The sequence below is a fragment of the Nothobranchius furzeri genome, chromosome 12 (genome assembly GCF_043380555.1).
Source record: "Nothobranchius furzeri strain GRZ-AD chromosome 12, NfurGRZ-RIMD1, whole genome shotgun sequence".
Lineage (NCBI taxonomy): Eukaryota > Metazoa > Chordata > Actinopteri > Cyprinodontiformes > Nothobranchiidae > Nothobranchius > Nothobranchius furzeri.
In genome coordinates, this window is record NC_091752.1 from 58,574,755 (window position 1) to 58,646,843 (window position 72,089).

Genomic DNA, 72,089 nt, shown 5'->3' on the forward strand with positions numbered 1-72,089 from the left:
AGTCTACAGGTGATTTATAAAAAATTAAGCCCCCATAATTCTGCAATGAAATTGAAACCAACACAGAAGTGGCAAAAGTTGCAGTCCCACCCTCATCTGCTAGGGGCTACTAGTGACCAAATCCTCATTGATGTTAAAAATGCCAAATTCACAGCAGAAATAAACCATTTTAGGTTTAATAGATCTAGTTTACATTCATGACAACTCTGAGGGGGTGAATTTTTTGTAACTTTTCTGTTCTAGTGGAATAAAATGCTCACACTTCTGAATGGTGAATGCATCAGAGAAAGACTTCAGCCTCACGTTGGTAGATGTTTGGCCAGCTCGACTCTCTGAACTTTAGTTTTGTCTGTGTGTTCGTGTTTGGATGTTAATCATGGAGTTGTTTGGACACAGAGGGCAAGCGGTGGTTATTGACTGCACTAACAGGTCACCCAAGCAGTTTCTGCTTCTTTTTATCAGTAAGTAAAATTATCTTTCTGTATTTTATTTTGCTGGTTGAGCGGGGGAAATTCTGTGTCATTTAACTGCTTAGTCAAACACGTTAAGTGGGGCTGCATGAGAAACTTGAGTGGGTGTCTAGCTACTCCTGTGTGCTACCCAGGAACAGATGCAGGCGGCTGGCTGTTTCCATTTCCCCAGACAGCCGGGCCGGCTCCAATGCGAGGCTGTAGTCATGCTGGTCATTAGAGGATCCCTGAGGGAGACCACAGAAACACTGCAGCTCTTTTTGTTGTCGCTGCTTCACTTTGAGTCACTCAACCGCATTTCTCTCGCTAATAGTTTGCTGGTTGAATGGGGAAAATTCTGTGCGTTTACCATAACACTGCCTGGTCTAAGATGGGTTGTAACATAACGTGTTGGTTGTCTGCTGGGTAAAAAAAAAAAACTAGAGCTACATACCTGACCAAGGATAGCAGAGGTTATCAAGCTTCGCTGTTCCACCATGGTCAAAGATCCGTGTGTCCGCCATTGTGGACTCGGCTCTCGACTCTCGGCTTTCGGCTCTGTGGTGTGTGGTGTGTCGACACAGAGGTGGACTCACAGATGTTGGACCACGGTGGACCAATATCCTCAGTCAACTTACCTAGTTATGATTTTGTTACTAAACAGGCTGGAGGTGCCTTCACTAGCTAAAAATGCCCCGAAACGTTCTGTTAGCTTTGAGTATCATGATGTAGCTAATTTCCACCTGATCTCCAACTGTGGAGCAAGAGATGATGTAAAAGACTACGGCGCCTGGCTACGATTGCAGTGGTCTGAGGTTCAGCTTGTAATTTAACAGTACCGGTCCATAATAGATCTCCACAGGCGACCAGCATGACTACAGCCTCGCACAGGAGCCAGTCTGCCATGCGGGTGGGATACCTCGGTCCCTGGAGCCCTTCGCTTCTTGGGTTAGCCAAGTTAGCTAGTAGCTACACTGGTTAATTTGTTCCAACCGTAACAGCTCCACCTTCAGCTCCACCTCTTTTCCCATTTTTGGATTGTCTGGGCATGACGGGATGAGTGACACAGTCAAAATGGCGGTGGTGGGAACCTCCCATTTGGAAACAAAACCTTATTCGAGCCTATGGACATGAATAGTCTAGTGTATATGTCAATGGTAAAAATGCAAAAACAGTAAGTTAAACAAGCACATTTTATATTTTCTTATGTTGTTCTAAATCAACATAAATATGCACACATATTATATCATCACATTATTCGTGCATGTACTAGTGGAGGTGTTACACCCTGCCACAGCTGTTCAGTTAATCTGTAAAACAATAAATGAAGGATATAATCTTTTTAGGAAAACTGACTATATTTGTCTTCATTCTTCATGAGATATGAAGCCAGCCCTTAGTCTTTATTTACACTATGTATAAACATTGGAATCCCCAAATAAAACATCTTTTTAAAAATAAGAAAATCTTTGTTTCTTCTGAAAACTGTTGAAAACAAGCTAAATGCCCCCCCCCCCCACCCCCACCCCCCCACCCCCCACCCCTTTTTTTTTTTTACTTTTGTTGAAACAAACAACACAAGAGAAAGAAACTAAACCATTGCATCTTCTCTGCAACCATCATAGTTATGACTAACTGGACAGTGTTGGAGAACTTTCTGACCTGCTGACCTGAGCAGAGCTGTGCAAAAAGGGATAAACCGAACTGCAGCCAGTGCTTCAGCTGTCACTGTTCAGGCACACTTATTTTATTCAGATTTTTTAATAACCAGAATCTCCTTATTACTTTATCTTCTGGAGATGTGCAGTTCTGCAGAGCACTGACAATGTCCTGAACATTCAAATCAGGTAATGTTTGAGAAAAGACAGGTTACTTTTACAACATTTTTTATTTCTGTGTGCTTGAAAAGCTTAATTTTTTTAGATATTACCTTATTTCTCAAGTGATAATTTTCACAGAATTTTCTCACAAGTAATGTTTATTAATATAGCACTTATCACAGATGTTTCACTACAACACCTTTACACAAAATAAGTGCTTTAAAAACCACTTTGTGCCCTGATAAACATCCAAATGTCTCAAAATGAGAGATTTATTACCATTTAAATTATATTTTGGTAAGGAACGTCCTTAACCCCACGATAGTCAAGAACAGACGTGTCTCCATGTAATCTGTAGCTCAGAATTTTCTGTTTTGAAAGTAAACGTATTGACTTAAAAGTTTGTTCTCTTCTTTTCCTGGAAAAGTCTCTGAGTAAACAGTGTTGTGTGCTGATTCATCAACATGATGTGTTTATTCCACATCCTCTGCCGAACTTTGTGTTGTGTTGTATATGTTTGTGTGTGTGCGTCTGTGTGTGTGTGCATGCGTGCGTGCGTCTGTGTGTGTGTGCATGCGTGCGTCTGTGTGTGTGTGTGCGTCCGTGTGTGTGCCTCCGTGTGTGTGTGTGTGTGTGTGTGTGTGTGTGTGTGTGTGTGTGTGTGTGTGTGTGTGTGTGTGTGTGTGTGTGTGTGTGTGTGTGTGTGTGTGTGTGTGTGTGTGTGTGTGTGTGTGTGTGTGTCTGCTCTGTCTTCTCGATCCCCAGTGAGTCGTGGAGGATGGCTGCTTATACTGAGCCAGGATTCTCTGGAGGTTTCTTCCTGTCAAAAGGGAGTTTTCCTCTCCACTGTCGCTTTACGCTTGCTTGGTATGAGGATTGCTGTATAGTCACTGACACTAGTCAGTGACTTGATGCAATTTGCTGTGTTCTTTATATGGGAAACATTATTTCTGATTGGCTTAATGAACTGATCTGTACTGGAATGTTTATTATGTGAAGTGCCTTGAGACGACTCTTGTCGTGATTTGGCGCTGTATAAATAAATAAACTTGAAAACTCCAAAATCCAGGTTTTATTTCTTTATACATACATTCATACATTCATTTAGAGTGATTTTTATTATTTGGAAATTATGAAAACTTAATGCTTTGGTATCAGCAAGCAAAGGAAAATAACCTGAGAGCTTTTCGCTGCCTCCTAGTGAAAAATAAAGGACACAATACCATGAATTAGTTCTACAGTCGTGCTCTTTTCCCTTTAGTTTTACTTTAGTTTTTCTTTTTTTCCCCTCAGCTCATCTCAGTGAGAAGCAAGCCCAGATTTAAAGTAGATGTGTAAGTTTGGGCAACAAATGAGAACGGGAAAAAAGAGGGGAAATGCTCCTCTTTATGCCATTTTTAATGCCGAAAATATAATTTTTAATCTTTATCTTTTAAAATATTATAATTTTGTATTTTTTGTTTTAAATTGTTTGAATTATTGTTCCTGCACATAAAATCAAAACTAAAATTAATTATAATGATTCTCACTGACATTTATGATCATCCATTTGGCCATTTTCTGAAATCCTGCATTTTATCATCACAGCTGTGATAGTTTACGTCATGATACGTTAGTGTGGTTATGGTTAGCTGGTATTTATAATTCATGTTTCAATTACATGCGTTGATTCTGCATCATGACTTGCAACATGCATGTAGACTTTGCTGCCTCATTTTTTGCCTGCATATTTTAATGTCCATAAGGTGGCAGCATTGAACTGATGAATGAGAAGTCTGTGCAGCTGCACAGCCACGAAATGTATTGAGTTTCAGAAATGATTAAACTGTATAGAATTATGCAGTTACATGTCTGCAAAAATACATTTTGTAAAACAAAAAGTATGTGTATCAGTGAAAAATAAAAAATAAAAACTGGAGAAATTTTACTTTTTCAACGAAGACTAAGTTGTATATGGGAAATGTTTAATTATGATGTGTCAAAGTAAAGTAGAAATTCAAAATAAACACTTAATTTAATAATAATTTGAAAACTTTTCTGAAAACTTATTTTAACCTAGCACATCGTTAAAGACTGGTCTGAAAATAGGTTTTATTGTTTGAAGACAATCTATACTACACCAAACACACACGATTAGAAAATAAATACAATTCCACTTGATTTAAAACGGGTTTTGTAACATATTTGACTATCTGAAATGTTGAGCATTAGTAAATGGATTATTTTGCTCATAAAACTTGTTTAAATAATGTTTTAAGAATACATTTTTAGTATTGATAGACGTGGTTCGCTTCAAATGTTTGAAATGAAACTAAAATGCAGTTTGTCCTCAGAAATCAAGCAACATTTTTTTAAATATTCTGATCAGACTTCTTAATAAAAACTAGACAGGTTTAATCCAAAAAGATAATTCTTTCACCTATGGATGCAATTTGCACCATTCAGAAGAACAGTTACAAATAGTGGATTGCTTAAACAATCCCGTTTATCCTGAGTGGGAGGTGATTCCGTTATGGCAACGTCATTGATGCAAATGCCCAAAAATTCACTCATACGGGGCACGTGGGGCCTTAAACCAAGCACACCCAACGCGCTTTGAAATTGAACGCAGTTACGTAATGCCTGTGTTGACAAATCACGAGCCATATGGGCGGGCATTGTGAAGCAGTAGTTGAGAGTTAGCAGGCTAACTAGAGAAAGAAAGCTAACGAATCGTGAGTGGAAGTAGAGCTAACGTTAAAGGAAATGACAAAAGTCAAAAGAGCAAGGAGAGTAGACGCTTTATAGGACTGACACAGTTGTTAGATGATTACATAAACTGGTTTATAGCTAGTTCATCAAAGACTGTTTATTAGATGCCCGAGGAGCAGTTTGGATACTACATCGATTGTCCCATTTCCAAACGGAAACCATTTCTGGACTGATAGTTCGTGCTAGGTAGCTAGCTAAGTGAATTACTCAGGAGACTCTTTGTTGTCACCTGAACATTCATACTGAATGTTTTGTCTGTCATGAGTCCGGCCGGGTGCTCCCATGTGAACGGTTATAAGGTGGACAATTGGAGACAAAATCTTCGAGTCATTTACCAATGCTTTGTTTGGAGTGGTACTGCTGAAACCAGGAGACGAAAGGTAAAAAAAAAACACAGGAACTATAACGTCAGCCTTTAAAAAAGACGGGGAAATAGTTTTTTATGTGACACAGCCACACATTTGACTCTGGTGTCCCACATGAAGCACAATCACTGAACGAGCTGGACTAATTTAGTCTCACTGAAGCAGCTAGAGCACTAATGTTAGCCAGCTAGGTTATCACCGGTGAGTTAGCCACCAGCTCATGTGTACGTTTGAGCTGCGAAGATCGGCTGTTTATAGTTCTCTTCAGCGGCTATGCTGGGGCGTTTAGTTCATCGCAATTGTGTCTACCGTGAGCTTATCCGCCCTGTTAGCTGTGCAGCTTTCTGGATGAGTAAACGTGTGTTTGTGTGGAGTTGTAGCCACGGGTTAACATCACCACAGCAAATAGAGCCATTGTGTTCCTCCACACGAGAAGTCCTGTAGCTTCCTGGGTCTGGCTTTTTCCTGCCCTGTTCATCAGCTCACTAGTGTGAATGAGGGGGCTTCAGGTGAGTGATTTATCACCGGTCTCCTCTGTGGGCTCGGCCTACACCGTTCCCTGTATCATCCGATAGTGTGATGTCACTGTACCTCCCTGATCCTTTCATTTTTCCCTTCTGTTCTGTTTGTGCCACATATTTCACATGGACAACTTCATTGCAGCACTTTGAATGTTTGCTCATCACAGAGCCACGCTTCTGTCTTGCGTTTACATTTCTATGTGATAATTAGGTGTTTTAGGGTAATGCAGGATGGACAGAGCTGGTGAGTTGATGCCTATCCCTCCTCATCTTCACTGATAACGCAGGTGGAGCAGATGAATACGCTTGCTTTCTCTCGTCCTGCTTGCCCACTTGCTTCAGTGCTTCTTCATGTAACAGACTGACTATTAGAACTGAAGTAGCAGGAGGAACCGGTGCCATCCGTGCATCACTTGTGCTGCAATGCTGCAGCTGAAAAGAGCACAAGATGAGAGCAGCTCATTTAACACAGACTGAATTAGTCAGAGCGCACGTGTTGTTTACTTTGCATCTCCAGAACAACGCCCAGTGCTGCAGATTTGATCCTATGAGTAAAACAGGCCCTATTTTGGATTAGTGGATATGTTTGATGTTCTCATTGCACGTTCATGTTCTGTGTGTCTAACCCAAGCACGAATCTTCTGTTTAGTCCGTGTGTAATCTAGGCAGTTCTGGACACTTAACTGTTTAGATGAGACCATTGAATAATTCATGTGCTCTGTTGTTTTTACATGAAATCGACTGAAAATTGTGGTAAGATGTGGGACACGTAGTGAACTTTGCCATCCCTCAGTTTCCAAACACCGTGCGTCTCTATACCTAAAGACGTGTTGCATGCCTTTTAATGCTCCTGTAAGTTAGTGGCCTAGGAACCGTCCAAGTAGTTGGAGCCCTATGAAACTCATTTTATTCCTTGCTCAGAGCTCGGTTTCCCACAAAAGATCATGTTTGTTTCATATTTGAAGACTACAAAAATAATCAAATGTTTATAAAACCACTGAAAATACTTTCATTATATACTATGTTGTATGGAGAGTGGAGACATCTCTGGATGAACAAAAGGATTTCATACCGCTCTAAGGGGTCATGGGTGGATACCAAACAAGCATTTACACCAGTGAGTGGTTATCTGCTTTTTGTTGCATTCTACTTTTAAATAATTTTTGGGATATTTTGGATAGATTACATACAATTTCAATACCCTGTCCTTCGCCCAGCTCAGCTTGTTGGTGCTGCTTTATTTTTAAATCTTTCAAGTGAGCTTTTTTATTTCTGTCTTTTTGCTAAATATGATGAGGCATCACGTTCGTTCCTATTATAATAAGAATTTTGATTATTTCGTTTGTTTTACTCTTGACGTCTCAGTTTGAAAAATTCATTTATTTACCTCCATATCCTGGTTTCTTGCCATTCTGGACATTGGCTATGTTAAAACCAGCAGCAGTAGATGACTGCAGCTTTCAGGGCTTCACTCAGTGTCTGTTTGGTTGATAAAGAGCTGTCCGCATATCTATCTTAGAATGACACACACATAGCAAGCAGCTCCAATTTAAAGGGATACACTCCGAGTAGAGGGATGTTGACAGAGAAACGTCATTTGAGTTATTGGGTTTTTAATTCTTTACTGGTGTACTGTTCTCGGTTTTGTACTTCACAGTAGCGCTCGTTGTCCACCTCTGGATAAATGTGTTTCCTGACCAAAGGTGGAACATTTGTCACCTGTTCTTTATTTCCGGGGGTGATTGTTTTCATCATGGTGGGCTCCATCAGCTATTCCATCTCAATGAAGATGGATTTAATCCAGAGCCTGTGTAGTTTGTGTGGATTAGAACAGATAAAAGAAGCTTGGGTGGAGCGCTACTGTCATAAGTGCTTTGAAGAGTTTCCTGTCGTTTTGATTAAAGTGATGGTTACAGAGCTCTCTGAGCTACACTTTAGTTCTGTTATTTGGATAAATCTTATATAATAAAAAGAAAAGCACCCCCTCCCCGCCGAGGCAAACTAAGATGCACAATATAGCTGGAAATGTTAGAGGTAGTAAAATGGATATTTGTTTTTCTTGGGGATGAAATATTTATGTCTGCTCTCCTCCCCCATCTGTTACTTTCAGCTGGAGCTCTTGAACACAAGCGAATGCGGTGAGGCACAGCTTATTCCAGAGAGCGGCGGATTTTAGTACTTTGAGCTGATTTCTTTGTCAGATTGGTCTCCATCACATCACAGGCTCACTCCGTGACTCATCAGCATACATTTGTAGCCAGGGGATCTATTCTACAGACTCCTCATGTTGCTTGCTTGTTCTCCCGCGTTCACTCCCACGTTGCTGCTTTCTCCGTTATTTTCTGCTTTCAGTTTTCTGTTCTTGTTAACCTTGTTCTGCACAGGACTCAAATTCCCTTCTAAAAATCTTGTTTGAGGACTCCCTTATGGTTGATTTCATTCATTTAATCCCAGTATAGATGACTAGATGTGGGGATGTTGGATAAGAGTTTATTTTTTTTGTCAGTGTTTACACACTCTGTCAATGTAGTCTTGTCTGATGTGGCTTCTGGTTTGTCAGTCATGATGGTGGTAGCTTGTGACTCAGACTAAAAGAACGTGAACTTCTCCTGGGGTCATTTTTTGGCTCATTGTGCCACCTTGTGCTGTCCACTTTTCTTCCCATCACTGCAACTTTGGATACAATGGTTGATCTTTTGCTGCGGGCCTCATTGTTTGTCTTAAGATTTAAAGTTGGCAGTCGTGTGACAGAAAAGAGCGTGCCTTTTCATTTTGATCAAGCTATCCGCTGTAAACCACATCCTGTTCTCAGGGCCACATTTCAAGACATCTCAACTCAACTTTATTTATAAATCGCGCCTTACAGACAAAAAGATGCCACCAAGGCGCTACACTGATCAAATAAAAACATAAAACAGTTAGTCCAGAAAATAAAACATTGTATCACACGATACAGATAAAACTACAGTGAGTAAAATCGCTATAAGTAAAACAATAAAACTAGTTAGAAAGGTTAAAAGACAGGTCATAAAAATATGTTTTTAGCCTTGCCTTAAAAACCGCAACAGAGGTGGAGGCCCTTATGCTGAGAGGAATCTTATTCCAAAGCTTAGGACCTGCCACAGCAAAAGCCCTATCACCACGCGTCTTTAGGCGCGTTCTTGGGACCGAGAGGAGCATGAAGTTCTCCGAGCAGAGTGACCGTGAAGGGGTGTAAGGTTGAAGTAGTGACACCAAGTAAGGAGGGGCTAAACCATTTAACGTTTTAAAAATTAGTAAAAGTATTTTAAAATGAATCCTAACATCAACGGGCAGCCAGTGAAGCGCAGCCAGGACAGGAGTTATGTGGTCAAACTTGCGCCTGCCCTCTAAAAATCTGGCAGCAGCATTCTGGACCATTTGCAACCTGGCTATTGAGCCCTTGCTCACACCGAATAGAACAGAGTTGCAGTAGTCCAATCGCACCGTAATAAAAGCATGGACCACCGTCTCAAGATCATGACGTGACATCTCTCGCCTTCATATCTTCTTCTAGCTGAGCATTTTGCTCACCTTGTTCTCCCTCCAACTTGGAAAAAAAAGTAGCTTATTTGAATGTCTGGCATGCTTTAGAAAGGCACCACAGCTTCAAAAACACGCTCGTGGAAGCCCCAAGCCAGAGCAAGGCTGCTGTCCAGCCCACCCTCAGATCAACCATCTGGCTAATGAGCTGTCAATCACTTCTCAGTGGCATCCCAAGCTCAGGACCAAACAGCAATCAGTCTCTTTTAGAGTGGACACTCCTCTTTTACTCAAAACCTCAGACCTACGTGGCAGCTTTTCTTTACACTTGGGAGTTACGGCTGAAAATAGTTCAGCCTTTGTGAGACGTAAAACAAAAATCATAAAACAATTACGAGAACCTTTATGGGTTTTCTTTTTATCAGCTTAATTTTAATGGCTTGATGGTTCTTTAATATCCACCACGTGTCTCTACTTTCTAGTGCCTAGAAGTTCTCCAGTAGATAAAATTTAAGGCTCTCCTGATTGGTGCTGTGGGGATAAACTATAAAGTAAATAAATGATCTTTAACGAGGTTCCTCTGTAGGGTGGCTGTAAAGAGCTTTGGAGGTGAAGTATGTAGCTCCGTTATTTGATAGAATCTCAGCTGTTTAACCATCTCTCCTTTGCATCACAAGGAGTGAACTGAGGTGGTTCTAGTCTCTAAATAAGTAGGATGTCTCCCTATTGCCTTTTTCTGAAGGTTTCAAGGCGCATCCCACTGGGAGGCAATCCAGAGGCAGACTTAAAACTCACTGGATGGATCTTTGGCCTGGGAATGTCTTGGGATTTCCCAGAGGGGGCTGGAGTGTGCCTGTGGGGATGGGGATGTCTGGGCTTTCACCTGGACTTGTTACCTTCTCAACCAGACAGTGCATAAGAAGTCTAAATGGTATGATGGATTTGATTTGTCGTAGATGTTTTGAAATTTGTTTGTAGCTTTTTGAAGTCTGCTCGTTCAAAACCCAACTGGGTTATTGCTTTTTTAGTTTTTTTTAATCATGCGTTAAAGTTTTCTGAAAGCAAAAGTTCTCATTTGTAAACCCTTTTTTACTTTATTGGTGACTTGTGCCTGGCCTCTTTCTTTCTTTTTATGGCTGCCCAGCTGTAAGTAAACATGCTATTTCCATATTATTGTTGAATAATGACAATACAAACCCATATACAAGCATATATACACTTCATGCCATTTTAGTCTGCAGCAGATAAAGCCTTTGCCCATGTCAAGACTGTCATGCAGATCGTTTCGATACACGGTGCTAGCCCTATTGTGAACTAGGGCTGCTCAATTAATCGAATTTTAATCACGATTACGATTTGAGTTTTGAACGATTATAAAAAACAAAACAAGCCGATTATTTGCTCCTCCCGCTTGCGCTGCCCTGAGTTGCAAATGAAGCGCACCTCCACAGTGTCGCCAACTTAGCGACTTTGACGCTATTTCTAGCAGCTTCTCAGACCCCCTTCTTGACTTTTTAACTTAAAAGTACCTAGCGAACATCTCAAACATCTCTGCTAACCCTTAGCTACTTTCTGGATAACTGTCGTCGACATTTCCTGCAGGTTAGCTAAAACACTCCGCCTGTGCTCTGGACCGTTCTTCACAACATTAGGAAAGGGAATGATGCAGTGATGTGTCAGTCGCTAAAGAAACGGCTCTTGGAGCCGGCTCCCTGTTAAACTAACCAGAGTGAGTGACACACACCCGCACCTGCGGACTCCTGAGCAGCTAAAAACGGCTAAATGTGCGCGTGCAGCATGCTAAACACACGTGCAGCTTGCCCGATTGCTGTGAGACCGGGGTGGGGGGTGGGGGGTGCAGCTGTGTTTGGGACAATTATTACATTAACTGATTGACCTGTAAATACGTCATAGTTTATAAATAAGGTAGAAATAAGTTCCTCACGCTGATAACTAATAACTAATCTCTCTGAGGGCACGGTGCTAGTGCACTCTCCTACAGCACCTTGACATGACTCAATAAATGTTATGTAACATTTTATGAACATCAATTTATTTGCATTTATTTGTTATAAATGCCAATGTATAATTCTTGCTGTCAGTATTTGCAAGATGTTGGTATTTGGGTCTGTACTGGTTAGACTTAAATGAGTTAAACCAAGTTCTATAGCCCTTGGGTCATAAACTATGAGCTATAATTATATTGGTCTTTTTCTACTGGGAATGTGGAATTATTTTAGTGATCATCTTGTTTCTTATTTATTTTTGTCCTGATTGTGCCCTGAGCAGTTTTATGACTGAATAAAAACAAATAAAATCAACATAAATAGAAAAATCGTCCTAAATAATCGTGATCTCAATTTCAGTCACCATAATCGTGATTATTATTTTTGCCATAATCGAGCAGCCCTATTGTGAACCCATTAAAACAAACACATTTCTAGTTTCTACATCTCGTATTATTATTTTAAAATTGTGTTCATACATGCTCTATGTTGAACTGTCTTTTACAGATCCAAACCCATTAGAAAGAAGAGTTGCTCATATTTTAATCTTTTTTTTCTCCTCACAAAAATAACAAAAGTTTTCCTCCATTGTCTGATGTTTAGCATGAGCTATGACTTCTCAATAGAGCTGTGTAACAGTTTGACTTTACTACTCGCTTCTGCAGTTCCTGATTTAACTCACTACTTGAATTTGGTGAATGTGGAAATGCATTCTCAGACAGTCCCACGCTGCACGTCATTGTCGACAGAGGGTAGGAGGAGCTGACTTCAGACTGATATGTAAAATAAAAAAAGCAGAAAAAAAGTTTAATCTGTGTACATCTCAAGGGCAGTTTATTGATTAAATACGATGTTCTATGTGAAGATGGTGATGAGGAGGGGGGGGACCGAAGCCCAGACAGACGGCTACCTCATGAGGTCAACTGCAGCGTTCAGCATCTCATCCTTTTCTGTCATCTTTTATATACTTGACCTAAAATTAAATAAAATGACATATTTGGGTCTCAAATGTCTTAAAAATTATACTTATTGGTAAACATATTTTGCAATTGTTTGTCTATTCATATTATGATCTATAGTTCCAGTTTGTGCGTGGTTAGTTTAGTTGAAGTAGGAGTCGGTGTGTTAACAACATTCACAATTTATAGTTCTGCGTCGGGACGGACGCATGCAACGCCATTATCCGTCCTTTCGAGGGCTCTCCAGCAGGCTTGCAAGGACGGACCGAGTTGAGCTCTTTTCTAAAGCCTGATTTATACTTCTCCGTGAGCTCCGCAACCGAGAGACGCACACGGCGTGTTGGAAAGGTTTTCACATTGGAACTTTAGTTCAGGCAGCGGAGCGTTTGCAAAGCAATTTCCTGCCAGGACAACAGAGGGCGTAGCGTTTTTCTGTGGTATCCTGCCACCATAACACTCATGTATCCGGTCCCTGATAGTGTATTTACTAATGTGTTTATATATTTCAGAGACTTTATAACACAGACAAATCTGTCTTTCTTTTTCCTCCACCTCTTCATGCAGTCGCCACCTCTAAACCCACATTTTCTGTCGTTTCCGTCCACGTTTTCTCCGTATTTTGTACTCCTTCAGTCACGGCTGAATAAATGTTCAAATTTTCAGACTTTTTCTCGGGATGCGTTCTTCAATCTGTTCTGGGTCTGCTGATAAATATCTGTTTACTTTTTAACGGCACTACAGCTGTGTTTATGACGAATATACAAGAAGCTGCATCCTGACCAATCACAAGCTTGCAGTCTCCATCACTTTCGACGGGTGTTTAAAACTTTGGGCGTGTCTACGTCACCCTCTGTGAGCTCGTCGGAGAGCCCTTGTGCTGACGCATAATGGCGTTGCGTGTCTCGCACCGGCGCAGACGGAGAAGTATAAATCAGGCTTAAACATCCATCCGACGAGACGGCGAATGCAAGCTTGTGGTTGGTTGGTACGCTAGTGCTGCCATTGCGTAGCCTGGCCTGCCAGACTCGTCCTCTGTTTAATTCTGCACAGAGAAAGAGTCTGGTAACTCACACGCAGAGATGCACATGAGGGGCGGGACTAGGCAGCTCAAAAATAACCAATCTGAAAAAAGACGGAAACGCAGACTGTACCGCGCGACACTGGTGCAATGGTGCAAACATCTTTAATTTCTTTTAGAAGAAATGCTTTAAGAACTTCTACTTGTCGTGGTTTTATGGTAAATGGCCTGTATTTGATATAGCACCTTCTAGAGTCCTGGAACCCCCCAAGGTGCTTTACAACACTACCAGTCATTCACCCATTCACACACACATTCACACACTGGTGGGGATGAGCTACGATGTAGCCACAGCTGCCCCGGGCGCACTGACAGAGGCGAGGCTGCTGAGCACAGGCGCCACCGGTCCCTCCGACCACCACCAGCAGGCAACGTGGGTTAAGTGTCTTGCCCAAGAACACAACGAAGCGACAGACTGAGCAGGGCTCGAACCTGCAACCTTCCGATTACGGGGCGAGCACTTAACTCCTGTGCCACCGTCGCTTCGACGTTTTAAAGACGTTCCAGTCATTTAGACCAGAGAAAAGAGCTGCAGCGAACTCTGCTGCTGTCTTTGTTGTTTATGAGAAACTGAGCGTCGCTGTGTGTGTGTGAAAACACTGTCGTTTTTTAGCTGTAGTCAAAAATGGCGTCTGGCGACAGCGCAAACATCTTTCTTTAGAAGAAACGCTTCTGGTGCTTTTTCTCGCTGTGGTTTTAAAGACGTGACCAAGTCATTTAGAACAGAGGAAAGAGCCACAGCGAACTCCGCTTCAGTCTCTATGTTTATGACAAACTCTGCGTTGTGGTGTGTGACCTCAGCACTGATTGGCTCGGTTAGAATTCTCATGGGGTGGGGTTATTTGAATAGAAGAGTTCCCAGACCCTTTCTCTGTGCAGAATTAAACAGAAGAGGAGTCTGACAGGCCAGGCTAGCCACTGCGCCCTGGAGAAGTATAAATTAGGCTTTAGGCAGAAGGGTGAGTCACTCATCCCATATGCTCTCCCCTCCCTCCCTTCTGTTTTATTTTACCTTTTTTTGCTGGAAGAGTGTGTTCACTTAATCCATACTTAAGTTCATCCATACCATAATTGTCATTACTCCCCCATTTCTCAGTTACAGCACATCACATTGCTGTCTTTGTTGGACTAAATGAATGAACTGAGAGAGGAGTGATGTGCCCACTTAAAAAAATGCAACAGGAGAGAAGGGAATTTGAGAGTTTTTTTCCTAATAAATGTACATGCAGCTGGATTTTGAGTGCGAGATGATTAAGAGCGTTTGCACCATTTCTGCTTCACTATAGACACAGCCTCTGTGAACCCTGTGAAAAAGACAATCTGTTTATTCTGCTAGCATCCCTTTTTATTTGTTTTTACTTGTTGCTCCATCATTGAACAGCTTTGGACATTATGACAGCCATTTCTCTGCATATGTAGCCTAGACCGAGTGGCTTCAAAGAGGGCATCCCAGACAAAAACACAATCTTTTGCAGCATGAACTTTCTACTTGTGCGACACTGGTTTCAGGCAACTGAGCCAGTGGCTGATCAATAGGTGATCTAATAGAACATTAAAAGCCTCAGGCCTGCAAGACTGCTGACACTGAGGAATAGACACTCTGAACCTTAGGAAGATGGGAGACTGCAAAGATTTTCTGCAGTTTGAAGAGGCATTGAGGCAGAAAGGGGTGAGGAGGAGGACAAGGCGTGGCATTGATGAGGCCTCTTGTTTTTTAAATAGCCTCTTGATGCATTGAAGTGATTTTTTAATCAGGGTTTGTTTTATTTTTATTTAATCTTAATTTAACCAGGAATGTCCCGTTGAGATTAAAAAACCCTGTTTTTCAAGAGTGTCTTGGCCAGGTTTTTGCTTCTCTAACTGGATGATTTAGTAGAGGTGATGAAAACACACATTTAGCACAAATGTAGGAATTCATATAAACTTGGATGTGCTTAATGGATAGGTATCAGCTGTAATTTGTGTCCATCTATAAAGTACTCATCCTTTGGCCTTGTCTGGCATCTTTTCTCTCACATTTACAGCTGACTTTACCTAACAGGTAATGCCATTTTTAATGTTTTAATGTTTAATGAATATGCTCTTCCCTGTAGTTTCACTACATTCTAAATGGTAAATGGCCTGTATTTGATATAGCGCTTCAAGAGTCCTGGAACCCCCAAGGCACTTTACAACACAATCAGTCATTCACCCATTCACACACACATTCACACACTAGTGGGGATGAGCTATGATGTAGCCACAGCTGCCCTGGAGCACACTGACAGAGGCGAGGCTGCCAAGCACTGGCGTAACAAACCATGCCATCTACTGCTCAGCCAATCAGCAGGCCTGCCTGGGAGATTTTTGGCTGGTTGTGTTTAAAGGTGTTTTATTTTACCACTATTGAGCAAAATTTATTTACAAATGCTAATAATAGTTGTCAGCAGAGATGCACTATATTTTTGCCCTCCAGCCAGAAGCTAAGGGGTAGAGCTTGGACATGTGACGTCATGCGCCAATGGATCTATTTTAGGGCTGCACAGTACATCGCAAATGCATCGTTATTGCAATATCAACTTGCGCAATAGACATATCCTAAAGAACAGGAAAAAAAAAACAATGAATGTTCAGCCTCAATGTTTGTTAATCAAATGGAAGCATGAGGTTTTTGACAAATCAAATAGAGCCCTTCACCCATTTGGCCAATCGAGTGGGTTTTTGTAGGCTAGATGCCCACCCCCTAAACAGACAGCCCTTTATTTGGATGGCTAGCAAACACGCAAATTAGCTTTGTTCTGCTCTTTCTGATTCAGCGTTCATCAAGATCCACTGATTGTCTTTTCTTCATTTTTTTCCCCTTTAACATTTTTGATCACAATTTTTCTTTTTCCCATTTTTATGATATGTTTTAGTCCTTTTTTAATTTCTTTGTTTTTGAGTTTTTGTTCTTGAGTTAAGGATTTGTTTATTTATTGTATGTCATATCGTCATCGCAATATTAATCATTGTTTTCGCACATCACAGGTTTTCCTAATACCTTGCAGAAGCGAAGGCAGGAGTTGTTCAAAGCACTAAAATGGCATAAAACCCGGGGTGCGTAACAGTAATCTATTAGAGCTTGCCGTGGTTTTCGGCTAGCATTATTGTTTAAAAATAAGTTTAATTCATTTTAGTGAAAAACGGTTTAAAAGCTGCATAAAGCTTTTGATTTTTCAACCAAATCAGCACCCCAGATATGGAGACATTACACACTGGAGAGATTTAAGCATCCAGATGGAAGAACTGCATTTTTAAATAGTGCCAGAGTAGATAAAAAAAATCTCTTTAAACAACAACTGGGGTTTATAAAATCTGTTTTTCATCACACTGCTTATCTGTTTGTCAAAGTTAAAATGTCAGTCTAAAAACACACCCAGGTCTTTTACCATAGTATTTTACCATAATCAACTTCCCTCTGGGATTAATAAAGTATTTTTGAATTTGAATTGAATTGAATAGAGGTCCTGACTCATGAAGGGTTTCAATGCTCTAAGTTCTAAATTCGTGCCACTGCAGGAAATACTGGGGCCAAAAACTATGACCTCAGTCTTGTCTTTGTTTAGTCCAAGGAAATTATATGACAGCCAGGATTTTACGTTGTTTATGCTATCTAACAATAGGATGCAGTTCTGGGAGATAAATCGAAAATGTATCATTATCGACATTTCTGACTTGTGAACAAATTTTTCCCATGTCAATAAATTTGATAATAAAAAAAAAAACGAAAAGATGTGTGTAGGTTGGCAACTTTCATGTCCCTTTAAGAAGCTGTACCACCTTGAGGGACGTAAAAATGTGACTCAGCGTAATACATTTGACAGCCCCATCTAGTGAACAACTTTTGTTTCTGGGCATACCTGTAGTTATCATCCATTTAACGTTATTGAGGTGAAATCCTCAATGTATCGTGATATTGGTATTAGGCCATATCACCCAGCCCTAATAGCATGCTGGAAAATGAATCATTATTCTTCACCTGATTTCACCTGATTTGTGTGTCATCAGCCGCATAGCAGTGATGTAATGAAACTACACAGTGTTACGAATCCACTCAGAAAGGACATAAAATACAATACATGCATTTACCTTTTAAATGACAGCAGGAAAAACCTGATGCAGATGAGCTTTGTGTGGTTATAAGAACATTTTGTTGTGATGACTCAGGCTTATGTGATTTGAGAGGAATCAGCGCCTCCTGTCGGGGGTGAGTGGTGTCACCCCTCCTTTTGACTTAGATGGAGGTCGACTGCTCTCTAGTGGCGGGTATCGAGATCATCGTTTCCCTTCAAGAATATCAACTTTGATTGATTTTAAGTGTTTTTAATAAAAAATGAATCTTAGACTTAACACAAAGTGTCACAATCTACAAATAAACGTCTGGGCTCGCCAAATATGTAATGAAGATGTTCTTACATTTAATTAGAAACGATAGAATGTGAAATATCATAAAATATGAAATATCACCTTAATGGATCTTTGAGTAAATTTAACCAGAAGATTGGATCTTTTTATTGCAGGGATTGAGCAACACTTTGTGTCAACTCCAAGAAAGAGAGAGAGTCAGGTTTGAAAATTAAAAGATTTATTTCTAAACAAATTAAACAAGACTAACTTTAAACACTATGTGTATGATGAACTAAGGTGGAGTAAGACTGAGAATGGTGTATGTGTGAATATGTTCAGAACCAGCGAATCCGGAGGGACTATTAGTTCTGATGGGATTGAAATGGTGTTTCGCTCTAAGCTTGGTTGGAGATTATAACACACATTGAAACGCCATCTGTCAGTCCACATACCCAGCGGAAGTCCCCATTTAGATCAGGAGGTGTCGAGGTCCAGTATGGACCTTGTCTGGAACCGAAGCCTGTAGCAAAGCTGCAGTTGCCGACCAGTCCCGTCTTGAGATACTCCCAGGTCACGACAGTTTTATTGGCATCTAGCGAGACCCTGAAGGGGCCGTGATGGTTCAGCTTTTATTCTGAAGGAACCGTTGCAGCAGGTGGAACATGCAACAGATTTAGTCCAGCTTGTCGTTAGGTTATTTTGGCTTTAAGAGGAAAGTTACGGATTGGCCACTCCAATAACTTTTCTAGAAGTCTTTGAACTCAAGTTAAGATGACGTGGGGCATAGTTTTATAATTTGGATGTTTTGATTTACTGTCGAATCAGACTTTGACAACAAAAGGGGATTCACCAAGCACCAACAAAACCATGCCTCACGTCAGATCTGGAAGGTTCTAATTGGATCAGAAAAAGGAAATGTGTCATGTGATTTTAACATTTACGTGTGATCAGTCTAGTGTAAATATTTAAAGTTATATTACTTATTAAATACTATCATAGGATTATAATATCAAGTAATTAATATTCTTATTTCACAGATTGATTGAACATTAGCTTCACATGATTATTTGGACTAACAAAGTCATTTGATTATTATTTAATAGAGTTCTTGGTCTTCTTTCTTGTGCTGTCCGAAGAAGCAACAGTTTAGATAAGAGCACAGAGCATGAGTGGCCTTGGCCCATATCTTGTAGATTAGGCTTGTGTCAGAAATTTATGGTTTTGCTTGGGCAGAGCAAATAGAGCATGGCCTTTAGGTCAGAAATGGACAATTCATCACGGTACAGTGAAAAGGAATGTTGTGTTTCCGGAATATCAGTCCAAGAAGTATCATATATAGAAACTAGCAGGGTCCTAAGATAGATTTCTGAGGTTCTCCGCATCTAACAGGAGTGGCAATTTACCTAAATTAACTGACACGCTCTGACTTGCACCTTTAAAAATATTTTTCTCTTTTACAGTGTTTTCTGAAGTCCTTTCTTAAGTTTTGCAACACACAGTGAGAATTGAATGTTTTTGCATAAAAAAACTTAATGATGAACACAACTATTAATACTACCAATGTTATAAAATGAACTAGTACTAATTAGGGTTAGACGATATAGAAAAATAGTATATTGATAAAAAAAATTAAATTTATCAATATCGATAATTATTGAAAAATGTATAAAAAAGTAGAAGATAGGGATGTAAGAAAATATCGATATGGCAATATATCGTGATATTTATTCTAGCAATATTATATCGATATTCAAAAGCCGTGTATCTAATTCTTGAAAGAATTTCCATGCAAACTTTTGTGTATTTTCTTTTCATTTTGTGCAATTCAATCGCCATCCGCTAGCTGGCAGCAGTGTGCAACGGGTTTTGTTTCCACCATTGAAATGTAAATCCCTCCATCATGGTTCAGATACCTCATGTTAGACATGTTACGTATCAGTTTGGACTGTTTATTGAACATTCTTACAATAAATTCAGTAAAAAAAATTGCTTGTAACGTCTGAATGAATGTATCGCAACATATCGTGATATATCGTATCGTCTCCCCTGTATCGTGATATGTATCGTATCGCCAGAATTTCAAAAATACACATCCCTGGTAGAAGATATATTTTACATGTAGCCCTGGCCATTTTAATATTGGTATTTTTATTTTTTCTCCACCTTTTCTCACTGCGACATTTTGCTGCCTCATGCTCCGTTTTGGTTTGAGGGGGGAGCGCCTGGTGACGTAGCATGCCCGAGTCTGTGGTTTTGATTGGTTAAGAGTAAGTAAGAAATCCAATGTGGGTTTGATCAGATAATTTAACTGTTCTGTAGTCTAAACTTTCTGGTAGTTTTCGTTACTTTTTTATCCATGATTTATCCAACATTTTTAGTGTCTTAGCCAAATGAATAAAAATGGTTTCCTTTTAACTAATTGAGGAACAACTTTTTTTGACTACACCATTTTATTTCTTTATGATGTGAACTTGATACCCCTAGGTAAATATTCATCATGAAAAGGTTGAGTGGCATGTTTTAACAATAATGTAGGCAACATAAAATGATTCATTTTACTATTTTTGATTGCATTGTACCATTATTTGAAATGGTTGCACATCGTGCTGATACATTGTTATTTGTTGCATCATCCATGCGAATGGAAATTTAAACCGAATGACCCAGCCCTTAGCTTTCCTGATGTACTTATGTTGTTCAGATGGCGTTGGGTTACACCATTCCATCTCCAGACAAAAGTTAACAAAACAACGGTGTGCTGGTTCACTGTGTTCATTTAGAAAAACTTAATATTACCCACTCCTTAAGTTTAAGTATCTTATCTTACAAACTAGTTTCAGACAGCGTTCCAGAACTGGAAAACTGGTAAATGGCTTCATTCAGTAGTTTCTTTTTTTATGTTGTGTATCTTTGCCTGCTTCACACCTCTTTTCCTTCTGTTTTCACTCCTGTGAGTTGGTGGCTCACTGCAGCAGGTCATTCTCCATCTGTAACATGGTCACCAATAACCTTCTTCTCAGCTGTTATTCACATTAAAGGAGACAAATTATGATTTTTTGATGTTACAATGGTTCTATGGCAGTCGTCCCTAACTCCCTTCCTCGAAAGCTGGTACTTGACTCACCTGTTCAGCAGCTCGACAGGCTTTGCAGAAGCGTTTTGATTAAAAGCAGGTGTGTTGAAGCAGAAAGATAAGCCACAAAGATAAACAATCAATGATGAACAGGGGTCTGCTTCTAGACCTGCAGAAAAGGGACACACAACAATACAACAGGAACAAGCTCTCACTGCGTCAACTTGATGAAGAAATATAAAATCAACATTGTTTTACTGAACAATCACACAATAATAAATCACAGTGCATTTAGTGCCAACCACAGCCTTAAGACGTGTGTTGAAAATGCCCAAGTCCATAATTATGAGAGCACCATGTGAGCACCTGTGTGTGTACATGCGCTTGTATATGTAAGGTTTCTCTCTATCGGAGCGTCCAATAGAGAGTGTGTGGGGCCACAGATCTGCCCCCCAAAGATGTGCAGAAGATGGAAGGAGCTCCAAGTCCCAGAGATCCAGGAGCTGCCCCAGAGCACAGGGACCCCAGAGAGATTGCAACCAGAAAAGCCCCTGCCCCCCTCAAGAGGGGCTGAGAATTGCCCCCGGGGGGCCACAACTAGCAGCCGGCATAGCCCCGGGAGATATCAGCGGCAAGCCCACAGGCCCGCCCGCAGCTTCCCACCCCCTAGCCGGCCGAGCACGGAACCCAGCGACCCGGGATCCAGGGGCGACCAGACCCGATGGGGACCCAGCAGAGCGCAGGGACTCATACCCCACCAGGCAGCCACCAGGATTTATCAGGCAGACACCAAAAATCTTAAACCCCCTGACCCGGGAGGCGCAAACACTCAGGCAGACCAAGGAGCCACACTCCACACCAAGTGTGGCAAGGGGAGGGAGAGGTGAAGATGTATAGCATCAAAAGAGGTCCCAGGAGAGGGGAGGAGTCAAAAGCCCCACCTGACTTATACAGTCATACACAGACACATTCACACACTCCCTCCCTCATGCTCACATACACACATACAGTCTAAGACTTACAAAAATGCACGTCATACACCCACTCATGCTCCCCATACACACCCTATTCACACTGGTCCCGGTACTGCTGCACAAAGGGTACATCCATCACCGGTTCCCAGATTTCGACCCTTTCTGCTGGGGTGCTGATGAGCAGGCTCCCCCGCCCAATGCTGAGCAAAGCAACCCACCACGCCAGACCCTAACCAAATGGCCAGATCTTCCTCCTAGCCTCCAGCCCCGGTAAGCCAAGCGACAACAGAGGTGTGCTAGGACCCCTAGTCTCCCTCTGCCTGCTCCAATACAGTGTTAGTGCGTGTTGATGAGGTGTATTCCATGGCTGTGGTGAGCAGGCAGTGCAGGTATCATCTGACCTATGCCAGCTGATGCCACCACACCACCCCCAGCAGAATATATACTCCCATCCCTGCATTTGTACAACTTCCAGAATACATAAGACATAGGACATCCAGGTAAGGTTGGGTCCTCCCCCTCCGGAACAAACTCCTCTCCCTGAGCCCGGGCCAGGTGCTACCGCATGTTCCGCTTTCTTCCCGGCAGCATACATGTCAGAACCCGACCCCCAAGGCCCCGCCTTTTTAAAATTTTTCTAAATAAAGGACTTGAGTGCCTCTATCTGCTCTTGACTCAAAGAAAAGCTCAAGTCTAAATAGTCCAAAATTGATGCCAAAGCTGTTTCTAATGGGCCGTTGCCCCCTTTGTTTTTTCACTCAGTCACAGTAAAATCCCGCCTGCCAAAGTAATTACTGACTGTATTCTCCACCTCCCTTTACTCCCCCACCTGCCCAGATCTGGGCTAATATCAGATTTTAACCATAAGCCCTATCCAATAAAAATGTTTTAAGCCTAGTCTTAAAAGTAGACAAGGTGTTTGCCTCACGGACTAAAGCTGGTAGCTGGTTACAGAAGAGAGGAGCCTGATAGCTAAAAGATCTGCCTCCCATCCTATTTTTAGATATTTTGGGAAAAACCAGTAAACCTGCAGTCTGAGAGTGAAGTGTTTGGTTAGGAACATATGGAACAATCAGGTCACTGGTGTATGATGGAGCTTTATTATTAAGAGCTTTATATGTGAGAAGGAGGATCTTAAAATCTATTCTGAATTTAACAGGCAGCCAATGTAGTGAAGCTAAGACAGGAGAGATATGAGAGCTTTATTTTTAATTCTCATCAGAACTCTAGCTGCTGCATTTTGGACAAGCTGAAGACTTTTAACTACATTCTGTGGACTTCCTGATAGTAATGAATTACAATAATGAACATGAACTAGTTTTTCAGCATTACTCCTGGAAAGGATGCTTCTAATTTTAGCAATATTCAGAAGGTGGAAAAAGGAAATCCTACAAACCTGTTTAATGTAATCGGAAGGTTGCAGGTTCGAGCCCCGCTCAGTCTGTCGCTGTGTCCTTGGGCAAGACACTTAACCCACGTTGCCTGCTGGTGGTGGTCGGAGGGACCGGTGGCGCCAGTGCTCGGCAGCCTCACCTCTGTCAGTGCGCCCCAGGGCAGCTGTGGCTACATTGTAGCTCATCCCCACCAGCGTGTGAATGTGTGTGTGAATGGGTGAATGATTGATTGTGTTGTAAAGCGCCTTGAGGGGTTCCAGGACTCTAGAAGGCGCTATATCAAATACAGGCCATTTACCATTTACCATAATGTGGGATTTGAATGACATGTCCTGGTCAAAGATACCAAGGTTCCTTACTTTGTTCTCGGATACTAATTTAATGCTGTTCAGGTCAGGCTAAGCTATTTCCTTTTCTGAATTTTGGGTCCAAAGATGAGAACTTCAGTCTTGTCTTCATTTAAAGCAGAACGTTTAGTCATCCAATATTTTATGTCTTCACGACAAGCCTGTAATCTACCAAATAGATTAGGTTTATCAGGGTTAATGGATAAATTTAACTGAGTATCATCAGCATAACAGTGGAAGTTTATCTCATGCTGTCTAATGCTTTTACCAATTGAAAGTGTAACGTCCAGAAATGGTCAGTTTTCACTTACATATTGACCTACATGCCACCGGTCATCTGCAGACATAAATTCCATTCTCTAAGGTGGACTTTACATTCTATCTTCCAACAAGCCCAGAAGATTCTGCAGCTCTGAACACATAACAAATTGTCAACAAATCATTCCCATTTCAAAGCCAAAGCTTCCCTTATCGCTTCTACAGGATTCCTCATGCCTCTGAATAAAATGAACACTTTTACAACTCATAAGTTAAATAAGCATTAAATAATAATATGGTCGAATGAACAAATGTTATGTGAATACTAATGTTTTGATTAATCTGTGCTTAAATTACTGTGGTTGAAATGAATTTTATTATTACAATGAAACATTTTGATGTTATGATCAGTAATGTTTGGTTTAACAAGTGAATCGTTATCTACACTCACACAATGTTCATAAGATAAAGTTAAAGTGATTTCTGCACATAGATATTTTCTTAACCATAAATCAGTGCATCCTGTATCTGAAAGAAGGCATGATGTTCTGAGGTTTGTTTGTTAACACCATCGACATACATATATGGACAATGGGTTTCCACAGGCTCCAATAATAAGTTTTTGTACTAAAATGGGAGGTGGCCACCACCGCCATTTTGACCGTGTCACAGGTTCCGTCAAGCCCAGACAATTCCGTAAAAGGTGAGGGTGGGGCTGTAAGGCTGGGATCAACTGACGACACCCGGTCGAACTAGCTACAAGTTTACCTGAAGCTAACCCAAAGCTAATGCGGAGATGGGAGCTAAGCTAACGGAGGTAGCAACCTAGCTACAACCGGAGTTAACTGTGCACAACACCAGAGCTTCTGAGTCAGAGATACGCCGGGCTGACCGCTGGGTAAAACCGGGTGGAACACAGAGGTCTCCAAGACCTCCACAAGCCGGCAGCTGCATAGCAGACAAGCGCCGCTGCGATCTGAGATGCACAGAGTTGCCTCTGTGGAGAACCGGGTGGAAAGGTTTCCATCCCAGAGCTCCACAAGCTGTCAAACCGCGCAGCACACAGAAGCCGCGATCAGACAGAGAAGCGCCGAGCTGCGGGGAGACCCAGCCGTCAGCCCGCGCAAAACACAGAAGCCACGATCAGACAGATGCGCCGAGCTGCGGGGAGACCCAGCCGTCAGCCTGCGCAAAACACAGAAGCCGCGATCAGACAGAGATGCGCCGAGCTGCCGGGAGACCCAGCCATCAGCCCGCGCAGCACACAGAAGCCGCGATCAGACAGAGATTGCCGAGCTGCCGGGAGACCCAGCCATCAGCCCGCACAGCGCACAGAAGCCGCTATCAGACAGAGATGCGCCGAGCTACCGGGAGACCCAGCCATCAGCCCGCTTAGCGCACAGAAGCCGCGATCAGACAGAGGTGTACCAAGCTGCCGGGAGACCCAGCCATCATCCCGCGCAGTGCACATAAGCCGCGATCAGACAGAGATGCGCCGAGCTGCCGGGAGACCCAGCCATCAGCCCGCACAGCAGACAGAAGCCCCGATCAGACAGAAATGCGCCGAGCTGCAGGGAGGCGAGAACGGGTGGAAGACATCGGTCTCCCGAGAGCTCCACAAGCAGATAGTCGGAATCCAGCCTCACCAACATGTTATATTTCAACCCATTTTCTAAAGTGCATAATTATGTTAAATGCACTGGGGTTTACCCTATTACATTTAAATTTCATGGTTAAACAGTACATATTAAAATCTAAGCTCAACTCGGCAGTGGCCTAAAATACATAACTATAATTTTACTTACCGAAAAAAATGATGTGGAGACTCCTTGGACACTCTATTAGTGCAATTAATGCCACAGCAAGTCATTTTGTCCAACAATTGCACAAAGATATCCAAAAAAGAATACACAAACGCAGAGACTCAAAATCCCGGAGCAGTTTCCAAGCCAGACCGAGGCACTACTGAGGCCTTTCCACGGAGCTAGTTCTGTGGTCACGTGGGTCTGAGGCGGCGGTCACGTGAGTCGGATGCTCATTAATTATATAGTATAGTAATAATAACACAAACTCAACAGCGCCTCAGTGCACTGTCACTGATGGCTATTGAATCTCAGCTTGTCAGGAATCTGGATTTTGATGACATTGTAAATGAATTTACCAATCGAAATGCCAGAAAGCAGTTTTTCTGAAGGCAAGAGAGGAGGTCAACAAGAGGGGACAAAAAGAGGAGAAAGGAGCCAGGAGTCAAGAGGAGGAAGGTGACAGAAGACAAGGGGAGGAAGGAGAAAGGAGACAAGATGAGGAAGGAGACAGGAGACAAGAGGAGGAAGGAGACAGGAGACAAGAGGAGGAAGGAAACAGGAGACAAGACGGGGAAGGAAACGGGAGACGAGAGGAGGAAGGAGACGGGAGACAAGAGTAAGAAGGAGACGGGAGACAATAGGAGGAAAGAGACGGGAGACGAGGAGGAAGGAGACGGGAGACAAGAGGAGGAAGGAGACGGGAGACAAGAGGAGGAAGGAGATGGGAGACAGGAGGAAGGAGACAGAAGACAAGAGGAGGAAGGAGACAGAAGACAAGAGGAGGAAGGAGACAAGAAGAATAAGGAAACAGGAGACAAGAAGAATAAGGAAACAGGAGACAAAATGAGGAAAGAGACAGGAGACAAACAAAAAACATGCAGATATTTCATCTTTGCAAACTTTTCAATAATTGTATAATCTTTTAAACAATTCTGCATTACTTTCTGTTGTAGTTGGACTGTGGGATCTCTTTTACAGCAGACTCACTCACCCCCCCATTGTCCCACAGATTGGAAACATTTTTGTTAGTACAGACAGAAGAGAAGACAGGAGTGCTGTGAGGAAGAGAGACACAGAAAAAGAGGAGAAAAGAGAGAGGACAGAGGAAGAAAGACATATGAGTGAGGCACAACAGGAAAATCATCAGGTATGAGTGTTTGTGATTAGGTTATAAAACTATTTTGACCTGGAGGTAAATGTTTTGAATCGGCATAAGGGATTTTTAATATTGACAATGTTATGAAATGTCTAAAAAGTGCTACTGGGTGACAGTAATGTTGGGGGAGGCCAGGTGGGTTGGGGGCGGGGCCCTAAGCACATTGTGCCCAGGGGCCCCTGCAATGATAATCCGGCCCTGGCTGCACCCCCCACCCCCCCAACCCAGTCTCACAGCAATCAAGGGCAAGCTGCGTGCGTGTGTTTAGCGCACCACGCGTGCACATTATGCCGTTTTTAGCGGCTCAGGAGCCTGCAGGTACGGTGTGTGTCACTCACTCCGGTTAATCCAAGAGGAAGCTGGATCTGAGAGCATTTTTTTTATTTTTTTATTTTTTTGCGACCAACACATCACTACATCATTCCCTTTCGTAATGTCTGGAAAGATGGTCTGGAGCGCAGGCCGAGTGTTTCGCTAACCTGCAGGAAATGTCGACGACAGTTTTCCAGAAAGTAGCAAAGGGTTACCAGAGATGTTTCTACATTGTTTGCGAGGTACTTTTAGAATTTAAAAAGTTAAGAAGGGGGTCTGAAAATATGTTAGAAATGGCAACTAATTTGCTAAGTTGGCAACAATGTGGGAGGAGCGCTTGATTTGCAACTTGGAGCAGCGCAAGAGGGAGAAGAAAATAAATGGCTCAATTTGTTTTCATAATCGTTCGAAACTCAGATTGTAATTGGGATTAAAATTCGATTAATTGAGCAGCCCTAATACGAAGTATGTTTGATCCCTGAAAAAGCTAAGAATCCTACAATCTTCTAATTAAACATCCAAAGACCAAGCTGGTTGATATTCTATATTTATATAGAATCATCATCATCATCACCTTTATTTATAAAAGCATCTTACCGACATATATCATGTCACAAAGGTGCTGCACAAGACTAAACTAAAAAGATAAAAACAAAGAATATATAGGAATATATAGAATATCAAATCTTATTGGTCACAAGTAAAGGTAATATATTACGCTTAAAAGCTACAATATTTAACCCTACAAAAGCATATATATAGTAAAAAGAATTGGTCCAAGCACTGAACCCTGTGGTACTACACAAGTAACCGAGTATGAAGATTTGTCATGTACATTTACAAAATGAAATTTATCAGACAGGCAGAATTTAAACCAGCCCAGCGCTGTTTCTTTGATCTCTACAACATGTAGAGTGTGAAAAGAGAAAAGAGCGTGAGAAAGAAACAAGAAGACACTCAAGAGCAGCGAAACAAGAAGCAGAAAGTACAATAAAGAAATCAGCCGTAAAAGACCACTGCACAAGAGAAAACCATATAATGGACTGGGAGAACACATGGATCATAAACACCGAACAACAGAAATATGAAAGATGAATTAAGGAAGACAAAGAAATAAGAAGTCGTGGGCACGGAACTATGAACAGTGACGATGGGGTCAACACATTGGATCACACATGGGACTGTGTCATCGGTGAGGAGAGAGCGGGCAGCAGAGGCCACCATTAGTGACTAGCTCTGCTTAAGACCATAGGAGTGGTCTCTTCCAGTGTGCCTGCCAAGCATTAAATCCCATCATATCTGTATATGTAGTGGGAGATTCTCTGTGGAAATATTCTAGTTTCCTGCTGTGTTTTATTTGTCAACAGGCCAAGCAACCATCAGTCTGCTTTTATATTAGGTTTATGCAAGCAATGTGTTCATGTGAGTGACTGGAAGATTGAAATCTGTTTCAGCTGGCAGACAGTTCCACTCTGTGAGCCTGCTGTTCATAGTGAGGGGGCTGCTGTCTTTCTTTGCTCACATTTGCTCTTCTCTTTTGTCCTCCCCCATCCCACCACACTCCCTTCATTCTTTTTCCACAGGCCAAGTCGTGCATCTGTCATATGTGTGGTGCCCACCTGAACCGACTCCACTCTTGTCTCTACTGCGTCTTTTTTGGCTGTTTTACAAAGAAACACATCCACGAGCACGCAAAAAACAAACGGCACAATCTAGGTAAGGCTTTTGTTGTTTCAAAATAATCTTTACAGCTTTGACTTTGATTTGTACTTTATTTCGAACTAACATAAAACTTTTTTAACAACACAACTCGACACAAAAGCAATCAAATAATAAAGTCCGAAAAGGAGTAGTTAGAAGTAAAACTTGTACATTCTTATCCCCTTCTCACTTATTCTTATCAACTTATCTCAAAAACAAAATTTGAAAATTAAGAAACATATCTATGTGAAAATAACAATAATACATACATATATATATATATATATATATATATATATATATATATATATATATATATATATATATATATATATATTAAACATATTCAACAATCAATTTCTTGTATTATTCCATTTATCCCAGCTCATCAACATAATCCAGTAGATGTTAGCTTTAAGAACTCTCCTGAAGAAAAAGCTCGAAATGAACATTTTATGAAATATGTGGTAAAAATAATTAGTTACCCTCATCCTACGAGTCACACTCTCAGCATTTCATATGACATTCACATGCATCCTCGTGCTCCACTGCCCTGTGTGAGCAAGTCATTACAATGTTATGTAGATGTGTGTGTGTGTGTGTGTGTGTGTGTGTGTGTGTGTGTGTGTGTGTGTGTTATGTATATATATCTATATATATGGTCCAGGGAGACAACAAAAATTAGGGATGGACAATATATCTGTATCAATATCTGTATCGGCCAATGTTAGTCATTTTTTAACATATTTTTATCGGTTCGATAAATAAAACTGGGCCGATATTAACAACCGATATTTTTTCCTTCTCGTCTCTATTTGTTTGCCTGTTTCAGAGGGTGAGAGGGTGATCTGTAATTGTTTAGTCATGTGAACAGTGAATGAAATCATCTCAGATCTGTAAATGTGTGTGTTGTGTGTACATAATAACGTCAATTCAGCTTTAATAATTTTCATTCTATACAAAAAGCATCAGTATATTGGTATCGGCAAATATTGGTTATCGGCCACAAAAGTGATCTTAATAACGGTTATCGGTATCGGCCCAAAAATGTCATATCTGTGCATCACTATTAAAAATCAATTTATTACTATATCAATGATGTAAAAGTCAAATGATTATTAATGGTGATTCACAGTGATATCAAATGAGACAATGAATAAACTCTGATGAAACATGACTGTGTATGTTTGTTTTATGAGTTTTTCTAAAGGACTCAGAAAGGTGTGATGTCAGGGTTTATAAAATATAGCAATGCCGCATTGCATGGAGTCCATCAGTCTGTGGCACTGCTCAAATGTTCTGAGAGCCCATGTTGCTCTGTGGCCTTCAGCTCTTCTGAATTGTTTGGTCTGTTGTATTGTAGGGTTGGGCGATTTGTATTATTTTTTTCCCAACATGAATCGCCAGTCCAATAAAAGATGATGAACGACGATTTGCAAAAACAGAAGAAACCCAAAACATTGATTTCATACAAGTGCAGAGCATATGTTTGCTGGAAGAGAAATTTAGATTTTTCTTTTTGTTTAATTTTGTATTTATAGTTTGGTAGAGGGAAGTCTAAACGGCTCATTTTAAACAAAGCCTTGTTATCTTTGTCACCCTGTGGTGCCCTCCATTGTGGTAGCTTATTTTATTTAAGCAAAATGTTTTTTTCTGAACAAAGGCTCCTGGGATTCTTTCTTTTATGAGTAGGAAATTAAATGAATCACTGCTATATTTGGACGCACTCTGAGGAGGCCGCATGATCAATTTATCCCAGTCACTTTCATTTTTAAAATAATGAATAATCATTCATTCAATTTCCATTAATTTTAATTAATATTTAGTCGAAACAAGCTGATCAGAGTGGCGCAGTAACATAAACAATGCAATTGAACAATTTCACTTAAATTAGGAACTTGCTGCGGCACGAACGCACATTCCTTCTGCTCCGCTTATACCTGAACTGGTCCCCTTCAGCTTGTGTTTAATCAAATGTCTCTAGAGAGCTTCCTGAAGAGGTTATGGGATTCTGGATGTTTGCCACAGACGACTCGTGGCTGTTTAAATGTTGTTCTGGATGAATCTGCGTTCTGCTGACACACTCGAAGCAGGTGCTGAATAACGAGAGCTACTTATGCCAAAGTTTTAAATCAGGACAGATTTCTCCAAATGAAATTACCAGAAGTCTTCTACTCTCTGAGGCCTAGTCCACACGTAGCCGGGTTTTTATAAAAACGAATATCCGCCCCTCCAAAAACTTGCATCCACACCACCTCGTTTAAAAAAAAACTGTCCACACGTACCCGGATAAATACGTTGTTAAGGACATGCCAGACCTGTAGGCGGCAGTACTTCCCCCGTTCTTAACCTCGTCCTTCGTCTGTGGTCTTCCGCAAGGAGCAGTAATCCCGCTTGCAAAAACAAACAAGCAGAAAGCGCTTGGACAATTGATAAAGCGAGCGCGGCTCTGAGGGCATCCATGCTGTCGGCTAGTGTAAACACAGGTCGCACACGTGATGTCAGCATTTTTTTGTCACGGAAAGTGACGTTGCGGACCTTAAAACTCCGGTTTTGTCTGTCCACACGCAGACACCCAAAACGGAGAAAAAGCAGATCTTCACTTTGGCCGGAGTTTTTAAAAAGATCCGTTTTCGTGTGGATGACAGGCCAAAACGTAGAAAAATATCTACGTTTTGGCAGATCCCCGGCTACGTGTGGACAGGGCTTGAAAGATAGAAGGGTTTCCACGTTCCACTCATCACCACGCTGCTGTGCGCAGATGCTCTTCAAGCTCCTCCTCAGCGTGCGCGTTTGCGCACGCACTGTCAGCAGCGAGAGGGGGAGGAGGTGAGAAAAGGCTCGGATGCGCTGATCGAGATCTTTTTGTGATTGTTACTTCCGCGATGTCTGTGTGTAATGTGTAAAATATTTGTCAGTAACCAACTAACTCACGTGCAAACAAATAAACAATGAACAAATCGCCTCCTGTAAAAAAAACACCATAACGGCTCAGCCCATCGCTGACGGTGTCGGTACAGGATCTGCTCGGGTGCAGGATCGGCTCGGGGTCCTTCAACTGCCGATGACGTCACATTACTGCGAATCTACTCGGCTTTCACACATACGTTTTGGAAAGACATCAGCAGTTTTGTTAATAAATTCTTGTTTGTTAACACCTAAATGTTTTCTTTATAATTGTAATTTGTTAAAAAAAACACCATATTATCTTTGTTTGGTAAAGAATGTGAAACTGCATAAAACCAACATCAGACTGACAAAAAATAGAACAGTCCTTATATGTGAAGCCATATCTGTTTGCATTAATGTGGAGTTTGTCTGTATATTTCCTTAGTTGTTATCTAAATACATTCTTTGACTCAAAATGTTCCTTGGTGTCTTTCAATAAAGTTCTAATATTTTATTTTGCCCCATTTCGTAAACATCAAGAGCTTTTGAGGGTCACTGTTTATCATTTGCTTATATTTTACATTTGCTTTAGAAATTCAAACATCTTTTCTCCAAAAAGTGTTGATTTTTGGACTACAGGACTACAACCGCTAAGATTACGACTGCAAATTTGTTCTGACCAATCAAAATCTTAACTTGATTATGTAACTTCCGTGAGCTTCATGTTCAGCCAATCAACTACTTTGACGTCATCGGCAGTCGAAGGACCCCGAGCAGATCCTGTACCGACAACAGCCGATTCAACCTTCCCATCGCCCAACCCTAGTGTATTGCATCTTCCACTTCACAAACCCCATAGACTTTCTGTGGGGTTAAGGTCAGAAGAGTTTTCAAGAATAGAGATACTATGGTCCTTAAACCAGCTTTGGCACAGTGTGCAGGTGCCAAGTCCTGTTGGAAAATGAAATCTGCATCTCCATAAAGTTGGTCAGCAGCAGGAGGCATGGGTGCTCTAAAACTAGGGCTGGGGGTAAACTATTATTTTTAAAATGATTATTCTGACGATTATTTTATCGAATAGTCGACTATTCTAATGACTATTTAGACGATTAATCTAGCGATTATTTTCTTATTGCACAATTAATAAAAACAAGAAAATATCAAATAAATTCCTCAAAAAAATTGATAAATTGTTACTGTAAGAGAATAAACACTACAGGCCTTCCATTTTGTATAACACTGCTTTTATTGTGTTGCGGTTGGTTATTTTCTGGTGAAATTGGGAGAGCAGGCTGCTGCCTGAGAGGTGGTTGGAGACAGTCTCCATGCTGCTTTGTTTTGGTCACTTATGTGCGTGAGGCAAGTGATGATACGACTCTTCCTGGGAAGTTTGGCTCGTGTGCAAAAAGGAAGGGACAATAACACAGGATTTAAAAGTTAAAATGATGTTCAGGTTTATTTACAACAACAAAAAATCATAAATCTTTCCATCCACAGGTTGGGAATAATAAAACTAATTCTGCCTATGGGGAATTAAAACAAAAGTACAAATAACTAGGGATGTCCCACTGGGCAAAGATTACTGGGTTCTGGACCAAAATAAGGATCTCCAAAGGTCCAAACTCTAAACTGGGTGGTTAAACCAAACTCAAGGTGATATTTTAAACTAAACCGAAAACCCACAACACTCTAAATGTAATAAAAGGGAGATCTACACCACAAAAAAGATGAACTCTAAACCAAAATGTAACAGTTTATCCAAACGCAAGAAGCTGTTGGCGAAAATGCTAACAGTAGCTTTACCAAAGTTAAATTCAAGTTACCACGTTTAAATAAACCAAAAATACCCAGCAGCAAACATACCAGCACGGAGGAGAGACTGCCACCCCAAAACATCTCTCCTAATGTCTGAAAGAGGCTCCTTTATGAAGGGAGAAATGCTCCCGGTGATTTTCTACATCTGTGGTAGAGAAGGAGCAGTGCATCTGTCCCCGGAAGTTGTTGTCCGTTGCCGGGAGATGAAGGCGGGCAAAACAGGAAAGGAATCTAGTAGCCGTTGGACATTGTTCCGGGTCTTCAGTATTTGGCGGAGATGTTGGTGAAGGCATAGAAGAGGGCGAACTAGAGGAGGAAAAAGTTGCAGGTTCCTCCTCTATTTACAAACTCCTGGGGATGCAACAATTGGGCGTGGTGCGTCAACTACCGGATCTGACGTCGATGAATTTTTAGAATCGAGCTGTCGACGTCATTGACGCTTCACTACAGCTCTATCTAAAACATCCTGGTAGATGGCTGCGTTGTCCTTGGACCTCAGAAAGCACAATGGACCAACACCAGCAGATAACATGGCACCCTAAACCATCACTGACTATGGAAACTACACTGGAACTCAAGCAACATGGATTCTGTGTCTCTCCTCTCTTCCTCCAGACCTTTATTTCCAACGGAAATCAGAGATCATAACTTTGGACCACTCAGCAACAGTCCAGTCGTCTTTAGCCCAGGCGAGACGTTGCAGTTATCCTTATTCCATTTACACATTTTCCATCACACCCTGTCCTTCCCTTCACCTCTTTATTAATGTGCTTGGACACAGCTCTGTGAACACCCAGCCTCTTTACCAATGACATTCGGAGTCAATGATTGTGTAGCATACAGAACTAGACTGAGAGACCATTTAAGGGCTTTTGCAGGTGTTTAGAGTTAATTAGCTGATTAGAGTGTGAAACAAGGAGTCTTCACTATTGAACATTTTCACAATGTTCTAATATTCTGACCTACTGAATTTGGGATTTCCATTAGTTGTCGGTTATAATCATCAAAATTTGCACTAGAAAACAATTCAAATATATCAGTCTGTGTGTACCGAATGTAATATACAAGTTTCACTTTTTGAATGGAATTACTGAAATAAATAAACTTTGTTATGATATTACAATTGCATGACCAGCAACTGTATTAGAGTGTATGAGCTTTTTTTGGTGGTAACATCTCATTGTTAACCTTCTTGTCTGTCTTTTAATTGTTTACCCAGAAACTTTCTACATTCTTAATGATCGGGATTTCTATGAAACAAGTGATTGTTCATATAAAAGGATTATTTCATTTTAAACCAAAACAACACTTCTTTCTCAATAGTCTTGTAATAGTGGTCTAACATGATCCACATTGCTTTCTACAGTGAATCATGGATATGGCTTTGTGCTTTTGCTGCTGCTTCTACTCTAAATAATTATTGGACAGGCTGTTTTATTACCGTCTTGATTCATTACTGTTGAAGCCACACTCCCCGGTATTATAGTCACTTATTCAGTGGTACCCTGGAGACAACAGCAGCTGTGGGTCACAGTTTTCTGTTATATTAAGGCTGAAACCTTGAATTTTGTCAATTTGAAGACATTTATTTAATGAAGATCTTGGACCTTATTTCGTTTAAATTTCTTTTGCGGTTTAATAAAGGTTAGCCAATGCAAATGTTCACACTCTCCAAATGGACTGTCTCCTTAAAAAGTGTCTCAAATGTCAAGTGTGGACTCTCCTGAGAAACTGGCACCCAAAGCTAATTGGTTTCCCAGCATGATGAGTCTTTTTCCACCATTTCAACACTTTTAAAATTCCATGATAACATTGTTAACCATGACACATATCTTCACAAAAATCATAGTCAATTTTATTTTTCATCATTCCTGATAAGTGTGCAGGTAAAAGTTGGAGATATTTACTTTAAAGGTATGGCGGAGGATCTTTTTCTTCCGGGTGGATCACCTGAATTATTGGTCTGCATTACTATCAATTATTCTGGTGAACCATTCACGCAAGGTCGTCGTACGTGCTCAGTGCTGAGTAGTTTTCACTTTCTGCACATGCACAATGTGAAGCTTGGGCTCCCCACAGACACCTATGATGTCAGATTTCTGCTCGACTGGTAAGCTAAAGATTGGCATGCTATTTGGAGAAATTAATTTCAGATTACTGCTAGAAGAAGTATAGCTGCAAGGCCAGCAGCTACTTAACAGGACGTTCTCTCTCATGTGCACTTTTTTTTTCAAAACATGGAAAGGTCGGTTCTTTCCTGAAATTCAGAAATGTCCTCCGCCATACCTTTAAGTATAAGAATATTTGGTAACATTTTACAGTAAGGTTCCCTTTATTACATTATTGAGCATTAATAAACAAAGGATCCCTCTGTTAACGTTCAGATATTAACTGTTACATGTTAAGTTTAGGACATGTGGCCATGGGGGGTGTCTGCTTAGTAATGCATTACTTAATATTCACCTTGATATTAAGCAGTTTTTAATAGTTTTAACAGGTTATTAATGCTTAATAATAAACTAAGTAACATTAATTAAAGGAACCCTTACTGTAAAGTGTTACCACATATTTTACATTTGCTTTAGCAAACAGCACAAAATGCATTTAGTTGGATAAGGAACTAATTGATTTTTGTATAAACTTTGTATGTCATGTTACTCAACCCTCTTGGCTTGCCCTTTGACCTCAATAACAAGATGTGTGGTGTGCTAATTACTCAAAGTTTAACTAACAGTCATTTTGGGCTAGTTCATCCTCAGAGTCGTCAGAGCCAGACTTCACTCCCACTACATCACATTACTGAACCAGTGAGACAGCCAATCAAATGTAATGAGATTCTACAGCAAAGTGGTGGTAGCACTTACGGCACTATTTAAAGTGTCAGCATCAGCTTCACGTGTTAATTGTGCTTTGAATCGCCCTAATGTGCAAGATTTAGATAATACGCCGATGGGGACAGCTAATATGTGAGGCTAGTGTAGGCCTATAGTATCCTAATGACCTTAATTGATTTAATGTACAACAGTTGGGTTACACACACACACACACACACACACACACACACACACACACACACACACACACACTTTGAGCTTTACACAAGAGCATTTCTGAAATTGGCACTCTGCTCATCTCTACTTCTAATCAACTGAATCCAAACTCCCCAGTTTGTGGGACTGCTAGATTAAAATAAAATGTATTTTATTCTTTTTAAACATCCTGACCTTTATTCTTTAGCTTTCTGAATCTTGTATACTTTTATGTTCTCCTTTTCAATGCTTCTTTTTCCTTTGCTAAAACCGTTTTATCCCATTTTTGTTTTTCTGTTACTGCCACTTGTTTTGCTTTGATTTAAAAGAAATGTTCTGCCTTAACTGGATGATGCCACTCTGTTACTTTAACACGCCTGTTCTAAAGAAATGACAAAAATAAAACACACGGTACTGTAACCGGATTTCTACATAACACTGAAAACTCACTTTTGTTGTGTGGGCAGCACCAAAAGCAGAAATGTGTCCAGTTAAACTAAAAATAGGTTGTCACGGCAACAGAGCTGAGGTATTGTTGCTGTGGACTTTGAGGATGGTAGATGGCAGCATACGTATTAGTGTAAGGCACAGGTGGAAATGGCGGAATTAATACACCCGTCAGAAATCCCAGCATTCACTGGTTTGGTCACAAATGGTGTTTTCTTTCCCCTCAAAGGTCTGTAAACTTGAATTAACCCAGGGCATTTTATCATGCTGAAAAATCTATTTGCAATCAAAATGTAATCTCTCGTCCCCTTATCTCTCTCCTTCCAGCTATAGACTTATTATACGGTGGGATTTATTGTTTTGTGTGTCAAGACTACATATACGACAAAGACATGGAACAGATCGCCAAAGAGGAACAGAGGAAAGCCTGGAAACTGCAAGGTAGTGCCTCCTGTTCTACGTCCCATACATGACTGCAGGTTTTTGGCTTGCTTTCTGACTGCAGTGTTTCTGTGCATTCCACAGGCATTGGGGAGAAATATACAACATGGGAGCCGACCAAGCGGGAGCTAGAGTTATTTCGACACAATCCAAAGAGAAGGAAAATCACTACAAACTGTACCATAGGTGGGCAATAGAGAGCACTGTTCAGTCTGCACGACTTAATCAGCGCCTTTTTTCATTTCTTGACAGTTGTGCAAATCCCTGCTGTGTGTACATTGTGCTGGTGTGCTCGGGGGTCACTCGTGCATTTAAGTGCAATATCCAAGGTCAACTACTCGGAACAACCCTACAGGCAGAGTACACAAAGAGAGGCAGAACACAGTGTTCCCTCAGATAGATGCACAACACAATAAGCTTGTGTTTATCTTCTGTCAGGTTTTGTCATCAATCAGATTTTTTTTTTAATCTCAGTTATTAAGATCTTCCGACACAATCTGACAATAGTGTGTGTGCGTTAACTTAGTACATTCTTCTGGTACCAAAGCTTGCTCGGGTGCATTGGACCCAGGACCTGGCGGTGTTTCACCTGTTCATCAGTAGAGGACTAAACAAATTAATTCTCAGCCCTCCAGGAGACACTCAGCGTTGCTGGCAGTCTTGATCCAACACCATATTGTTAACTCTCCTTTCACATTTACAACAGACCTAATCAATTATTAGACACCTCCCAGCAAACATTCTGACATTTAATCAACATTGAAAAGACGTCGGCCGACACGTCCCGTCATGGGTGAAAAATAGTTCCAAAATGAAAGTTGAACCGATGTCTTTTCTGGACGTAAATGACATGTAACAATTATGCATGTAACTACAAATCTGAGTGGATTTTTAGGAAATGTTATGTTAAAATTTTTTTATTATTTGGACCGTCCTACCGCGACTATTTTTGGCCGTGGACACGACGTTGCCATCGGACCAATATTTGCTGGGATGCTATGTTGAACTACACGTAACTAATTGTCAGAATAACAATAATACATATAACTGTAGGCATTCACAAATGTATCTGAATAGATTTTTAAGACATGTTCTGTTATATATATTTTTTTACAAATTTGGGCCGTCCTACCGTGACCATTTTTGGACCTGGACACCATGTTGGACCAATGTTTGTTGGGTTTTTATTTAAGTTGTTGATTTAAATTACACTGAAAAAAAATATAAATGCAACACTTTTGTTTTTGCTCCCATTTTTCATGAGCTGAATGCAAACATCCAAAACTTGTTTTACATACACAAAACACCCATAACTGAAATATTTTTCTAAAATCTGTCTACATATGTGTTAGTGAGCACTTCTCCTTTACCAAGATAATTCAATTCAAGTTTATTTATATAGCGCCAAATCATGACAAGAGTCGTCTCAAGGCACTTCACATTATAAAAATTCCAATTCAGGTCAGTTCATTAAGCCAATCAGAAATAATGTTTCCTATATAAGGAACCCAGCAAATTGCATCAAGTCACTGACAAGTGTCAGTGACCATACAGCAATCTCTCATACTAAGCAAGCATGCAGCGACAGTGGAGAGGAAAACTCCCTTTTAACAGGAAGAAACCTCCAGAGAATCCTGGCTCAGTATAAGCAGCCATCCTCCACGACTCACTGGGGATCGAGAAGACAGAGCAGGCACACACACACAAACACACATCATATTGTGATGTCTTAGTAAATATTCTATTTGGTGAAAGGTAAACTTTATTGTATTTATCCTAGTGGATCTATAATTAAACAGATAAACTAGTAGTAGCACATCCAACCTCAAGGAAAGCAAAAAGTTATTATCAGGAGAGGGAGAATGTTTAAGTAGTTAGCAGCAGTGTGTTAGACGATGGCCCCCTCCATGAGGCCACCACAGCTCAGCAGAACATCATTGTAGCTTCTTCTGGGGAGAAAAACACTTAGAGAGAAAATAAAGTTAACAGCTGAAATTTCAGAAAATAATACTCCAATGATAATCCAATCCAATAATAATAATCCATCCCACTTCACAGGTGTGGCATATCAAGGGGCTGATTAGACAGCACGGATAATGTACAGGTGTGCCTCAGACTGCCCACAATAAAAGGCCACTCTGACATGTGCACAGTTTTGCTTTATCATGCTGCAACATGAGGTGATGGTCATGGATGAACAGCACAATGATGGGCCTCAGGATCTCATCACCGTACCTTTGTGCATTCAAAATGCCATCTATAAAATTCACCTGTGTTCATTGTCCATAACATACGCCTGCCCATACCAGTACCCCACCGCCACCATGGGTCACTCGCAGGGTGTTGCAAGCTTTTTTAAAGTGTGGGCGTTGAGATCTCTCTTTATACATATATACATGTGTATATACAAAGAGCAGACAGGAAAAAGATCAGAGGTGAAAAGGATAATTATTAAAATACTGTCGGGGGTTCCTGAGGCATGTGTCTCCCCCCCCCCCCCCCGAATAAATTTTTGGACATTTCATATTCAAAAGCATCAGTCAGATGCATTTTGAGGAAGAAAAGTAGAGTTACAGGCTGGTGAGTATGAAGCAACTACGACAAATTCTTATTCTATTCTGTTCCAGTTTTAGCATCCCCTCTTGCCTTCTTGTCCTCACACTTCTGTCTCGCTGTCTTCTTGTCCTGCAGGTTTACGAGGGCTAATAAACTTGGGCAACACGTGTTTCATGAACTGTATTGTTCAGGCGCTAACACACACACCGCTGCTGCGAGACTTTTTTCTCTCCGACAGACACAAGTGCGAAATGCAATCAAACTCCTGTCTGGTGTGTGAGATGTCACAGCTCTTTCAGGAGGTATGCTGCACACAGAATAATTTGGGACTTTTAACACTCATGCAGTGCAGATGACTATATATACACATGCACACACACACACACTTTTTGAGGGTTTCTGCTCAGAGAAGAAAATACCATCCGAATGTAGAAACTAACATCTGCATTATAAACTGTTCTCAACCATTTGTTGTCTTTCTTGGGAAAAAAAATCCACCTTTCAAATGTTGCATAATGGTTTTAAGATCTGCTCCCACACTGCCTCACTTTCTCCCTACATCCTCTCACTTCTCAGTATATACAGATGGCACGTGGTGCTTTAATGAATAATGAGCTGAGTTCCCCCTCCCCTCCCCTCCCTCGCCCTTAGCAACACACACAGGCCCGGCCCGTCTCAGTCAGCTCACATCTTTCACCCAGATAGGCTGCTATTGATTTTTAGATTCTAGCCATTGAGACCGAAAATCCAGGTTCAGTTAAACAAGAAGTAATTCATTCAGTCCTCCTGTTCCTTCTTTTTAAACTTTAATCTCAGACGGAAAAAAGTGTAAGGTTCACAGAGAAAGCTAGATTGTAAATCTCTCTGTGCACAACAAGTATGTGTTGTCAAACAAGATTTCACTCTAAAACTGATAATTGTGTTGATGTTTCATAGGGCTGTGCAGTAGGATCAAAATCGCACATCGCATAATACAATTTTCTGTATCTGTAGTGGTTTATTTAATCACCAATGGAAATTACTCATTCTTTCGCAATGTATTGAGATGAATTAAAATGAACAGTACTCCTCCATGTTTATGATTACTTTTCATTTAGAATGTTGCTTTATTATTTTTTGTAGCAGCACATCTGCATTCATAGCCATGAAGTCTTTGCTAAACTCACGCTTCTATACTGATGTGTTTCATATGGAAGAATTAGCTGAATGTCAGCCTAGCTGCAGCTCATATCGTCTTATTAATGGTTCATTGTTGGGATATTATTCTGCATTAGATTTTGAGTTAAATGCTAAATTTAACTGGAGCACACCTCTTCCCCTCAGCTCCCAGTAACGCGTGCCCTTCAGCCGTGTGTTGCCAAGGTGGCTGCTGCTTTTATAAAGTTATAGAATAGACAATTTGATTTTGTTGTATTGCACAGCCCTAATTTTCCACTCAGCTTTGTTATTTTCTTACACTTCTCAACCTGGATTAATGCTCACTCCATTGCCCGTGGCAAATAAAAAGTACACCAGTTGACAAATGGATTATTTGCGCAGATGTCTTCATTTTTACATTCATGCACTGTATTTTTTGTCTTCGTTTCCCTCTTTTGTGCTCATACATATCTATTTCCTTGCATTTAATTTAAATTTGATTAGACTTTTTAAGAATTCTAATTATCGCCTTGACAGGACATTTAAGCTTTATTTGAAAACTAAGTTATAGATTTGAAAGCTGTGAGATTAATGGTGAGATAACATGAGTTTGACAGCCTGTAACAATCTGACTTCACCACCTTCGTACATGTTTCCTGTTTGCCCTCAGTTCTATTCGGGCCACCGTTCGCCCCACATTCCCTTCCGGCTGCTGCACCTGGTGTGGACTCATGCACGTCACCTTGCAGGCTACGAGCAGCAAGACGCGCATGAGTTTCTTATTGCAGCCCTGGATGTACTACATCGACATTGCAAAGGAGACACCATCAGTAAGTGTCGCTCAAACCCAAAAACCTGACATGGCTCTTTCTTAAACGCTTCAGGGTTTTGACTTAACACTTTCATCATTTTGTTGATCCAGTATGTGCTAAAACGACCCTTTACAGGGCTAATGGGGGGGGGGGGGGGGGGTTACCGAGGGGGCAGGCAGTAAGCAGTGTGAGGAATGTTAATAGAGCTCTGGACGTCACGTGACTCTCAGAGAGTAGACGCCATGTTGGCAGGCAACAAATGTAAACAGAATGAACGGGATCGGCTTGGATTTTACTTCGTTGGAGTTTACTTCACACTTTAAAACCGGAGAAATCGTTTTATATAGTCAGAAATTAAATAGACTAAACATCTCCAACCCTTACCGTGCCCCTGGGATACTTTTTAAAAATGCCAGAAGCTGTCGGAGCGGACTTCTTACTGGACCTGGCTGGATGGATGTTAGATGGTTTATTGGATGGATGGATGGATGGATGGACAAATAACAGATTTACATGTAAGTAGTTTAAACAGAGTGCTGTGCTGTTTGAATGTATAAACTGAACGCCACGAGAAATCACTAGTCAGATTTTTTTTCCGTGAATAAAATAAATATGTCAGGCAGGAGCGTCTCAGGATCTTTCTGAGATCTGTCTCGGTGAGACAGATAATAGCAATCCAAAGTGCTTTTTATGTGTGATCTGACAATTGATCAACCATTGCTTAAAAATTAAATACAGCTTAGCCGGTTAATTGCTGGGATCATAAAACACGGAAACAGCAGCACGCAGAACTCACGAGGCAACGTTTTACGTGACGTTTACTTGTTGCTGTGAGTAATAAGACAGCAAAAGACACGCCAAAATAAGTTTAGGAAGCCCACTAAGAATCGTAATAAAAGCATTTAAAATAAATACCATATACAGTTGAGGAAACGTTGGTTGAAGTACCTGATATGAAGTGGTCGCTGCATAAGTGAAAACCTTTACTCTCGGGATCCCACAGTTTCATTTCAGCCCGGTCACTAGCGCGTTTTATTACAATGATCCAACGTTGGCGGCGCTCCGGATCTTGGGGAATCCTGTAGATGGCTCATTCCTTATGTTGTCCGCATCTGTTCTGCATCCTGGTGCACAACAGGAATCTACCATATTTCCCGTCTGATTGAGTTTTCTGACAATAACAAATAGTCCAGCTGCCGGCTTCTGCCTGCCAATATGGCGCCGTTTCGATTTGAACTGTTCCACGCCGGGAGAAGTGACGTCCACTCCCGGAGCTCTATAGGCCCAGCACACAGGCCAAGCAGGTAGGCTCGAGAGCGAGCTAAAACAGTTTTTAGGAGGCTGCAGGTGAAAGTCAAAGTAAGAACAAAGGCCAATAAGCTGGTGGTGACAATGATGGTGTTTATTTTGCAATCTGCAGAAGATGACAATGGGAAAAAGACCAACAATCCAAATCACTGTAACTGCATCATAGACCAAATCTTCACCGGGGGCCTGCAATCAGATGTTACCTGTCAAGTTTGCCAGTAAGTTGACTCTCTATTTGCTTTGTGGCTTCAATAACAAACCAAAGAAATGTCCCCTCTGATATTTCCTCATTCACTCATTCTTCCCAGACGTCCCTAGCTCTCACCGATGCCCGGGTCCTCCTGGACTCTGCTCGTTCTCTCATTAAGTATAAGAAGACGGGCAGCGTGTGTCCTCAGCTACTCTTATTGAAAGACCCGGTCCCCGCAGAGCTACTGTAATAGGGGTTGTCTAGACAGCAGCACGGAGCAGGCGTTGCCCGTCTGCCCCCTAGAGCTGTCCTATCACATTAAAACATGCACGCTGCACTGCACCTAGCTCAGAGTAGCAGTCAATCCGGCCTCGGCTCATTCAGATGTTATCTGCATCCATACCGAGCAGAAATTGTAGAGGCAGAACTTGCTGTTTGATTTAGTTGTTCTGAAGAGCCTTGTTGGCTGTGAGGAAACAAAACTGCGTTTTGAACAAAGGGTCTAACCTAAAGGTGTCGTGTTGCTACAGGGCAACACTGCCATCCACACAAACGCTTGTGCATTTAATGTATTAGCCTCCCGCTGGTCCAGTTGGGTATTGCAAACTCATGACTCATCTCATCAACACTTTATATTTGCAGAGGCTCCTCCTTGTGAATATATATTCATGTGTACTCTCCTGGAAGCCACCATTTTACCCAGGCTACGGTCCATCACTTTCATTGGGGTTTAATAATTCTTGTTGCAATGCCAATTTTCTCTAAAACGACCCTTCATTGAACCATAATTGACTCTGCAGCATTGCTGTGAACAGTGTGTGTGTGTATACCTCCCTGCACAATAAAAGAAAAGCTTAAATCCACGGTGGCACGGTGAGTTTACACTCGTGTTGCACACTGTGTCATCATCCTTTCATCCCTTTATGATAAATGATAAACATGATCATACATGGACTAATCTCTTTACCCCTCCGCACCTCCTCCATAGCGGCGTTTCCACAACGATAGATCCATTTTGGGACATCAGTCTGGATTTGCCAGGTTCCCCCACGCCTTTCTGGCCCCTCAGCCCCGGGGGGGATGGCAGCACAGTAAATGGCGAGAACCACCTGTCAGGATCCACCACGCTCACAGACTGCCTGCGCAGGTACACCTTTACTCTTTGATGGCCTTCTTACCTGTCTTTTTTTCTCTCAGTTTAGCAGCCTAGCAGTCTCTTCGTGATGCTGTAGCTTTTGACTTCATCTTCTGACAGACATGAACTCTTCATGTTTTTGCTCTCTTAGACAGAAATAAATGATGCGTAACATTTTATCATTGCTCCCCCCTCCACCTACTGCCTCTTGATTCTAATAGCACCCAAACATCTGTCAACCCCCCATATGAAGAGTGACAACAATCCTTATGTTTGGGTCTCAACCTGTCCTCCACTGCCTCCTAATTCCCTCCCCTCTCTCTACCTAATGCCCCCCCCCCCCCTCCCTGCCCTGCCTCTCACATTTTTACCCCTCACCCTGTTTTCCCTCACTTTCCTTTCCTGCTGACAGTTTTTTTACTGCAGCACCTCACACACCCCTACTTGCTGCAGCAAGTCTCTTAAAGGTACAGAGTAGGCTGTTGCTGTTGCCATGGTGATGAAGACATTAGTAGTACCAGCAGGGTGTTTTTGGTTCAGTGAACTAAGATGCGGCAAAATCTGCATGTTGTGTAATTCTGAATCTAAAACTGGATTTGGGCGAACATTTGCTGGTTGATCAGCAACAAAATATGTTCTAATATTCCTAAAACATATTACAACTAAGAAATAACCATTTTTTTAACATTTTTTTTTATTAATTTTCTTCATTTGGGTACCAACACATATAATGAAAATGTCTCCACTCAAAACATAAAAAAAGACATAAATATACAAATAAACACAAACATGAAAACATTGTGCCCAATACCAATTTTCATTTCCCTTCTGTTAGCAAACCCGAATTCATGGTATGTTTGAAGTAGAACAAAAATAAAGAAGGGAGTCAAATAAAGTGAAAAAAAAGAAAAGAAAAAAGACACACACACCCTGCATACATTAACAATATCAAATTACTTTGTTGTTTCACATTGTATTACTCGTTTCCAAAAAAGCAAAAAATAACTTCCAGATCTCATCAAATGTATCTAACACATTTTTTGTAAAATAGCTTATTCGTTCTAAAGCCACAAAGGATGCCATAGCTTCCAACCAGTCTGAGGTTGAACAAATGTTAGTTTTTTTCCAGCAACGTGCAATACATCTTTTAACCTCCAATAGGCAAATATCCATAAGATGTTTTTTAGAATTAGAAAGGATAAAGTTGTAAGGATATATGTTTAAAACACACAACTTAGGGTCTACAGGTATTACTTCATTAATTATTTTACCAATAATTTAAAGTCTCCTTCCCAAGAAAAACAGGTTTTTTGGTTTATTTCTAAAACTTTGGATTCTGTTCTCAACTTTGCTTATTTATTTTTACACATTTTCTGATCTGTAGGTTTACACGGCCTGAGCATCTCGGAAGCAATGCCAAAATCAAGTGTGGCGGTTGCCATAGTTACCAGGAATCTACCAAACAGCTGACCATGAAGAAGCTCCCCATCGTAGCATGCTTTCATCTCAAAGTGAGTCAGTGACAACCGTAATGCAGCATTATCGGTCATCAGTGGAACGGCAGATTCTGATAAAGGCGTAGGGTATTTATGGTTCTCTCTCTGTGTGTGTGTGTGTGTGTGTGTGTGTGTGTGTGTGTGTGTGTGTGTGTGTGTGTAGGGCTGCTCGATTATGGCAAAAATAATAATCACGATTATGGTGACTGAAATTGAGATCACGATTATTTAGGACGATTTTTCTATTTATGTTGATTTTATTTGTTTTTATTCAGTCATAAAACTGCTCAGGGCACAATCAGGACAAAAATAAATAAGAAACAAGATGATCACTAAAATAATTCCACATTCCCAGTAGAAAAAGACCAATATACTTATAGCTCATAGTCTATGACCCAAGGGCTGTAGACCTTGGTTTAACTCATTTAAGTCTAACCAGTACAGACCCAAATACCAATATCTTGCAAATACTGACAGCAAGAATTATACAGTGGCATTTATAACAAATAAATGCAAATAAATTGATGTTCATAAAATGTTACATAACATTTATTGAGTCATGTCAAGGTGCTGTAGGAGAGTGCACTAGCACCGTGCCCTCAGAGAGATTAGTTATCAGCGTGAGGAACTTATTTCTACCTTATTTATAAACTATGACATATTTACAGGTCAATCAGTTAATGTAATAATTGTCCCAAACACAGCTGCACCCCCCACCCCCCACCCCGGTCTCACAGCAATCGGGCAAGCTGCACGTGTGTTTAGCATGCTGCACGCGCACATTTAGCCATTTTTAGCTGCTCAGGAGTCCGCAGGTGCGGGTGTGTGTCACTCACTCTGGTTAGTTTAACAGGGAGCCGGCTCCAAGAGCCGTTTCTTTAGCGACTGACACATCACTGCATCATTCCCTTTCCTAATGTTGTGAAGAACGGTCCAGAGCACAGGCGGAGTGTTTAGCTAACCTGCAGGAAATGTCGACGACAGTTATCCAGAAAGTAGCTAAGGGTTACCAGAGATGTTTCTGAGGTGTTCGCCAGGTACTTTTAAGTTAAAAAGTCAAGAAGGGGGTCTGAGAAGCTGCTAGAAATAGCGTCAAAGTCGCTAAGTTGGCGACACTGTGGAGGTGCGCTTCATTTGTAACTCAGGGCAGCGCAAGCGGGAGGAGCAAATAATCGGCTTGTTTTGTTTTTTATAATCGTTCAAAACTCAGATCGTAATCGTGATTAAAATTCGATTAATTGAGCAGCCCTATGTGTGTGTGTGTGTGTGTGTGTGTGTGTGTGTGTGTGTGCGCTCATACTTTTTGCTTTACCTCCTGCTGTTATGTTCATGTCCTTTCCTGGGACACTCGTGATCCCAAAGTACTTATTTATATTCACACCACCGGAGACATGTAATGTGTAACGATGTTATATAGGAAGATACGTTAAAGAAATTCAAGGCTGGGATGGTTTTTATTATATTTTTATGAAAGCTGTGGTAAAAAATGTAAACATACCAATCCACTAACGTCCTTCTCTTTTCTGTCCCAGCGGTTTGAGCACTCTGCTAAACTGCGGAGGAAGATTACTACGTACGTTTCCTTCCCTCTAGAGTTGGACATGACGCCCTTCATGGCATCCAGGTGAGAATTCAAATTTATAGCAATTTCTGACTTTTTCACAATCTGCATCAAACCTATATATTTATATTGTCCATAAATGCACTAATAATAAGCTCACATAGACATCTTTGGCTTTATTAAATCTTATTATACAGCTTAAAAGAATGACTTTTCTAAGTGGTGTTATTCTGCCCCCTAGTGGAGTAATTTAATTTCCTCCTATTGAATGCATCTTTATTTTCCCTTCTGTTTTCCACAGTAAAGAGAGCAGAGTGAATGGGCAGTATCAACAGTCGGTTGACGTATTAAACAACGACAATAAGTGAGTACCTGTGGTTGTGGGCTATGAAACAAACATGTTATAGAACTGTTTTCAGCCCTTTTATAGAAGTGCTGGGAGAACACAGCAGCATAAGCCAAAGACCTGAAGTATCCGACTGTGACTTCCTCTAATGAAATCAATCTGAATCTTATTAAAAGCTGCTTAGTTTTGCTAGTTACAGTGGCTCCACTTTTTCCAGAACATTTATTGGGGATTTACTGCCTTAATAAAAGTGTCACTTTCATTTCATGAAGATGTACTAATGATTCTTTTTATGACGTCTCTATCTATGCTATGGGACATCAGGTTGTGATTAAAGAATGATGTCACATCTGCTTTGATTTGCAGGTATTCTTTGTTTGCTGTGGTCAACCACCAAGGCACATTAGAGAGTGGTCACTACACCAGCTTCATCCGTCAACACAAAGACCAGTGGTTCAAGTGTGATGACGCCATCATCACCAAGGCCAGCATTAAGGATGTGCTTGATAGCGAAGGGTAAGATTCAGTCCAAAAGATTAACAGAAGTTGTAAATTTCCGGAAACTGAGCTGGATGTTGGTTTTCTCCTTTAGGTATCTCTTGTTCTATCATAAACAGTTCCTTGAGTACGAGTAGTTTCTGACACCACTGAGCATGGAAAGCCACTGCTTCAGAGCGGAGAGTCAAGAGACCCAGGGGCAGGAGAAAGCGCAAACACACAACCCTACCTGAAATCTTTTGACTACCAGTCTGCTCCTCCAGCTGAGTAGGACAAAAAAAAAGAGACATGTAAAATCATGCAACTTTTGAAAAGAAACAAACAAAAAAGCACTGAGCTACTTCTTGGCATCTACTTGACAAAACTGAATGAAGAGGAGAGTCGGTGGAGCAGTCGGGCATCGTCACTTCAGGCTTGGGAAGAGAGCCTTGTCCTCCAGCGTCTGCTGCTTCCTGTTCCTGCTGCAGGGGGCAGAGTTTAGACACTTTGGTTTTTTTTTTTCTTTCAGTATTCTGACTCCCTTCCACCTCCCTGGCCTCCTTTTCTCTCCCATGGTGCTCTCTTTTCAAATGACCAAGCATTTAAACTCACTCGTGATGGAGAACAGTAAGTTGTCATATGCATAAAGGACCCATTGCAAAAATATATATAAATATATAAATAAATCAGTGTATTACAAACTTTGCAAGGACCTTTTTAAAGGTATGGTTATGATGTGTATCATTTGTGAATTTAGCTATGAAATACTGTACGGATCTAGTATATGTCTATTTTTTAAGAGCAATGAAAACATTGGAGAGCTTAGCGATCGCTGCCTTTGCCAGTTGCTGGGGAAGTGCTGCCATGGAAACGAAACAGATTTGGACCAGAGTGTTCTCATGTCCATTTATTTACTGTTGATTTCTTTTTTAAATTCTGGTTGAGGGCAGGGAATATCTATTTTTTTAGCAACTTGTGTCTTCTTTTTGTTTACTGTTCTTTTTCAGTGTATTTTGAAAGGTTTCAGTACATTTGCATGTCCATAGCTGTCCTGGTAAAGGGGAGTGTGGGAGTAATGGTGGTGTTGATTCATTGGTTTGCCTTTTGGGTTTGAGAACTCGTATGTTGAACATGAGCTCCGGCTTCATTTGGCATTCTGAGCAGCAGAGCGGTGTGTGGACTCTAGATACGTCCCATTTATGAAGATGTTCTGTTCTTTTTCAAGGAACATGTTGAACCTTCTGTAAAAAAGCTCATTTAACAACCCGGATGCTGCTTACAAATCAGCACCAGTAATGGTTCAAGGCGGGCTGCCAATCAGACGATGAGGCAGTGGAAGAGAGTGCGTGAGATGTATGGAGGGTGAAACATATTGCACACAAGTGGGGGGGATTATTTGACCTGGCTCTGAATCCACCAGTGTTAAAAGTTCTCCATGGCAACTGTGTCTGGTGTGGTTTGTGGCATGTTTTGCCTCTGCAGTGCAGTAAACTTGATCCGTGCTGTCCAGTCAGACTAAAGATGATGTACTTTACCTGTCAGGGCCACCGATTGTAAATGTATGACACAAGGAAATGCTCTTTTGTTTAAAATAAATAAAACCAGGGCCCTGATCTATCATAGAATAATGCCACATTATAGTTCGAACCCCCTTTTTTGTATTTACTTCATTTTTTGCTGCTGAAATCAAACATGCATATCTTTTTGTCTGCTGCAGAGTCTGTGTGCAAGGGCAGCGAGAGTGGAATTCAGCACTTGTATAATGGTCACACTATGGTTTAGATGCATCACGGGGCAGTTAAGGCCTTCCAAGGACATTCAGGGAAACGGCTGAAACGAAAAAGGAAGAGAGCTTCATTATCTGTTTCAGTAATTAAACTCTCAACAAAACTGGAAATGTGTGTGTTGTGTCCTTTTTCTGCCGAAACGTTAGTTTAGAGGTGATGAACTGACATGTTTCTGCCTGGGAGTTCTCTATAGGTAAAGACTCATCTGGTGCTAATTTGCCTCAGCTCTTGAGTTAAACATTTGGTATGTTGGTGCCCCCTTGAGGCTGCATGTAGCACTACACAATGTGGGAGATTAAATCACTCCAGGCTAGAAAAAGTGGTTTTTTTTTAATGAAAGCTATGTTTTTTAAACAAGATGATACTAAGTTGTTATATAATTGTGATTTGTAGCAATAATTAAAGAGAAGACTTGAAATGTAAACAAAAGAAAATTAATTTAAGGTCTTTTTTATTTTTGACTCAAAATATTTCTATTTTCCCTCTTGAGTTGCAAGCAGATAAAGTGGCTCTTTTGGTAGATACAGTTGTTCTAAAGAAAAAAAAGTTGGGTTTTTGTCTTCTCTAGGGGCTAAAAGCCATTATTAGTACCGCAATTTTCAATTCATGTTTATTTATATAGCGCCAAATCATGACAACAGTCGTCTCAAGGCACTTCACACAGTAAATGTTCCAGTACAGGTCAGTTCATTAAGCCAATCAGAAAAAAACACAAATCTGAATTGTGCCGTTACCCCTCAGACCTGCAGATACTTCTGAAGGGGCTCAAAAATAGATCAGCCAGTTTGTCTTTAATTCCATTTCAAGGCTCATAAAAAAGGATAATTCAGATCATGGACTCATTTCTATTCGGCTTATGTCTCAGTAGAGTCACATGGACCTGGTGACTGTTGTTTCTGATGCAAACACCGGCCATTAGCACCCACCTCTCTAAAAGAAATCACTCCTGTAATTGATTCAATACAGCTGGGCCCAGACTTTATTCTTTAAAGAATGCTGTAAGCCAACCACAGCTTCAAGGACAAATACAAACAATGAGAACTTTATACAAAAGCACTTTTGACCACATCAAAGCAAATGCCAATAAAAAGCAAGGAAATCAGCTTCAACGATTCAGTCTGATAATCAAAAGCCTTAGTCTGTTCATACCAGGTGCCAATGACGATCACTGTGAATTAGCTACCTTTATGTGAAGCGGCTGCTCACATCTCAGATCACTCATTAACAAACTCATCTCTGTAGTCTGGCTTGATGCTATTTAGATGCATGGTGGCGCAGTGGTTGGCACTGTTGCCTCGCAGCACGAAGGTTGGCGGTTCAAAACTCTGCTGCGGTCTTTCTGCAGGGAGTTGCGTGTTCTCCCCATGCATGCGTGGGTTTCCTCCGGGTACTCCGGTTTCCCCCACAGATCACAGCATGCCCTATAGGTTATAAATTGTAAGTCACTTTGGATAAAAGCGTCTGCTAAACAAATAAGCATATAAACATGTATTGCACAGTGCTTTTAGTACAACACATCAGGACACTTTTAACGTTTACATGCATGTTTTGCGTCAGAAATCATCTTGGTTATACTAAATTGTTTCTAATCAACACTGTTGCTATAGAAGTGTACAACACAGCAGGGGTGTCATCATGCAGCACTAACAAAGATCTAATTCAGTCATTCAGACACGGGTGGACTGGGATGAAAATTCAGCCCTGGCATTTTTATGAACCACCTGCCCTCAGAGCGAGGGGGCGGTTGGCCCCAGGTCAGTCCACCCCTGTATGGACACAATGATAGAATATGCAATTCAATTAGGCACACATGGAGGATTTGCTGACAGTTTTCATTTAACATGTGTAAATCTACATATATTTACATTATAGTGTTGTCTGGTGGGGTGACGATACACACACAGATAATTCTTTGTAAATTAATGGGAATCTTTCAGTAGCTTTGATGTGTCACAAAGAACCTTCTACAGCTGGTGTGAATAAATTCTGGAGATGGTAATCTGACTCTGGCAAACAGATTGGGAGATGCAGGTTGTCAGGTTAAAGACTGGACTCCACTGTGGAGCAGCGTTGTAAGGATGAGAAAAGGAACAGCACAACCTCCTGAGGTGTTCTAGCCCTTCACAAATTCAACTCACTCAGCTGCTCTGTCACAATGCCCCCTCTTTTCCACAGTTTATAAGGAAATTGCAACAAAAATCGTGCTTGTTTTGTACTCCTTAAATTAAAAAGGACAGACAGGAATGGACGATATTTGTTCCTGCTGCACTGCCAAAATACATCATGTTCAAGTTGCACCTTTGGTTAAAACACAACAAAATTGTGCTCACACATCTGGTATTCAAGACACCCTTTACACAAATATTATGGATAAGTCACATGACATGGATTTGGATCACAATTTGATGAAATAGGACTTGATTTTAAAGAAAAACTTAAGAGTTAAATAGAACTTGTGCCGGTCTACAGGGTGAATATAAAAAATGAAACTATGTGAAATGCATCATCAGCACTTAGTTTGTGTTGCTAATTTCTCTGGGGGAAAAAATCATTACTTGGTTACTGTGCATACATTTGGTCAATTGAAATGTTTTATGGCTTGAAATTAAAACTCTGAAGCTAGGTTTTGAACACAAACATGGTCACGGGACATTCAACCCTCCCCTCGGGTATCTTTCCTGAGAGGAACCAGAAACCTGCATTTCAAGGGGCAACAAGATAGTGCTAAACACCAGTCACTGTTTTCTAACTCCAAACATATTTTGTTGTCCGTGACTTCAAATGCTGATTTTGGGACTCTAGCAGTTTGTCCTAAAGCTGAAGTGGTAGCAGCCAGCTGTTTCTCCCTCTCTAATATTATTGAGCAGAAAACCTCACACACCAGTGGTGTTCTGTAAATATGTGACTATGTAAGGAGTGGAGGACCCAGGGAAGTGCAGTGGATTGGCGGGGCCAATACTTGGATGGTCCAATATGGGCCATTCCCATCTGTACCGGGTCGGCCCGGGCCGGGTAGCGTAGGTTGTTTACATATCTGGGTGGCCTGGTATTTTTCCGGGCCAACCAAGGCTCATTCTCAGCCCTCTTCTCGAGGGGGTCTGCTTCAGGCCGACCAGGGCCAACACACCCACTGCTGACAGCAATTCACACCTTCCATTAGAGCAAGCCTCTGATTGGTGGGTAGAATCAGCCCACATGGGCTTAAGGCAAGGATGTGTGGAATCAACCGGGCCAGGCTGGGGCCGACTGGGGCTACCCAGCCCGGGCCGACCCGGTACAGATGGGAATGGCCCATTAGTTGCTTTCTGTCTGAAACGTGTCATTGGCAGAGGGTTTTATACAAATGAGAACCACTTCATTGGTATTTTTTTAATCTCCACAATAGAATTAACGCTGTACTGTGTTAGAATAATGTTGAGGTATAAAAAAAGTTTTAAGCTAATTTGTTTTCCAAATGTACTATTGCATCCTTTAAAGTGAGTTTTGCCATGGGTGGAGAGTCAGCCAGACTTCCTGTTAGAAAAATGACTGGAAAAAAGAGTTGACTGGAGGACCGAGAGAGCAGCCCCCCCTTTAACCCCCCCTGCATGCACTCTTGAGTTTTTCAGTTGGAAAAAATGAGTTGTTAACAAGCACGTACACACGATGATACGTCCTTGGTATCATGCATCCAAAACATGAATACACATCTTGTGTATAAAGGCACAGTCCAATATTTTTAACAGATCTAAATAACAGCTGCAAACATTATCAACTTATTCAGAATGCCAAAAAACATCACTCATGCAGATTTGGTGTACAAAAACAAACAGGGACATCGCTTTAACACTGTTCAACATAAAATCATCTGTCTTAGCATTGCTTTGGAAAGAACCTGCCTTCACACCATTACTAAGCTTCAATTATACACGAAACCAAAAGGAAAAGGGTGAACTTGTGACAAGACTAACTATGTTGGTCATATTTACATTTCATACACTGATTCTGAATCGAAGCATTGAGACAAACAACACGCTCATTATGCTCTGGCTGAAGGACATCGTTACCTTTTTCACACGCCTGATTGTTTTCATACAAAATGACATCTCAGAAGTTAACTATGTTGCTGCTGGTTGTATTGTACAGTACAGACAGGGTCCTTCTCTGCACTGCTGTCAGCCTTGTGATTTTTATAGCACATGAGCACATGCTGTTCTGTTAGGATTTTCAAACACAGCAAAACAGACATATGGGAACTCGACCCCCAGCTGTCAACAACATATATAATCCTGAGTCTCCAGGAAAAAAATCCATGTTACCCAGGGGACCATTTGCAAGTGGGTGTTGGTGTCTGTTATCGCTCCTCAGGTCCATTACACCAAGGACGGAGAGGTGTCAACCACATTTCATTAACAACCTACTGAAAAGATTGGTCTGAAACTTGGGAGGGTAACAAAAGACACATTGTCCACTTACATGTTCAGATTTTTTTAACAAGTCTGCTTTAAGTTTAATAATCAAACTCTTTTAGTGGGATTCAATTCAATTCAAGTTTATTTATAAAGCGCCAAATCACGACAAGAGTCGTCTCAAGGCACTTCACATAATAAACATTCCAATTCAGGTCAGTTCATTAAGCCAATCAGAAAAAATGTTTCCTATATAAGGAACCCAGCAAATTGCATCAAGTCACTGACTAGTGTCAGTGACTATACAGCAATCCTCATACTAAGCAAGCATGCAGCGACAGTGGAGAGGAAAACTCCCTTTTAACAGGATGTTAATAAAAAATGACAGTTGGTGTTTGTAGTTCTTAGCAGCTTCCTCCTAGATGCTGGTCTGCAGCTCGCCATTCAGTAAAGTGCTCTGTGTCTCTGTGGGGTCATTTATCATGCGGGATTTGTCCTGTCGGCTGTCACTGTGGTCAACCTCATCCAGCCCTCCCACCTTCTTAAGGTGCAGGACATTCTGGAAACTCTTTTTGAAGTTCTCCGATAGGAAAGCGTACAGGATGGGGTTTGCACAGCTGTTGGCATACCCCAGAGCCACCACAAAGGCGAAGATGCTCCTCAGGATGGGAGTTGTGTTGATGGTTCCTGTCACTGATGTCACATTAAAGACATAGAAAGGCAGCCAGCAGAAAACAAACACCGCCACCACTATGGACACCATCCTGGTTACCTTCCTCTCCGAGCGCTTCCTCTTGGAGGAGCCCACTCGGATACCTGAAGACTTCACCTTAATGATTATGAACAAATAACAAAGGCAGATGACCATAAGGGGCAACAGGAAGCCCAAAATGAAGGTGTAGAACATGAAGGCTGTGTAGTAGGCCTCTTGGGGCTCAGGCCACACAATGGTGCAGAAACAGCCATTGAGCTTTGTGATGAGACCACTGTAGATGACGATGGGTAGATTAACCAGCAGTGACACCCCCCAGACAGCTAGATTGATAGTCTTGGCAATGCGGGGCTTCCGCCACTTTGTAGACTTAATAGGATGCACCACGGCCAGGTAGCGGTCAATGCTCATCACCATCAGGCAGAAGATGGAAGTGAACTGGTTCAGAGAGTCAACGGTCATCACGACTCTGCAGAGCACAGGCCCAAAAGGCCAGTGGACCAGCGCCAACTGGATGGCTATGAATGGCAAGCTAAGCATAAAGAGCACATCTGCCACTGCCAAGTTGAGGATGTAGATGTTGGTGACGGTCTTCATCTTAGCGTAACGCAAGATGACGTAGATGACAAGGGCATTTCCACAAAGACCCACCGCACACACCAGAAAGTACATGCAGGTGATCACTACTGTGCTGGTTCTATTGAAGGTGGGGTCTGCGCTGCTCCTAGTCATATTAGACTCATTGACCTGCATAAAACTCTCGTACATGAAGTGATCCGATAAGTTTGGAGGAGATGACTGGAAAACCCAGGATTCCATGGTACAGTTCATGTCTGATGTTAATCACGGCATCCCACCTGCACAAAAAAAAGGACATTCATAAAAAAATAATAAAAAAAAAATTCCACTCAGTAAAGATTTTAGCTGATAGGATCCCAGCAGAATAAAGACTGATATTAATCTTCCTTCCTGCTCTGATTTTACCCGGTGACCGATGCCGAGTCGAAGCACTCAGCCTGACCTGCTATCACGACATTCTGTAATGACACTGCACATGAATGACAGTTATATTTGTTTACTTTTTCTAGTCATGCATGAGGACAGCCGTTCCTGCAGCAAATGCATTGATTTTACATCTTGATCACCTCTCTAGAGAACCTGGCTGATGGCGTGTCTGAAGAAGAGCACAGCCACTTTGAGTTTATTTGGTCAAGACCAGTGCTACCAAGGGAAATTAAGCAACCTTCAACAAAACACATGCACTCCAGGAAATGGAGGAAATGTTTGTATTTTCACATAAATGATCAGCTGTGAGCGGTTACGCTGAATTCTTCCTGGACTTTTCCATTGTCTAGTTATAGGGGTTGGCTTGGATGTGAACGAATCCCAGCCTGGGTAATTAAATGAGGCGGATCACTGCCAGTAGGCTTGCTGCTGTCAGATTCACAGGAGGTAAACAGCATGTGACAACTAATTTCAGTGCCAGTGGCATAAGAGGAGACACGTTTGTGTTTTTGTTCTGTAGCAGCAGGAAGATTTGGACAGTGTGGAATATTTGGTGAACGGATGTCACTGAAAACAATCTTTGACCCCAGAGACAGATACATGCTAATTTACTGAGTGAGAACATGTAGTCTTGGACAATACATCAGTTGATGAAATACTATTTGTTCAGAGCAGATACAACTTTAATTATTTACTTCAACAGAGAAAAACTACAGAAATAAGCTTGTCAGTTCCTGCTGTGAACAATAAAATCATCTTAATGAATGAACAAACTAGGCATTGGTAGAAAGACCACGTTGCATTCAACACACTCTTCACATGCAACAGGTAGCTATTTCTCAACAAACTAACCAGTGGGAAATGCATCGTGCACATACAATAGTGAAAAATGAACATTTCATAAAATAAACTGAATGTCTGAAGATTCAGTCGACCACATAGGCAAATTGCAGTTTCGTCAGAAGCGAAGTAAAAAGAGCAAAGTCGTGTCAGTCATTAACAGTGTTGAGAAACTCTGCACACATCAGCTGAGATTTCTGTTTGATTTGTGGGCTTTGAAACAGTCTCTGGGCAAACACGCAAAACTGTCCTTTTATTTAATTCACCTCCATAATAATAAATCAGTCAGTGATGAATAAATGAAGTGGTTTCAGTTCACTTTAGAAACAGAATAGAGCAAAAACAAGAAAACGGATATAAAGTAACTTGTCTTACCTATAACTGGGTTCACCCAGACTAGAGTCGCGATCACAGCGTTGTCATCACGGCAGATGTATCTTCATCTAAAAATCCATGAAGTTTGCTTTACCTGATTCGAGGAGGGAGCACTCTCGACCGTTTGAATTTTCCTCTCAACAGTCCCATAAGCAGCTGCGCATTGCACTCATGCGGAAAATGAAAAGAAACCAAAAACGAGGACAAGGCTCCGACGAGCTCGCGGAGTGGCGCGCGCTCTGTCTGTCTGTCTGTCTCCAGCCGGTGAGCTCGGGGATGTTTAAGGACGCACGTGAACCTCGCTGAGGAGGAGAGTCACCTCTGAACGAGGAGAAGCGCTGCCAAAGATTCATTGTAAACACACACGTTAACGCGCGCACTGAGTCGTGAGATTAAAGTGAGATAATGAGAAAAAAACACAACTAAAACGTGATTTAAAGTAGCCAAAATTTTGACAAAACACAAAAAAGTATATCTTACATTTCAGGGTTTGGTTTCATTTGTGAATGTTGATAACGGAAGTAACTTCCATTCATTTAATAAAACGGTGAAATTCCTGAAGTCTGTTACAGGGTTGGAGGTTATTTAGTTTTTTTTATTAATCAGTCAAAAATGTTACTTAAATGGTTAATGACAATTTTAGAAAAACTGTGAAGTTGCAAAAAATAATTTGTCCAACTTTCCTCAAAACACTTTATTTTTCATTAATGACAGACATTCTGATCCAACCATTGATTTGTGTTAAGTTTTAATCAAAAAGTTGTATTTAAAAAATAAAAAAATAAACACACACACACACACACACACACACACACACACACACACACACACATATATATATATATACAGTATATATATATATATATATATATATATATATATATATAGAGAGAGAGAGAGAGAGAGAGAGAGAGAGAGAGATATACAGTGTGTGTGTATATATATATATATATATATATATATATATATATATATATAGATAGATAGATAGATAGATAGATAGATAGATAGATAGATATATTGTTTTTGACCCCCCGCAACCACCATGGCTCTCACCCTGTTTGTGACCTTAACCCCAAACAGTGTGTGACGGGTCTCGGGGTCAAGCTGGATGCTGGACTCACAATGGCCCCACAGATAAACTCCAGTGAGGTCTTGTTTTTATCAGCTTCGCCACCTTACTCACCTACGACGAATCCTGAAACTGAGGCATTTGGAGTCAGTCATTTATGCCTTCATTACCTCTCGCCTGTACTATGCAAACGCCCTCCTCGGTGGTGTTCCGGACTCTGCCCTGAATCGGCTGCAGGTTGTTCAGAACGCTGCTGCCAGGTTCTTGATGGGTACACACTGACGTAGCCACATTACCCCTGTCCTGGAACATCTTCACTGCCTCCCAGTCATTTTCAGAGTGTAGTTTAAGTTACTGACTTTTGTTTTTAAAGCACTCAATGATCTCGCACCTCCCTACCTCTCTGCCCTTCTCACTCCATATGTGCCCACCCGCACGTTGAGGTCGGCTGACCTTTTGCTGCTGTACACACCGCGGATGAGACTTAAATCGCGGGGGGATCGAGCATTTGTGCATGCTGCCCCAAAGCTATGAAACTCATTGCCCATTGGAGTTCGGCAGGCTCCATCTCTGGCAGTTTTTAAATCTCGTTTAAAGACCCACTTTTACACTTTGGCTTTTAGACAGTGACTTGTTTTAGTGTTTCATTGTATCATTGTTTTAATGTGTTTTTAGTATTCATCATGTTTTATCTGCCTTTGATTGAGAGTTTTATCCTTTGTTTTAGCTCCTTGTAATGGTTGTGTTTTGTTTTAGCCTGTGCAGCACTTTGGGCAGCTCCCATGCTGTATTTTAAACGTGCTATATAATTAAACTATGCTATGCTATGCTATGCTATGCTATATATATATATATATATATATATATATATATATATATATATATATATATGTATACACACACACATACACACACACACACACACACACACACACACTCAACAAAAATATAAACGCAACACCTTTGTTTCTGCTCCGATATTTAATGAGATGGACTTAAAGATCTAAAATTCATTCCGGATACACAATATTACCATTTCTCTCAAAAAATGTTCACAAATCAGTCTAAATGTGTGATAGTGAGCACCTGTGCTTTGCTGAGATAGTCCATCCCACCTCACAGGTGTGCCACATCAAGATGCTGATCTAACATCATGAGTAGTGCACAGGTGTACCTTATACTGCCCACAATAAAAGGCCACCCTGGAATGTGCAGGTTTTTTCAAGTGGTGCTCGCTGCAGAACCACAAAGGTGGAGCTGCACCAGAAGGTGGAGCTGCACCAGGGTCAGCCCCACCCATTCCAGAGTCAGCCCCGTCCATTCCATCAGAGTCAGTACAATTCCTTCCAGTTGTCAGACTTGATAGCATTCTGGAACCAAAGAGGGTTTTATAGCTAAAAAATACACAAGATTGAGGACGGAGGTGAGAAGTTAACTGAACAGTTTTTGTAAAGGTTCTATATAATTAAAAATCTAACTTTTGGAACTTTTTTATCATGTTATATTGTCATTTCCTCATAAGAAACACGCCAAAGCCATTTTTGGCCTCATTCATGCATTTTCCTCCCATCTCAGCTTCAATTTGGTCTCCTCCCCTGAAGTGGGTCTGGTCTTGGTTCTCAAATCTGGATATTCTGTGAATTTTCTGACAAATTATTTCTGAAATGACTTCTACTGAGACACCGCCAATAAACCATACATCCCATCTCCAAAGACACACTGGATAGGACAATTACATGTAACACCACTTACTTCATATCAGATGTGGTGGAGTAGAGGCTATGGAGGCAGGTTGGCATATAGTTTTGCGCAGGTTCGACTCCCAGTGGCAGAAATCTTAGGTAGATTACAACCCCTTTTCTTAATTTCTAGCTACACTTGCCAGTACTATGTTTACAACAATTTACTGGTATACCGTTTACAATACAATGACTAATGTGTTTATTTATTTATTCGTTTATTTAGCCAGTGTGAGTCCATTTGTGAGCAGAGTTTCAACTAAAATGCTGTTTAGGAACGACCAAATTCAAAGAACTTTTAGAGACATAAATATTTTGCTGAAAAATAAACATTACAACTAAAATATAAACAAATTCAATGTTTCAGCTGGCTAAATAGATTGATGCCGACCTCACCGAGAATCGAACCAGCATCAGCTGAGGGGGAAGCAAAATTTGCTTCAGATGATCTTACCACTGGACTACCACAGCACATATGACAGTCATTCATGCTGTTGCCCCACATTATTGTTAGAGCGGCTGTGGGCAGATATCTGCTAAAAGAAATCGTTTCATTTCAAGATGTATTCAGGCTTTGTCATGTAGCAAGTTATATTTATCTTGTTTAATTGGAGCATTAACATTTGTAAAGTAGTAACAGCCATAATTCATGTGGGTCAGGTTAGTTTGCGATGAAGTTGGAAAACAAAAACGGAAGTCAGTGGGCTAGGCTGAGTTTGCGTGAATGGGCGGGGCTGACCCTGGTGCAGCTCCACCTTATGGTGCAGCTCCGCCTTTGTGGTTCTGCAGCGAGCACCCTCTCGGTTTTTTTGCTTTATTGGGGGCCTGGGGACTCAGAATCGGTCAGTATCTTTTGTGACCACCATTTGCCTGGTGCAGTGCAACACATCTTCTTCGCATAGAGTTTATCAGATTGTCAATTGTGGCCTGTGGAATGTTGGTCCACTCCTCTTCAATGGCTGTGCGAAGATGTTGGATATTAGCGGGAACTAGTACACGCTGTCGTATACGCCGGTCAAGCACATCCCAAACATGCACAATGGGTGATATGTCTGGTGAGTATGCTGGTCATGCAAGAACTGGGACATTTTCAGCTTCCAAGAATTGTGTACAGATCCTTACAACAAGGGGCCATGCATTATCTTGCTGAAGCATGAGGAGATGTTCATGGATGTACGGCACAACAATGGGCCTCACCTCATGATCTCATCATGGTATCTCTGTGCATTCAAAATGCCAACAATAAAATGCACCTGTGTTCTTCATCCATAACAGATGCCTGCCCATACCATTACCCCACCACCACCATGGGTCACTCGATCCACATCATTGACATCAGCAAAGCGCTCACACACACGACGCCACACACACTGTCTGCCATCTGCCCTGAACAATGTAAACTGAGATTCATCCATGAAGAGAACACCTCTCCAATGTGCCAGGCACCATCGAATGTGAGCATTTGCCCATTCAAGTCTGTTACGGCGATGAGCTGGAGTCAGGTCAAGACCCCGATGAGGACGACGAGCATGCAGTTGAGCTTCCCTGAGATGGTTTCTGACAGTTTTTGCAGAAATTGTTTGGTTATGCAAACCAATTGTTTCAGCATCTGTCTGAGTGGCTGGTCTCAGACGATCTTGGAGGTGAACCTGCTGGATGTGGAGGTCCTGGGCTGGTGTGGTTACACGTCGTCTGCGGTTGTGAGGCCGGTTGAATGTACCGCCATATTCTCTGAAATGCCTTTGAAGATGGCTTATGGTGGAGAAATTAACATTCAATCCATGAGCAACAGATCTGGTTGACAGTCCTGCTGTCAGCGTGCCATTTGCACGCTCCCTCAATGCTTGTGGCATCTGTGACATTTTGCTGTGAGACAAAACTGCACATTCCAGGGTGGCCTTTTATTGTGGGCAGTATAAGCTACACCTGTGCACTACTCATGATGTCGGATCAGCACCTTGATGTGGCACACCTGTGAGGTGGGTTGGATTATCTCAGTAAAGCAGAAGTGCTCACTATCACACATTTAGACTGATTTGTGAACATTGTTTGAGAGAAATGGTAATATTGTGTATCTGGAATGAATTTTAGATCTTTAAGTCCATCTCATGAAAAATCAGAGCAGAAACAAAGGTGTTGCGTTTATATTTTTGTTGAGTGTATATATTTACATATATATAGTTTTATAGTTTTCAAACTGGATGTTTTGTTTCAGTGAAAATTTGTTTTATTTTGAAAAACGGAAAATTTGTTTTAGCATCTTAAAGGTTCTTGTCAGACACTACCTGCATGTCCCGCAACCATGGACGGCACCGTCCGTGTGGATACCTCACAGACTGGGACGTTGCTCGAGGTGAATCGCAAGCTGGACAATGTCTTAGCTGCGTTACCGGTGTTAGCGCGCAAGATTGATACCATCTCGGAAAGGGTCACCGGACGGTGTGGAGATGTTTAATCACTGAATTGGCTTCACTGGAGGACTGGAATGATCAATACAGACTTAAGGCAGAGAGGAAAAATTATCTCTGTCTGACCCAAACAAAGTTCTGTATCGAATCTGACGCCATAAGCAGCCTTGGAGTTGCATGCAAAACCCCCACGATGGAAGGAATGCAGACAAATGCTGTGAATCTCTATCCACCCACCCCCCCACCTTCGGTTTGTGGTCTCTACCGAGGTCATTAAGCTAAGGACTCACTGCTCTCTGTGCTTCCTCATGACCTCCCTCCCACCTGCGGAGCCAGCTGGTTGAGCGCCACAGGCAGCCCCCACTGAGGAAACCAGGATCCCAGCCCCTCCCCCCTACCTACCGGGTCTCATGTTGTGAACTGTGACGTTTGTTGCTTACATGTTGGGTGTTTTTTTTTTTTGCATTGGAGTGCTACACCCTGCTGGTGTAACCCTGTTAATGCCTTTTTTCTCCCTCCCTGAACTTTCCTCATGTATTCCCTTACTCATCTACAAAGGAGCGCCGTCATGGCTGCTCCCATGGTCTGCCTGTATCTGTCCTGTCTATATGTGTGTGTGTGTGTATCCTTGGTCAGGTTGTACTATGGAGTCAAGTTCCTACGCTCTGAAAGGAGCGCTGGCAATAAAATTCATTCTGATTCTGATTCTGATGTCAACCACACCCCCTTAGAGCCATTTTGGGTGTATGACTCACGTTGCTTGAGGAAGCAGCACAAGAGTGAAAAGGATGGATAAAAAGAACAAGGACGAACACATCCCTTACAGCAATAAACATCTGAAGGAGGAGACATTGTAGATCCCTACAACCTCAAAGGAAACAAACGGAGCTCAGACGTGTCATTACTGCTGAAAATATATTACTTGAGTAAGCGTAGCACTAATTCAACATATTTATAATCGAATAAAAGTCAAAAGTAGCCACCCCAAAACATTACACAGCTAACACAGGAACTAGGTTTATTTCAATTCAATTCAATTCAATATTATTTTTATAGCGCCAAATCACGACAAGAGTTGTCTCAAGGCACTTCACATAATAAACATTCCAGTTCAGGTCAGTTCATTAAGCCAATCAGAAAAAAATGTTTCCTATATAAGGAACCCAGCAAATTGCATCAAGTCAATGACTAGTGTCAGTGACTATACAGCAATCCTCATACAAAGCAAGCATGTAGAGACAGTGGAGAGGAAAACTCCCTTTTAACAGGAAGAAACCTCCAGAGGATCCTGGTATAAGCAGCCATCCTCCACGACTCACTGGGGATGGAGAAGACAGAGCAGAAACACACACACACACACACACACACACACACACACACACACACACACACACACACACACACACACACACACACACACACACACACACACACACACACACACACACACACACACACACACACACACACACACAAACCAAGCAATGTGTCCATGGTTACACCTTGATTGCTTGGTAAATATTCTATTTGGCAAGAGGTAAACTTTATTGTATGTATCCTAGTGAATCTATTGTTACACGGGTAGACTCGCAGTAGCATATCCAACGTCAAGGAAACAAAAAGTTATTATCAGGAGAGGGAGAAAGTTTAAGTGGTTAGCAGCAGTGTGCTAGACGATAGCCCCCTCCATGAGGTCACCACAGCTCAGCAGAACATCATTGTAGCTTCTTCTTGGGAGATAAACACTTAGAGGAAAAACAAAGTTAATAGCTGAAGTAGCAGGAAATAATACAGTTAAAGAGCAGATTCTAGAAGAAAGTAGTAGAGTGTGAAAAGTGGTCAGTGTATCCTCCAGCAGTCTAAGCCTATATCAGCATAACTACAGAGATAACTCTGCATAACCCAGCCTTTTAGATGGAGGCATGTTGGAGTCAGGGCAAGGGAGAGCTGTCTTTACCGACTGTACACTCCACCTCTCTCTACTCCCCCCACTTGTCCAGATCTAGGCTAACATCAGATTTTAACCATAAGCTGTCACGGTCTGCCCCTGCCTCCCTGACTGTGTCTCTCTCCTGCCCTTGATTAGTCCTTATTGTTTTCACCTGCCCATGTGTTCCTCATTTGCCCTGTGTATTTATACCTCTCTCCTTGTATCAGTCTTTGTCAGATCATTGTGTTTGTTGTCAGCGTTGTTTTTGTCCTGTCGTTGCCGCTCTGTTATTAAAACCATTTTTACTTTATCCGAGCCAGCATTTTTGCCTCCGGGTCAGCTCCTCCACATACGGTCCGCCATCATCCACACCCGCAACGTGACATAATGATCTGACCAAAACCTGGACCTCTGGTGAGCTCAAAACATCTCCCTGGAGGAATTTTTATTTATTTATTTTTTTGTTGCTTTTTCTCCCTTTTCAGCGGAGGGAGATTTCGGCCTGAGGGGTTTTGTTTTTCGGCGCATCCTACCTGTTTTCGGGGTGGTCGAGCCCATTGGGAGGTTTTGGTGCATCCTACCTGTTCTCGGGGTGGTCAAAATCATTTCTCCTTTCCTGCTGTTTCGCCCCGTCCTATTTTCACACGGAAGCTGTGGATCCTGGAGTTTTGGTGAGGTAAAACACCCTACGCACATACATTTCTACTGAGGAAGGTGCATACCCAACTAAAAAACACACTTTATCAAGCTTTTTCACAAAAGCTGACACGATGTACGGCATGATAATTAAAATAGAACTATAATTGTACAAAATCAATACAAATACAAATACATTTAAATATAAAATGTAGGTTAGAAAAGTCACTAGTAATCCCACGTGATCTGTTTTCAATATAACGCTGGTTGTTGTAACCGTAGGCTGCACAAAAATGGGCGTATCTGCTCACCCTGCTTTGACTTTGGATAGTGGGGGGAGACCCATCCAATATGACAAAGATGCTGTTACGCTCTCCAGCACCCAATGGGGCGTTTACATTTTCATGTCTATGGTCTGAACTTCTGTTCACTGGAGAAGAAGAATGAACGTTGATGTGAACGGTAAACTGTACTTTAAGTTCCTTTAGTAACACCCAACCATTATTTAATGCTTTAGTAGTTATACTGTAAGTCCTTTAATACTGGCCTATATTCCATTACCAGCTAGGTCTCTTACATTAGCCAGCCTCCCTGTCAGTGGGGGTAAATAAAGGCTGCAGTTTTGATAACTTTAAAGTACTGTTAAATAGAGTACTTACCCACTGTTAATTAATTAGAGTCTCACAAAATACGGCAGCAAATCTGATCACGTATAAATGTTGCTTCCTGTTCTCAAGTCCCGCGTGATGTGACTATCTCGCGACTTTCCAAGAAGCACTCAGCAGCACGGTACATGCTGTGTGACCACTTGACTTCTCAAAATCACGGGTGCTATGCGGCATGGTGCGTCCGCCTCCGGTGTGCCCGAGGTTTTATTTACTTTGTTGTCTGGGTGTAAAAATACCCAAATTCTGTGCGATCGTGAAAAAAACAAGCGTTTTTTTTTTTTGTGTGTCCCGAAAGTAGTGCGCCACAGAGGACTTACTGAAACTTACTGAACGAAGACGGAATAGTGGATCATATCCTCCAGCTGCAAGATGAGCAGAAATGGAATGGAAAATGTTACAGGTTGCAGTGATCACTTCATTACAGGTAAGGGTTTACTAAATATTTTTATGGCATTTTATTGAACAGCTTAGAAACGCAGCTACAAACAGCAGGTCAACAGTTTGATACTGTTTTCACGTGTCCTCACCTCAAATAGCTTGTAGAGTGGTAATGGGTTAATCTCCATTTCCTTATCCATCACTGAAGAGCTTTTTGTGTGCGCCCGCCTCCTATGCGGGTCCTGGCCCTATGAAGAGTACGGAGAGTATGGCTTGTCTCGATAAGTCTCAAAGAGCCCCCAGAACCAGTGGGGCAAGGCCGGATTATAATGTGGGCAAACTGGCCACAGGCCCATGGGCATGGTACCCTACAGGGGCCCACAGCCACAAGGGGGCCCATGCGAGCAGCAGTCTTTATTTATTTATTTATTTATTTTGTGCAGCAGTCTTAACGTTGGAGAAAAAAGTTAACAAGTAATTAAACTTGCGCTTGCATTTTCTAAGTTAATGCACATTTCTTTTAACAACCGTAGCTTTTGCATCTTTACTGCCCGCTTCAGTCCCCCCCGCACAGTGGCCGCAAACTCACTGATACACCTGCAGTCTCTCAGAGTTCCTGCTGATCTAAACATTGAAAGAATAATTTCATTTTCTGTTCCGTGCTTCTGATTACCTTCAGTGGTGTCTGCTTATTGCTACTAGGTACAAAAACGAGCTTGTTTTTTATTTGACAATTTTTCTGCTGTAGCGGAATATAATTGGTATATTCTTACACTTTTATTAAGGTCCAGAGATATCACTGATCCAAACCTGAGCTGGATCATTAATCTTTGGACCGGGCCCTTAGAATCAAAAGAGGTTGTTTTTACCACAGGGAATTTTATTCAAACACCTTGTATTGAATTAGAGACAAGAAGAGAGAGAGAGATGGGACGTTTAAGAATATTTATTTTATAATTATTTGAAACAATCACCAGGACTAACTCTCTAATGATGGATGCAGATGAATGTAATGCTGAAGTGTTGGTGTGTGTGTGTGTGTGTGTCAGTTCAGAATCTCCACCTGGTGGAGGCAAGTCTGAGTGCGAGGTGTTGTTTGCTCCTAACTGACTGATGATGGACTTCAGGAGGAAGACATGAGACGCTATCTATGCCGATCTACGTACCGTGCAGAGACTTCCGTGCTAGATCCGGATGCCAGGTCCTCGGACCCTCCTTGGTGCTGGAACTGGTGAAACAGCGTCGGCAGCACGACAAACCAGTCTATGGATTGTCTCCCGGTACAACGGCAGGTTTTCAGCGTCCCGTAGAGACCCCCCTTTTTGGGTCAGAGAGTTCAGCTTTTATTCTGAAGGAACCGTCGTCTTGTTGATAAAACGACATAATTTTCCAGCTTGACAGTTCTCAGCTTAAAAGTAGAAAATACAGCCGGCCAGTCTGTACTTCACTTAGCGATGATGGACATCAGAAGGATTTGAGAGCTGGTTGAGTACTTAGTTGGAACCTAGTTGGAACTCCGTTGGAACTGCCTTGGAACTACGTTGGAACTGCTTTGAACCCCGTTAAAATGGCGTTGTTCTGTTTTATTAAGCTTAGTTTTTTATGATTCTTAGCGAATCGGAGTGGACAGATTAACTAAACACCACAGAGCTCTGCCACGCATCAGAAAGGAAGTTCTGATTGGATGAGTGAACAATGTGTCATGTGTTTACCTTATGTGGATCAGGATGTCTAGCTCAGTTAGCCCAAAGTCCTGTTATTCATTAAACACATAAAACATAACATTGTGATTTCACAGATCAGTCACCTGATGATTATTGACCAACAGTTGTTTTGATTAGCTTTATTAAAAATAAAGTTATTTGATTAACTAATGAAAAGCGTTCTTCGTCCTTCTTCTGTCTTCTTTGCTGGAATGTAAACATCAGAAGCAAGCGCACGACCTTGGCAATTTATGCACATTGTCACTGTGTCAAAGGGCAGCTGTTAAGGGCAGAAATGGCATATTCATTAGGCTACACTGCCCTGTCTGTTTATTATCTTCCTGCATCTCCTCTCAATCCTGAAGAAAAACTGCTACCTGGCTTCATATTTTCACCTCATGAGTTACTGCAGTTGTAAAAGATCTACCGACTGCAAATATAGCGGAGTGCACACTGCGTGCAAGTCGCACCGGTGCGGTGAAGTCACCGGAGGATGAAACAGGTGCGCTCGCTCCACAGCAAAGAAACGCATCAGACACAAAAAAGGACAGAAAGCATGAAAGGACATGATACGACATGAACGATCGCATGTTAAATTTGTTTTTGAGGTGGTGAGACTTTGATAATATTACTGCGGCCGTGCTCAGGATGCATCTGTCTGGAGCGCATCAACGATGAGAGCTCTGCGCCTCTCAGCTCTAAATAATCTCCAGAGAGTCCACATAGATACAGTGGGGCAAAAAAGTATTTAGTCAGCCACCGATTGTGCAAGTTCTCCCACTTAAAATGATGACAGAGGTCAGTAATTTTCATCATAGGTACATTTCAACTGTGAGAGACAGAATGTGGAAAAAAAAATCCATGAATTCACATGGCAGGATTTTTAAAGAATTTATTTGTAAATCAGGGTGGAAAATAAGTATTTGGTAAATAATAAAAATTCAACTCAATACTTTGTAACATAACCTTTGTTGGCAATAACAGAGGTCAAACGATTACTATAGGTCTTTACCAGGTTTGCACACACAGTAGCTGGTATTTTGGCCCATTCCTCCATGCAGATCTTCTCGAGAGCAGTGATGTTTTGGGGCTGTCGCCGAGCAACACGGACTTTCAACTCCCTCCACTGATTTTCTATGGGGTTGAGGTCTGGAAACTGGCTAGGCCACTCCAGGACTTTCAAATGCTTCTTACGGAGCCACTCCTTTGTTGCCCGGGCGGTGTGTTTGGGATCATTGTCGTGTTGGAAGACCCAGCCACGTTTCATCTTCAAAGCTCTCACTGATGGAAGGAGGTTTTGGCTCAGAATCTCACAACACATGGCCCCATTCATTCTGTCCTCAACACGGATCAGTCGTCCTGTCCCCTTAGCAGAAAAACAGCCCCAAAGCATGATGTTCCCACCCCCATGCTTCACAGTAGGTATGGTGTTCTTGGGATGCAACTCAGTATTCTTCTTCCTCCAAACATGAGTTGAGTTTATACCAAAAAGTTCTACTTTGGTTTCATCTGACCACATGACATTCTCCCAATCCTCTGCTGTATCATCCATGTGCTCTCTGGCAAACTTCAGACGGGCCTGGACATGCACTGGCTTCAGCAGCGGAACACGTGTGGCACTGCAGGATTTGATTCCCAGCCGTTGTAGTGTGTTACTGATGGTGACCTTTGTTACTGTGGTCCCAGCTCTCTGCAGGTCATTCACCAGGTCCCCCCATGTGGTTCTGCGATTCTTGCTCACCGTTCTCATGATCATTTTGACCCCACGGGATGAGATCTTGTGTGGAGCCCCAGATCGAGGGAGATTATCAGTGGTCTTGTATGTCTTCGATTTTCTGATAATTGCTCCTACAGTTGATTTTTTCACACCAAGCTCTTGCCTATTGTAGATTCACTCTTCCCAGTCTGGTGCAGGTCTACAATTCTTTTCCTGGTGTCCTTCGAAAGCTCTTTGGTCTTGGCCATAGTGGAGTTTGATGTCTGGCTGTTTGAGGCTGTGGACAGGTGTCTTTTATACAGATAATGAGTTCAAACAGGTGCCATTAATACAGATAACGAGTGGAGGACAGAAAAGCTTCTTAAAGAAGACGTTACAGGTCTGTGAGAGCCAGAAATTTTCCTTGTTTGAAGTGACCAAATACTTATTTTCCACCCTGATTTACAAATAAATTCTTTAAAAATCCTGCCATGTGAACTCATGGATTTTTTTTTCACATTCTGTCTCTCACAGTTGAAGTGTACCTATGATGTACATTACTGACCTCTGTCATCATTTTAAGTGGGAGAACTTGCACAATCGGTGGCTGACTAAATACTTTTTTGCCCCACTGTAATTTAACATAAGCAGTACCAGGATCATTTTCGGGCTAAAAAATAGTTTACAGTCCATCTTCCCTATTGTGTTTGTGGCCCTGCAGATTTTTCTAACTCTACCAGTAACAAATTGTGAAGGGGAACAATCAGTTTCACAAATGGCAAGAATAAAAAATGAACTGAGAACAACACAAACTCAACAGCGCCTCAATGCACTGTCACTGATGGCTATTGAATCTCAGCTTATCAGGAATCTGGACTTTGATGACATTGTAAATGAATTTACTAATAGAAAGCAATTTTTCTGAAGGCAAGAGAGGAGACCAACAAGAGGAGACAAAAAGATGAGTAAGGAGACAGGAGTGAAGAGGAGGAAGGAGACAGGAGACAAGAGGAGGAAGGAAACAAGGGTCAAGAGGAGGAAGGAGACAGGAGACAAGAGGAGGAAGGAGACAGGAGACAAGAGGAGGAAGGAAACAGGAGTCAAGAGGAAGAAGGAGACAGGAGACAAGAGGAGGAAGGAAACAGGAGACAAGAGGAGGAAGGAGACAGGAGACAAGAGGGGGAAGGAAACAGGAGACAAGAGGAGGAACGAGACAGGAGACAAGAGGGGGAAGGAAACAGGAGAAAAACAAAAAACATGCAGATATTTCTTCTTTGCAAACTTTTCAATAACAGTATAATCTTTTAAATAATCCTGCATTACTTTCTGTTGTAGTGTGACAGTGGGATCTCTTTTACAGCAGACTCACTCACCCCCACTGTCCCACAGATTGGAAACATTTTTGTTAACACAGACAGAAGAGAAGACAGGAGCACTGTGACGAAGAGAGAGACAGAAAAAGAGGAGAAAAGAGAGAGGACAGAGGAAGAAAGACATATGAGTGAGGCACAACAGGAAAATCATCAGGTATGAGTGTTTGTGATTAGGTAACAAAACTATTTTGACCTGGAGGTAAATGCTTTTATATCAACATAAGTAAGCAATTTTTAATGTTGACAATGTGATGAAATGTCTAAAAAGTGCTACTGGGTGACAGTAATGTTGGGGGAGGCCAGGTGGGGTGGTGGGGTGGTGTGGGTCGGGGCCCTAAGCACATTGTGCCCAGGGGCCCCTGCAATGATAATCCGGCCCTGCAGTGGGGCCAGGATTCTTAAAGGGCTACACTATACTCATGGAATCTGGGGTTACAATAAGTAACACATGTTCTATGTCATATAGCTCTGCCCTTTATGCCATCACCTATTGGATTAAAGGCGGAGCCAGATATAGTCGGACTCTGAGGCTTCAGCCCAACAAACCCCTACAGCTATTGGCGGGCATAAACATGAGAGTACAGCTGGAGGACATGAGGACAGCGTGTGAGCAGTGTATAGCTGATGAGAATCAACCCCAAGGTTGCCTAGCAACAGGTGGAAAGAGGGGGTAAGCTGTCACAATCACGAACAACACAATGTGACATGTTGTGAGAGCATGTTAATGAGGGTGCTTAAGAACATAAGGATGGCAAAACGAAACTGCATATTATCTGATCAGAAACTTCTGCAACAGCTGTGATTAAGTTGAGCTGTGAGCCATCACCAAATTAGCAGCAAGGCTGGTGGACACATTTCTGAGGTAAAAACGTATGAAGGGAGATAGTGAGGACCATGAAGCAGCC

General features: G+C 41.6%; 2 protein-coding genes across 4 annotated transcripts; one reads left to right on the forward strand and one right to left on the reverse strand.

Moving 5' to 3' along the window:
• The first annotated feature begins 5,050 nt into the window (after positions 1-5,050).
• LOC107376459 (ubiquitin carboxyl-terminal hydrolase 22) lies at positions 5,051-48,849 on the forward strand. Of its 3 annotated transcripts, XM_070542757.1 has the most exons (14): positions 5,051-5,400; positions 26,676-26,813; positions 28,718-28,850; positions 37,343-37,456; positions 37,541-37,642; positions 40,148-40,314; positions 41,820-41,979; positions 43,382-43,487; positions 44,448-44,606; positions 45,979-46,105; positions 47,623-47,714; positions 47,953-48,015; positions 48,364-48,513; positions 48,590-48,849. In XM_070542757.1, the coding sequence occupies exons 1-14, from the start codon at positions 5,281-5,283 to the stop codon at positions 48,630-48,632; spliced, it is 1,674 nt and encodes a 557-aa protein (XP_070398858.1). In that variant the 5' UTR covers positions 5,051-5,280; the 3' UTR covers positions 48,633-48,849. The 3 variants fall into 3 exon arrangements, with proteins under 3 accessions (XP_070398858.1, XP_070398859.1, XP_070398860.1); XM_070542758.1 differs by lacking the exon at positions 26,676-26,813; XM_070542759.1 differs by lacking the exons at positions 5,051-5,400; positions 26,676-26,813 and adding an exon at positions 5,749-5,894.
• A 6,086-nt stretch (positions 48,850-54,935) lies between these two features.
• LOC107376458 (somatostatin receptor type 2) lies at positions 54,936-57,720 on the reverse strand. The gene is made up of 2 exons (XM_070542760.1): positions 57,582-57,720; positions 54,936-56,218 (listed from the first exon to the last, which is right to left on the reverse strand). The coding sequence occupies exon 2, from the start codon at positions 56,190-56,192 to the stop codon at positions 55,068-55,070; it is 1,125 nt and encodes a 374-aa protein (XP_070398861.1). The 5' UTR covers positions 56,193-56,218; positions 57,582-57,720; the 3' UTR covers positions 54,936-55,067.
• Between the last annotated feature and the right edge of the window lie 14,369 nt (positions 57,721-72,089).

Coding starts and splice junctions, on each gene's coding strand:
- LOC107376459 (XM_070542757.1), top strand. CDS start 5,281: ATGAGTCCGGCCGGGTGCTCCCATGTGAACGGTTATAAGGTGGACAAT. Junction 28,851..37,342: donor AAACAAACGGCACAATCTAG/GTAAGGCTTTTG, acceptor CTCTCCTTCCAG/CTATAGACTTATTATACGGT. Junction 37,457..37,540: donor GAAAGCCTGGAAACTGCAAG/GTAGTGCCTCCT, acceptor TGCATTCCACAG/GCATTGGGGAGAAATATACA.
- LOC107376458 (XM_070542760.1), bottom strand. CDS start 56,192: ATGAACTGTACCATGGAATCCTGGGTTTTCCAGTCATCTCCTCCAAAC.